This window comes from Benincasa hispida, chromosome 5 (genome assembly GCF_027475165.1).
Source record: "Benincasa hispida cultivar pf3 chromosome 5, pf3_genome.v1.1, whole genome shotgun sequence".
Lineage (NCBI taxonomy): Eukaryota > Viridiplantae > Streptophyta > Magnoliopsida > Cucurbitales > Cucurbitaceae > Benincasa > Benincasa hispida.
Genome location: NC_143482.1, coordinates 15,214,201 through 15,286,289, shown reverse-complemented (window position 1 = coordinate 15,286,289; position 72,089 = coordinate 15,214,201). Strand labels below are relative to the sequence as shown.

The 72,089-nt window shown below is 34.4% G+C and overlaps 1 protein-coding gene, 1 long non-coding RNA gene and 3 other non-coding genes across 5 annotated transcripts; all 5 read left to right on the top strand.

The window, feature by feature from the left end:
* The first annotated feature begins 26,302 nt into the window (after positions 1–26,302).
* On the top strand, positions 26,303–41,888 carry IIL1 (isopropyl malate isomerase large subunit 1). The gene is made up of 15 exons (XM_039031612.2): positions 26,303–26,682; positions 26,845–26,979; positions 27,074–27,244; positions 29,143–29,295; positions 29,376–29,444; positions 29,523–29,639; positions 30,141–30,215; positions 31,447–31,524; positions 31,653–31,748; positions 32,293–32,342; positions 39,637–39,691; positions 39,799–39,930; positions 40,310–40,357; positions 40,459–40,617; positions 41,472–41,888. Exons 1-15 carry the CDS (start codon positions 26,629–26,631, stop codon positions 41,610–41,612), a joined length of 1,533 nt encoding a protein of 510 aa, XP_038887540.1. The 5' UTR covers positions 26,303–26,628; the 3' UTR covers positions 41,613–41,888.
* Positions 41,889–46,399: 4,511 nt separating this feature from the next.
* On the top strand, positions 46,400–48,949 carry LOC120078751 (uncharacterized). The gene is made up of 2 exons (XR_005482084.2): positions 46,400–46,942; positions 48,682–48,949. It is a non-coding gene; the product is annotated as an uncharacterized LOC120078751 (long non-coding RNA).
* LOC120078853 (small nucleolar RNA Z266) lies at positions 47,023–47,120 on the top strand. Its single transcript, XR_005482133.1, has one exon. It is a non-coding gene; the product is annotated as a small nucleolar RNA Z266 (small nucleolar RNA).
* LOC120078854 (small nucleolar RNA Z267) lies at positions 47,735–47,801 on the top strand. Its single transcript, XR_005482134.1, has one exon. It is a non-coding gene; the product is annotated as a small nucleolar RNA Z267 (small nucleolar RNA).
* On the top strand, positions 48,375–48,459 carry LOC120078856 (small nucleolar RNA R44/J54/Z268 family). The gene has a single exon (XR_005482136.1). It is a non-coding gene; the product is annotated as a small nucleolar RNA R44/J54/Z268 family (small nucleolar RNA).
* Positions 48,950–72,089: the final 23,140 nt, after the last annotated feature.

Sequence of the window (72,089 nt, the reverse complement as noted above, 5' to 3'; positions counted from 1 at the left end):
TCCTTGATAGAATTCTATTACTTATAGCTTTAAATGTTAATCTTTAAAAGTTGATAGTTTTCTTTCAAAGTTAATAACTACTTATAAAAGTCTTATCATTAATAGCTACTAATAGTTTTAAGTATTAATATTTAGAGTTTGATTCCAATGGATGAAAATATATTAATGATAGCCACTGATAACTTATAGAAAATTGAAGGCTAATATTTCAAGTGTTACTATTTCAAGATTGTATTAATATTTCTCAAATTTAAAACTACCACCGATAGCAACTATCAGTGACAGTTAGAGATATCCACTGGACGGGGCGGGACCGGGGATGCCATTCCCCATCCCCGTCCCCGCTCTCTATTTCATTCCCCATCCCCATGAAATTCACCACAGCTTTCAATTTGAGAAAATCGAAGAATAAGCGCAAAATGGTGGGTTACGTATGGACTTTTTAGTCATTTACCAATATGCCTATCATTAATAGCTGCTATCAGTGATATCTGGTAGTAATTTTTTCGGACTTGATTGTATCCGTGCAACCAACCCTTTTAATTTAGGCTTGGATTTCAACTTACCAGGGTAAAGGTTATTTTGTGATATTTTTCAGTAAGTATTGGATGTCGAAACCCTTTATTATTCTTTAGGGTGTCGTAAATTGGGTTCTAACTCTTAAAATTGTGGAAGCTTGGAAGTGGTTTCTGATCAAGACACATTTTATGTAAAGTTGTTTTTGATATTTTTCATATTTAGGATTTGATTTAGTTTTCCCTAAGTAAAAAAGTAAATAAATCTGCTTAAATTATTTATAATCTGATCCACATATTTACTACCACAATTAAATAAATACAAAATGCTTTTATATTGATCATCTTAAACTTGGCTTTTGAGATGTCAAACGCTCTCTCCTCTCTCCTCTCCCCTCTCCGCACCAGTAACCTTTAGCCTCTCGCCAATACCCATGGTGAAACATAATAATAAGAACGGCTTCTTCGTGGAGATCTCCCATCTTCATTACTCCGGCTGATGAACCAAGCTTTACATACCACCGGAGGAGAATAAACACGGTTGGTTCTCTTTCTTCTCGTTGATCTCTGATTTCCCTGGTGAACCCCCATACCTCCCAATCATGTGCAAAAATCCTTCCGCACGGTGGTCGAAGAACATGGCCTTTCTATCATGGTTATCCCCTCCCTTCCCCCTCCACTTGTGTGAAAACATCTAAATTGCAGAGAGAGCTTCAAAATCTTCATTCCACCATTCATTATGATCAATCAGCCACGTTAGCCATTTTGGAGGGACAACAGGTTGATAAATGAAATTTATTTCATGGAATGTTCGTGGCTTCTGCTCTTGACGGAAAAGGGCTTTGCTAAAAAAAAATTGATTTTGCAACATAATTCTAGAATTGTTCTTCTTCAAGAAACCAAATTGCCACAGGTTGACTAGTTTCTTATTAAATCTATTTGGAGCACTTCTTTTATTGGCTAGACAGTGCTCCATGCTATTGACCCTTCTAGTGGAATTCTTATCATGTGGAGTGAACCTGATTACACAGTTACTGAAGATGTTCAAGGTCATTTTACTCTTTCTGTCTATTTATCTTTGGCTGATGGTTTTTCTTTTTGACTCTCATCAATTTATGGTCCCTCTGATGGTGTTCTTTGACCCGATTGTTGGCAAGAGCTTGATGATTTGGCAAGATTGGGTGGTGATCGATGGATTATGGTAGGTGATTTCAATGTGACTCGTTGGACTTGGGAGAAGTCCCATGATAACTCTGTCTCCTCAAGCATGCGTGCCTTCAATCAATGGATTATCAGTTTTGAATTATATGACATCGCACTCAGTAATGGTCGTTTTACTTGGTCCAGTTCAGCCCTATGCAATATCTATCTCTAATTGATAGATTTTTTCTCACTAAAAAGTGCCTTGCCAAGTTTGGCTTTGTTATCCTAAAGCGGCTTGATAGGGTCACGTTGGATCACTTTCCTCTGCTTTTGAATTTTGAAAGTATTGATTGGGGTCCCATTCTTTTCTAATTTGAGAATGCCTGGCTTAAAATTCCCTTCTTCCGAGTCATGGTGGTGAAGGGATCGAATCCCAAGCGGAAGCGTGTGGAAACCTTACATTTCGCCTTTTAGGTTTAAATTGAAACAAAATAGCAACTAAACAAAACAAAACAGAGGATAATCTTGTAGATCAACATACTTAGAAGAGAGAAGAAAGGGGAAGAAGAATATCACATACCTTCGTCGAATCCCAATCTCTTCACGATTTCCGAGTTTTCTTCTCGGAACGATTCTCCAACGAACAATAGACACCACCGTAAGTGAGACCTCATTATTCTCTAGGACCCAAGGGGAGAAGAGTGGTCTCTTACACCTTGGTTGAGGAAGAAGAATGGAGAATATGGAGAAGAGAAATTTTGAGATGAGATTAATTTGAAGGCTAGAGTTTCATTTTACCAAAAGAAATTCACTTTTTCTAATTTGAGCATAATGATGAATTTATATGGAGACCTTCTCCATAGCTTTCCAAAAATACCCTTAGGGCCAATTTAATTAAATGGCCGTTAATTAATTAATTAGGTCATTAATTAAATAACTATATTAAATCCAATTTAATATATATTTAATTAATTAATAAACATCATATGTTTATTTGCCTCCACCTCTCAAAATTAATTAATTAATTCTTTGTGAATCTAATTCATAAGAATTCATTAGTTGAATCCTATTCAAATATTTTTCTCTTAATTATAGATCATATCAATAATTAACCAAATCATATTAATCTCATAATTAATTTGAACAATTTAAATCATTCATCTTTTTCTTTAGTGAGCTAACAATGGGACTTCATGGACCTACAGATTGGAAGCTCTAATGATATGAGATTAATTAATTAAACTCTTTAAGTAAATTAATCAATGTTCATTAACTACTGTGTACTCCACTAAAGATCGATGGTTGCATTCTTCGCACTGTAGATATATTTCTGTGTCCATAGATATAACCAATCAACCGTGAGTCAACCCTTCATAAATTGCTCGTAACTACAGTTGGATCAAATTACTGTTTTACCCCTGTAGTTACATCTAACTCTTTAAGTACCACTGATCCCTTTAATGAACAAACAGTTTATAGTCCAAATACAAACTAACATCACTCAAGCTATGAGAGGTAGAGGACTCAATGTTCAAGATAAGAAATCAGCTATTAAGGGAGCAATTTATCTATTTCCTCTAAAGACGAGAATGAGTGATTTTCATCTTGTATAGTTGTGTTCCCAACTCCCTAAAATGGTAGGTTTGTTGAGTCGGCTAATTTGGTCACTCTCACTCGTACAAATTAAAGGACTGCCCTCATAGACAGGAGTTCAAAACTCACTCAGGATTAAAGTCAAGTCATATATGGTCATTCTAGTGAAATGTAAATCTCTTCTAGCAACGGTATTATAAAGAGAGACTATTCATTTTGCAGTCTGGTCTTATACAAACTCTTTGTATAGAATACCCTGCTTGCATATCTCCACGTAAATGATCAATATCAAATCATTTGTAGCACTTCACAACAAGTGTAACATCTATGAATCGGGTTGTATTCGTAGTGTCCTAGGATAAGGTACTCAGCCTTATCCATATACTACAGATATGATCCACCTGTATGTCTCCACATACATGTTTAAGTTTCATAAAATAACCTTGGATCTTAAATTTATTGGATTACATTAATGCAGTCTAAATGTTAATAAAATACTTCTTATTTTATAGATATGTAATTTGTCTTTACAACCACAAGATACATGAGATTTAAGACATAAACTCCAACAAATGGAGGATTGGTAGATCAACCATCCTTGCATTGGTAGACCTGGACATAATCGGATGATAATACTTAAAGAATTAAAAAAATTTCTCCACAATTGGCACCACATCTAACGATTAAAGGCCTCATTTATCCATCTCTTGTGTCACAACTACAAGCTTTTGATAACTTAGAGGATTTCAGTTCTCTCTCTTCTGAATAGATATCCTCTCATTGAATGCTTCAAGAATATATTGAGCATGAGACAGCAAAAGAACATGTCTATTGGCACCAACGTTGTAAGTTGAAATGGCTTAAAGAAAGGGATGAAAATACCCGTTTTTCCCCCCATATTGTTGTTGCCCATAAGAGAAAAGGCTTGATTTCTAAAATCCTTTCCAGATATGGTCGTAGTTTGTTATCCGTAGGTGATATTGAAAAGGAATTCCTCAACTTCTACATGCAACTTTATAACAAGGATATGGCCCAACGCTTTATCCCCACTAACTTTGATTGGTCTTCTCTTACCTCTACATAGGCTTCTGGCCTTGAGCATCCTTTCACCGAGGAAGAGGTATTTCTTGTTGTTTCCTCTTTGGGCTCCTTTAAATCTTCTAGTCTTGATGGTTTTACTATGGAATTTTTAAAATTTTTCTGGCCCACTATCAAACTGGATATCCTGTCCATGGTCAATGACTTTCTCTCCTCTAGCATCATCAATGTATCTTTGAATGATAGATAAATTTGCTTAATCCCTAAAAAGGTTGATTCGAAGACTATATCTGACTACCAGCCTATCAGTCTCATTTCATGTGCATACAAAATTATTGCTCGAGTGCTCTCTAATCGTTTCAAACTTGTCCTCCCTCATACTATTGCTGCAAATCAACTTGCCTTTATGGTTGATAAATAGATCTTGGATGCCTCTTTAATGGCAAATGAACTGATTGATGATTGGTTTTTTTTACATAAGGTTGGTGTGGTTGTTAAATTGGATCTTGAGAAGGCTTTTGATACTGTGGACTGAGATTTTTTGGATGCAGTGTTACAAGCTAAAGGTTTTGGTCTTGTTTGGCGTCAGTGGATTAGAGGTTTCATTGCTAGTGCAAATTATTCTATCTTTCTAATGGTCATCCTCATAGGAAGATCATTCCACCTCCGGGTAATAGATAAGGTGATCCTCTTTCCCCCATTTCTCTTTATCTTAGTTGCTGATTGTCTAAGTCGTCTTTTGAATCACAGTTCATCTTTGGGTCGCATTGTCTCCCATCCTATTGGTACTTCTTCTCTTATTTTTAAACCACCTTCAGTTTGTTGATGATACCGTATTATTCTCTACTGTAGATCATACTACTTTACAAAATCTGTTTGATGTGATTGGTATTTTTTAGAATGCTTCTGGCTTAAAAATCAATCTTTCTAAAAGTGAGTTGCTTGACATTCATGTTGTTGATGCTGACTTTCAATGGATGTTGGATACTTTTGGTTGTAAAGGGGGTTCTTGGTTGTCATCCTATCTGGGTTCACCTCTTACCGAAAATTTTAAGTGAATGAACCATTGAAGGTCATGAGCGGAAGCAGGGATCGGTCCCAAATTCCAATTTTTACAGAATATACAATTTTACAGAAACATACAACAAGTTATGCATTAAACTTTAAAATTACAACATGTCAATAAGAATAAAGAAAAGAGATAAGGAGATAGTAACCCTTGAAGATCAACCTTCTTCACGTGAATCCTTTTCTCCAAAATTGCAACGTGCTCGAAACCCTAATTGGCTACCACCAATAAGAACCTCCTGTATTCTCTAGGATGAGAATCCAAGAAGTTGCGTGGACTCTTGGTATTTTGGAAGAGAGGGAAATAAATTGAGAAGAAGGAGAGGGTGAGATCCAGAGAACTTTTCTCATAGCGATTTCTGTAAATCTTCTATGTGTTTTTCTGTAAAAACCAAGAACAAGAAGGAAAAAGTAACTCTCTGCACATTCTTATTTATATGATAACCATTGTATCATTAAACTTTATGTTATATCAAATATAACATATAATCTATAGTTTAATATTGTATCAAATACAATATAACCTATAGTTTTCATTCTCTCATTAATGCATGGTATTTAATATAAATCTCATTTATACTAAATTTAATTATATGAATCCAATTCATACAATTAATATTTGAATCATATTCAAATATTTATTTCCTCTCAAATAAACTTTATATTATAATGTAACATATACATTATAGTAATTATATCATATATAACTAAATTAAATTAATTATATCACATATAATTAATTCCTTCAATTTGATTAATCCAAAATTGATTCTCATTTAATCCCTATTGAGCTACAGAGGGGATCGCATGAACTTGTAGCTTGAAGCTCCAATGGTACTTGAATAATTAATTAAACTCCTTTAATTAAATTATCCAACATCCATTAATTATTGGGCACTCCATTAAAGACTAACAGCTGCACTATTCGCATTATAAATATATTTTTATGTCCATTGGATATACCAATCAATAGTGCGATGACTCTTCACAAATTGCTCATAAGTACAGCTAGACCAAAATTACCGTTTTGCCCTTATAGTTACATCTAACTCCTTAAGTACAACTTATTTCTTTAATGAACAATAAGTCATAGTCCAACAATGACCAAACCCCTCTCAGCCCAAGAAAGGGTGTGGTGCCACATTGTTCAAGCCCTGGAATCAACCCTTAATGGAGCAATTTATCTATTTACCCCTCAGGGAATGAGTGAATTTCGTCTTGTGTAGCTGTGTTCCCAGCTCCCCAATCAAACGAATCCCTAAAATGGTAGGCTTATTGAGTCGGCGATCTGGCCATTCTCATCCATACAAATCAAAGAATCGCCCTCATAGGCAAGAGTTCACAACTCACTCAGGATTTAGGTCATATCATCTATGGTCATCCTGGTGAAATGTAAGTCTCAAACATGAATGACATTATATAATTAGACTAGTCATTTCGTGGTTCGAGCTTATACAAATTTTTTTGTACAGAATACCCTCACTCACATGTCTCCACATGACTGATCAGGATCAGATCATTTGTAGCACTTTACAACAATTGTAACAACTACAAAGCGGGTCATATTCGTATTGTCACCAAGATAAGGTATCTAGCCTTAGCCATCTACTACAGACCATTTAGGTTATCACTTAAACATGATCCACCTGTATGTCTCTACATACATGTTTAAGCTACAAATGAAATCTTGGATGTTAGTTTATATGTTGTGGGTTTAATTCTACTAATATATCAAATAAAATATCTCATATTTTATTAAATAAATAAAACAATACAATTACAAACTAGAAGACCCTACGAGATTTAAGGCATCAACCCCAACAATCTCCCACTTATCCTAAAGCTAATGGGGTATACAATATACAAGTACACAAAGCAATAAAATAGGGCATAAAACATGCTCAGTACAAAATCTCCCACTTGCCTTAGACTATATATGGCCTATCCTGTAGACCTATACTCTGCGGGTGACCTTCAAACTGAAGGAATTTCTTTACAAGAGATCCATGAGTAGAAGCAGATCGTCCAAATTCCATTTTGATTGAAAACACGAATTTACAGTAAACAAACAGATTGTGCATTCTAAGTAAAAATTACAAGATGTTTTTAAACAAGAAACAGAGATTAAGTGATTATACCTTTGAAGAACACTTCTTCTCGTACAACCCTTGAACAATCACGAACTCTTCAAACAGCAACAATAACTTAAAGACCCTCTTCAAGAAAACTCGAACCAAAAGGTTGAAGACACTACCACTTGGAGTCCTCGGTATTCTTAGGGTGAAACCCAGGAGTGGGGGCTCTGACTATTTTGGTTAGGAGGGAGTTAAAGAGTTTGGAGGAGGAAGACGATTGAGGAAGATGACTATCGTATAGCAAGCTTCACAATCGTGTAGTCTATCGTATAGGCTCTGTCAATTTCGTGTAGAGTTGTTGTGTTAAAGAAAGAAAAAAAGAGAACTAATTTCTTTTTATTCCTTTTGCCATAAAAAAACCAACTAACCACCCACTAAAGTGGTTGGAGAAAAAAATATGATTATTATTCAAAATAACAAATAATATAAATAAATATGATAACCAACTTATCATATTATATTTATAACCTATAGTTTTAATATTGCATCATATACAATATGAACTATAGTTTTTTTTCTCTATTTTATGGCATTTACTATAAATCATATTTATATTAAATTTAACAACTATGAATCTCATTCATAGAAAATACATTTGAATCACATTCAAATATTTATTCCTCCAATTAAACTAAAATGTATCAAATACATTATGTCAATTACATCATATATAATTGAATTAATTTAATTATATCATACATAATTAAATTCCCTCTTATTAATTTGAACAATTCAAATTAACCCAAAAACTGATTCTCAACTAAATCCTTTTGAGCTACCAAGGGGACCTTACAGACTTGTAGCTTGAAGCTCCAACCTTACGTGAATAATTAATTAAACTCTTTAATTACATTATCCACCATCCGTTAACTGTCAGGCACTCCACTAAATACCAACAGCTGCACTATTCGCACTACAGATATATTTTTATGTCCATTGGATATAACCAACAATAGTACGATGACCCTTCATAAATTGCTCGTAATTACAGTTGCCCCAAATTACCATTTTGCCCCTATGGTTATATCTAACTTCTTAAGTACCACTTATCCCTCTAATGAACAATATATCACAGTCCCACTATGACTAAACCCCTCTCAGGCCAAGAAAGGGTGTGGCGCCACATTGTTCAAGACCCAGAATCAGCCCTTAAGAGAGTAATTTATCTACTTACCCCTGCATCGGGGAAGGAGTGAATTCCATCTTATGTAGTTAAGTTCCCAGCTCCCGAATCAGACGAATCCTCAAAATAGTAGGCTTGTTGAGTCGGCGATTTGGCCACTCTTATCCATACAAATCAAAAGACTACCTTCATAGGTAGGAGTTCACAACTCACTCAGGATTAAGGTCGCGTTACCTATGGTCATCCTAGTGAAATGAAAGCCTCTATTATGAACGGCATTATATAATCAGACTAATCATCTCGTGGTCCAGTCTTATACAAACTCCTTTGTATAAAATATCTCTGCTCGCATATCTAATACGTGAATGATTGGGATCAGATCATTTGTAGCACTTTACAACATTTGTAATATCTACAAAACGGGCCATACTCGTAGTGTCACCAGGATAAGGTACCCAGCCTTATCCATATACTACAGACCATTTAGGTTATTACTTAAACATGATCCACCTGTATATCTCCACATATATGTTTAAGTTACAACGATAACCTTGGATGTTAGTTTATTGGTTTGTGGTTAATGCAACAAAAATATCACATATTTCATAGACAAAGTGAATAAAATATCAACTATCATTAATCACATACAAGTTTATTCATACAAGGTTTACAAACTATAGGACCCTATAAGATTTAGGGCATTAACCCCAACACAAACACCTTAGTCGTGAGGGCCTTTGTAAATGGATCGGCAACGTTGTGCTCTGAAGCTATCTATGTGACGATCACGTTCTCACAATGTACAATCTCTCAAATGAGATGATACTTCCACTCTATATGTTTCCCGCTCTTGTGACTCCGAGGCTCTCCAGAATTAGCCACAGCACCACTATTATCACAATAAATGGTTGATGAGCTTTGACATGTCTGAAACCACTTCCAGATCAATCAGCAATTTCCTAAGCCACACAGCTTCCTTAGTAGCTTCACAAGCCACTGCGTGCTCAACCTCCATGGTGGAGTCAGCAATGCACCCCTGCTTGTTGCTTCTTCAAACTACTGCTTCTCTGTTAAGAGTGAACACTGATCCTGATGTAGATTTTCTAGAATACTTATCAGTCTGAAAATTAGAGTCCGTATATCCTGCAAAGATCAAATCCTTAGAACCATACATGAGCATGTAGTCCTTCATTCTCTGTAGCTACTTGAGGATGTTCTTAACAGCGATTCAGTGATCAAATCCTAGATTAGACTAATATCTATTGACTATCCCTACCGCATAGTAGATGTCAAGTCTAGTACATAACATCACATACATCAGGCTTCCAACAGCTGATGCATAGAGGATCCGTCTCATTTCTTCAACCTCTTAAGGTGTCTTAGGACACTGTTCCTTAGACAATATAACTCCATGCCTGAAATGGAGTAAACCTCTCTTGGATTCTGCATAAAAAATTTGACAAACATTTTATCAATATACGATGCCTAAGAAAGAGCTAACGTTTTGTTCTTTCGATCTTTAAAGATTTGAATGCCCAGAACAAATTGCACCTCTCCCAAATATTTCATTTGGAATTAGGTCGCTAGCCAATTCTTAATTTCAGTCAATAGATCTACATCATTCTCAAGTAGGATATCGTCTACATATAGCACTAGTAATGAAGGAAATCAGACATGAGGATTTTCATGAGCAGCAGAAGGATCTTTCCAAATTTCAATCATATACACAATTATAGTCACAAACGAAAACAATAAGCTATGTGCAAAACAGATATTACAGCATGTTTTACTACATGATCAAAGGAAAGAATTAATATACCTTTGAAGACTCATCTTTAAGATCCCTTAATCACGAACGCTCGATCATAGCAACACAGCAACACACGAACGCTCATTCACTACGACCGCTACACAGCATGATCACAGCAAACTCGAACACTGCGATCTCCAAGATCACGAACACCACGAACAGCCTCCATAGAACCTTGACTGTGTCGAGTTGAGTATGAAACCACAAAAAAGGTTATCACGATAGAGAGTGATAGGAAAATCCATATTTAGAACAACTTCCAAATCTAAAAGGAATTTCCTCAGCCAAATAGCCTTTTTAGCTGCTTCATGAACGGCTACGTATTCGGCTTCCATAGTGGAGTCTGTGATGCATCTTTGCTTGATGCTTCACCACACTACAGGCCCTCCATTCAGAGTGAACACAGACCTCGATGTCGATTTGCGAGAATCTCTATCGGTCTGAAAGTCAGAGTTTGTGTATCCTGTAAGGATCAAATTTTTATCTCCATACACAAGCATATAGTCCCTCATTCTCTAAAGATACTTGAGGATCGTCTTGACCGCTATCCAATGATCAAATCCTGGATTGGACTGATACCGACTGACAATCCCTACTGTATAGCAAATGTCGGGTCTGGTATACAACATTGCATACATTAAGCTTCCTACTGCTGAAGCATAGGGAATCTGTCTCATCTCCTCAACTTCTTGAGGTGTCTTAGGACATTGATCCTTAGACAATACGATTCCATGTCTAAAGGGTAACAAACCCCTCTTGGAATCCTGCATCCTGTACCTGATCAAAATTTGATCGATGTACGATGTCTGAGACAAGACTAACCTCTTGTTCTTATGATCCCAAATGATCTGGATCCCTAGAACATATTGTGCCTCACCAAAATCTTTCATTTGAACTGGGCAACTAGCTACTTTTTAATGTTAGACAGATACCTTACATCATTCCCAATGAGTAGGATATCATCCACATACAATACCAAGAAAGCTACTGAGTTGTTGATGATTTTCTTGTAGACACAAGGCTCATTAACATTCTGATCAAAGCCAAATAACTTGACCGCAGTGTCAAATCTAATGTTCCATGATCTAAATGCTCGTTTCAACCCATAAATGGACCTATTAAGCTTGCAAACTCTTTGTTCTTGATCTGGAACTACGAACCCCTCTTGTTGAGTCATATAAATGGTATCCTCAAGATTACCATTAAGAAAGGCAGTCTTGACGTCTATTTTCCATATCTCATAATCATAAAATGTGGCTATGGACAGAAGTATCCTGATAGACTTGAGCATGACAATAGGTGAGAAAGTTTCCTCATAATCAACTCCCTCAACCTGGGTATAACCCTTTGCCACGAGTCGAGCCTTAAAGATTTGCACCTTTCCATCTACACCTCTCCTTCACTTATAGATCCACTTACATCCAATAGGTCTGACCCCATCAGGCGAATTAACAAACTTTCAGATGTTATTGAAGTACATAGACTCCATTTCCTGGTTCATGGCTTTAATCCATTCATCCTTGTCAACATCCTCCATTGCTTTCTTAAAAGACAATGGATCCTCGACTCCATCATTAGAAATGACATTTTGGGCTTCAGTTAAACCCATGTAGCGATCTGGTGGGTTTATAACCCTCCCACTACGTCGAGGTGGTCTCAACTCTTGAGCTGGTTGACCAGATGCACCGACCTTAACAACTCTTATTGATTTGTCAGTCTGTTCAGCAACTCTTGTTGAACCCTCAATAGTCTCAATCTCACTAGAAATCTCATGTAAAACGAGCTTACTTCGTGGCTTATGATCCCTCATGTGGTCTTCTTCCAAGAAGATAGCATTTGTAGAAACAAACACTTTATTCTCGCTTGGATCATAGAAGTATCCACCTCTCGTTTCCTTGGGGTAGCCTACAAAGAGGCAAACTCTCGAACACGGTTCCAACTTCTTCGAGTTAGTCACTAGCATATGTGTTGGATATCCCCAAATTTTGAAATGGCATAAACTACCTTTACGACCTTTCCACAACTCAAAAGGTGTTTCAGAAACACTTTTCGAGGGAACGTTGTTCAGGATATAGCATGCAGTCTCCACTGCAAAACCCCAAAACGAGTCTGGAAGTGAACATAACTCATCATAGACTGAACATGTCCAACAAGGTTCTGTTTATCCTTTTTGATACACCATTTTGCTGAGGTGTACCAAGGGTCGAGAGTTGGGACGTAATCTCATGTTCTATCATATAGTTCTAAAATTAGAGGTCCATATACTCTCTACCACAATCAGATCGTAGTGTTTTTATCTTTTACCTAACAAGTTTTCAACTTCAGTCTTATACTCCTTAAACTTGAAAAAGGCTTCAAACTTACATTGCACTAGGTAGAGATACTCGTACCTTGAATAATCATCTATGAAAGAGATGAAATATTCATGCCCACCTCGAGCCCTAACACTCATCGGACCACAAAGGTCTGAATGTACAAGCTCCAAGGTTTCCTTGGCCCTGTAACCTTTTCCAATAAAAGGTCGTTTGGTCATCTTGCCTTCGAGGCATGATTCACACACCGGCAAAAATGTTCTTCTATAACTTTTTAGAAGTCCACTTTTCACCAACTGCTCAACCCTGTTGAGGTTGATGTGACCTAATCTTAGATGCCAAAGATGGGCGTTTTCCTTAGAAAAAACCTTTGATCTTTTAGTTGTTGTTTCCGTACTAAACATTTTAGTGTTAAACAAGGCTTTTATGACAAACGACCTTAGTACATATAAGTTACTTTCCATCGAACCAAATCCAATCTCCATTCCATTATTGAAAATAAATACTTTATTCTCAGAAAAGAAGACGGTATACCCTTATTCAATGAGACAAGAAACCAAGATTAAGTTCCTCTTAATATGAGGAACTACGAAAACATTATCCAGTAACAGATAACGTTCTTGTCAACAAATAACTTCAGCCCACCTACAGCAACAGTTGAAACAACCTCACCAGTACCGACTCTAAGAGTCATCTCTCTCTGTGGTAACGTTTTTCAGGAACTGAATTCTTGATAAGAGGAACTGGCATGGTTGGTAGCACCTGAATCCAAGATCTAGGCAGAATCATCATTCTCTACCAAACACATCTCCAAGACCAATAAATCATATTTACAGTCTTGGGACATCCTTCTCTTTTGGAGAGTAGTGAAATCAGTGTTAGAACAACTAACACTACTGGTTTTGTCATCCATCTCTTTGTGCTCAAAAAGTAAGAACTGACGTTCAAATAAATCTTGCAACGAATCCATGATCTCACATGTAATGATCATGTTCTCAACCCTTTTGGCCAAAACATCAGGTATGCTAGCCAAAATGTGAAGTCTAGCCAATGAATTAGCCTTCATCCACACCTCATATGCATTATGAACACTTTGTAGTGCATCATGGGTCAGAATTTGAGGACATTCCTCAACCATGACAAATTCGAGGTCGTTTACCACGAAAAACGTTTTACACGACTCTTTCCACTGTATGTAATCGGTCATACTAAAGGCATTCAACGGAAATACTAACGAGTTGCTGAAAACAAAAACACATTGACCTACGTTAGGTTTTAATCAAATACCCGTTGAAAAGCATACAACATCCAATAAAGTTTAACAAAATTAACATAAACTCCGTGTGACATCTAGTTTCGCAATGACGCTTCAAAGGTTTAAGACAAAAGCCACCGAAGGGAGGTCAATTATCCCTCCTCTGAATTGAGAAGTTCTCAACTAGTCATTAATACCAGAACAACTCTTGCTCCTATAACGACTAACAATCATTGATTTGGTCAAAAGATCATTAACTTACTTAACAATCTCCCGTTAGTGTGACCCGCCATTTTAGGCCCTAGAGATCCGCCTCAAGCAGCCAATCCGAAGGGAAAAAAATCTGCTTGGGGCAAAACCTAAAGCGACCCTATCCATTTCTGGAGTTCACCTTGATCTTGACCAACTGCACAAAACCCATCCAAAGGAGGACACACCTAAGGCTCCACGAAGGAGTAGAGAATGATATCACGGTGTGAACCAATGATGGAGATTGAAGGACATGTTGACACACACCTTTCACCCACTTACTTATAAACACTCTCTCCATCCACCTTGATATTAACTCATGCAAACACCATCCAAAGGGGGATGCTCCCAGGGCACCACGAGGCCAAGCATGAATCTCACGATGTGAACATACAGGGAGAAATATGAGTGGAATCATTGACATATTAGATATATCTCTTCCTCCCACTGAGTATTTTATAACCTAGGGTTTAGTTTACTTAGAAAAAAACAGGGCTAAGAATTATAACTAAGTGACTTTTTAGGTTTGCGCAAGAGTAACTTTTACCTTGGATAGTTAAACAACTTTTGATCATCATCCATTAAACTCTTTAACGGAGTCTTTGACCAACTGTCGCATGCTTGTAGAAAATCTATCTAATTCATATTTCCAAGTAGGTTCCCAGGTAGGGATGTTTCATTTCCGTCAACTTAAGAACCCCAGCCTAGACAAAACCCGCCTTAGACAAAAAGTCCCTTATAAATAGATTTAAAACAAATTTAATCTTTTATGCCAATCAATTTAATCCTATTAAACCGATTTTAAAAGGTTAATCTAGGTTACTAATCCCATTAGAACCTTTTGGACTTAGATCTATCTCAATCCAATTTTAAAACCCTTTTAAAAACATGAGTTCACCTTAAGTCCGCATGTAACTCTTTCTTATCGATTTTAGTTCTAATTTCCTTTATAACGCTTATAAACGGAAACAACCAAAACCACAATGCAAAACAGACACATGATAGACATTCATAACATTTACAAACAATCTAAGTGTCATGCTCAATACATTGTTCATTCATTGCTACCTTTTTATATAACTCTTATACAAACAAGCAACAAATCAAGAAAAACATGTTTCCATTCACCCTTATACTATAACGCTTACAATAAAAGGATGGTGCATGAATATGCTCACTACATGCAAAAATATAACTCTTATATTGCATGATGCGTGCACATGCTTTCAAGTAATTTCTTCATGCAATATTATAACTCTTATAATACATGATGCATGAATGATTGCACAACCCAAGGTGGGTTTCAAACTATATGTCAAACACTTTGGCATATAAACACCATACATCACATGTAAAACAAATGTTGTTGAACTGGGAAAAATTGCCTCAAATCCTAAAAACTAAAGTTAACTATTACAAAATCAAGGAGTCTTTGGTTCGAACAGGTGAACTGGGTCTTGAACCGTTCGGGCGAAGCAACGCGTCTCCACTAATCGTGCACCAAACACCCTGCAATCGTCTACACGAAAGAATAAACACTTTGCTCAATTGTTTACCAATGCTCCCAGAGCTAAACGATCGTTTAGCAATAATTGTGTACCTTTTACTATGCAATGAAACACGAGGTACACGATCGTCTAGCGCGTTGCGCACAACGCAAGCCTTATACGATCATCTAAATGACAACGATGCGACGAAGCACCATCGTTAAAACGATCACAGAGTGAGCGCCTTGGTATCGTATATTGCATGATCGTGTAGGTAGTGACTATGCGATGAGCATCCTTGTAGGATTGTATCAGCAATAGCGGAAGCACAAGGATCATTTAAGCACTCTAATTCACTAATTTTGGCAAAATATAAAGCATGTTCTTGTAGAAAACAAGTGAGTTTCAAGACATACCTCTTGTAGAACTTCTTCAAAGCTTCTTCTCTAGCTTCTATCTTATCCAAATCTGATTGCAGACCACCTCAAGATCTTCCCCACTATTCTCTTGGTGCTCTAGATTGAGTTGTGGGACTAAAAACAAGCTTGAATCAAGAGATGAAGAAGAAAAGCTCACAGCAGCAATCTTGTTAAAGAACCCTTTCTTCAACCCGAATTTTCTCTAAAATTCTCTCTTGATTGCATGCCCGAATTTTACTCCAAACTCTTCATTATATTGCATATCAACATGCAGGGGAGAGAGTTGCATGAGTTGAAGCTCATGCTTTGAGAAGGACAAGGCAAAGGTGACTGCTTTTGTGTGAGCAAGTTGAAAGATGGATAATGGAAAACCAACATTTTCCATTTTAGTGTTTTTGTTTTTCTAAAATTCCAATTTCATCATAAAATCAAAAATGATATTTCCAAAATCCATTTTGATTTTAAAAATTGAATAATGAAATTAATTTTTAAATAAAATTTAATTAATTTAATATCAAATATTAGATTAATTTTTACATATATCCATCTTTATATATTTAAATCATATTTAAATATAAATTTTCCTATTCCGTTTAATTCTCAAATAAACATGTAATTATATCTCACATAATTACTAATTCTCTTAATTCTAATTTGAATGTTTCAAATTGACTTATCATGATATTCTAGAGCTAGTCCGTTACGAGCTAGTAAGGGGACCTCGCGGACCTACAAATCATGGGCTCCAACGATCTGAGATTAATTAGCTAAACTCATTAGACCAGATTAATCCTCATTCTTTAACTAATGGATCACTCCACTAAAGCCCATAGTTGCATTCCCCTCACTGTAGATATATTATGTCCACATGATTTAACCATAATCCACAAGTCGACCCTTCACAGGTTGTTCGTAATAACGGCTGGGTCAAATATCTGTTTTGCCCCCGAGATTAGTCTTATTCCTCAAGTTCCTACTGATCCTCTTATGAACAACTGGTTTGTGATCCAATCACCAAACCAAACTCTCTCAGCCCAGTGGAAGGGTGGGGCCCCTTGTTCAAGACCTGGATTTAGTACTTGAGAGAACAACCTTTCTTCTATCCCTAAATCAGGTAGGCGTGAACTCCTTCTTGCACCCTATGTCCCCAGCTATCTATTAGGTTTTACCCCTGAAATGAGAATCTTATTGAGCCAACGCTGTTGAGTCAACCCTCACCTATGCAAATCTAAGAGTAATCCTCAATAAACAGGAGTGCATAGCTCAGGATTAAGATCGAGTTACCTAGGTCATCTAGGTGAAATAGTCAGTCTTATACAGTAAACAACGTTATAAAGTAAGAGTGACTTATTTCTTGGTCCAATCTTATGCAAACTCATTGCATAGGCACCCCCACTCCTCATGTCATAATATGTACGAATTAGGATCACATCATATGTAGCACTTTACAACTCTTTGTAACAATTACAGAGTAGGCCACATCCAATGGTGTTACCAGAATAAGGTACTCAGCCTTATTCATGTACCATAGATCATTTCGACTATTTACTCGAACCTGATCCACTCTTATGTCTCCACATAAAGTTCAAGTACTCATACAATAGTCATGGGTCTTAGTTTATTGGATTTAGACTCTCATATAATTTATGAAATCAATAATAAGTTTATTGATTATAGAAGATGTTTATCATTTTACAAACTGCGAATTTTAGGACATAAAACCCAACAATCCTAACAACACGATCGTTTAGTGCACGCCTTCTTCTAAATGATGAGCATCATATGCTCTCAATATGATCGTCTACCTCCAGCGTCTACACGATCAGGCAACCAACGCTACGTGATAGAGTAAACAATTTACCCCATTATTTAGCATACCTAAACGATCGTTTAGTAAATACTACACGATCATATAGAAAAATTTACTCGATCATTTAGTTAAATCCCAACGATCATTTACCTGAGGCTACACGACACGACCAACTCTTGGTCTTCTTCTTCGTTAGAGATTTAAAACTTCATCACGAACGACTCGACTAACTCAAACTCTTTGAATTACAGACTCGATAGCAAGTTAATTATGCCCAAAAACACAGGGGTCCTTACAAATTAACACTTTGTAATTTAAAGAAAGCTTTAAAACAGAGGCAATTAAACCCGTAAACATCCATCAATGCCATCCACAAAAGCATTTAACAATTAAACACAAATACAGAAAACCACCATGACTGAATATCAGAACAACCTAGCTTTGATACCAATTTAAGAAAATCAAACATGAGAATTTCCATGAGTAGCGAAAGGATCTTTCCAAATTTCAATCATATATGAACATACACAACTACAGTCACAAACGAAAACAATAGGCTATGCGCAAAACAGAAATTACATCATGCTTTACTACATGATCAAGGGAAGGAATTAACATACTTTTGAAAACTCATCTTCAAGATCCCTCAATCACGAACGCTCGATCACAACAACACGTCAACACACGAACGCTCGTACACTACGACCGTTACATAGCACGATCATAGCAAACTCGAACACCGCGATCTCCAAGATCACAAACACCCCAAACACCACGAATGGCCTCCACAGAACCTCGATTGTGTCGAGTTAAGTATGACACCACCAAAAAGGTTGCCTTGGTATTCTCGGTATGGGAATCTAGAGTGTGGGTTCTGTGTGGACTTGGTTAGAGGATGAGACCATCATCCGTTAACTGTCGGGCAGTCCACTAAAGACCGACAGCTGAACTCTCCTTACTACAGATATATTATGTATCCATCTTAACCATTCAACAGTGCGTTGACCCTTCACAGATCACTCATAATTACAGCTTGGCCAATAACCGTTATGCCCTTGTAGTTACATCTAACTCCTTAAGTACCATTGATCCCTCTAATGAACATAAGTCATAGTCCTACTATGACTGAGTCCTCTCTTCCAAAGAGAAGCTATGGTAACTATGTTCAAGCCCCAGAATCAGCCCTTATGGAAGCAATCTATCTATTATACCCCTGCTTTGGGGAAGAAGTTAATTCCATCGAATTCCATCTTGTGTAACTGAGTTCCCAGCTCCCAAATCATACAAGTCCCCAAAAAGGTAGGCATATTGATTTGGCAATCTGGCCACTCTCACCCATACTAATCAAATGACCTCCCTCAAAGGCAGGAGTTCCCAAAACACTCAGGATTAAGGTCATGTCACCTATGGTCGTTTAGGTGAGATGTAAGTCTTCAGTATCAACGACGTTATATACAGAGATGAATCATCTCGTGGTTCGAACTTAACAAACTCTTTGTATAAGACACCCCCACTCACATGTCTCCACATGAATGGTCAGGATCTACCATCTATAGTAGTTTACAACACTTGCAAATCCCTACAAAGCGAGTCGTATCCGTAGTATCACTAGAATCAGGTATCCCGCCTTAATCCTTATACTACAGACCTATTTAGGTTATCACTTAAGGCATGATCCACTTGTATATCTCATATACATGCTTAAATTTACATACAATAACTATGGAGGTTTGTTTATTGGATATGAGTAAATGCCAGAATGAAATAACGCTTATTTTATTCATAACAATGTGTATAATTACAAACAACAAGACTCGGGAGAATTAGGACACCAATCTCAACAAGTAAAACTACTAAACTGTTGATGATTCTCTTGTAAACACAATATTCATCAACATTTTGATCAAAGCCATAAAATTTGATCACAATATCAAATCTTATATTCCAAGATCGAGAATCTTGCTTCAATTCATAAATGGATCGATTAAGCTTGCAAACCTTTTGCTCTTGATCTTGGGTTATGAATCCCTCAGGTTGCTCTATATAAATGGTCTCTTCAAGATTTCCATTAAAAAAGGTAGTCTTCGCGTCCATTTGCCAAATCTCATAGTCATAATATGAAGCAATGAACAAGAGGATCCAGATAGACTTAAACATGGTAACAGGTGAGAAACTCTCCTCATAGTCGACTCCCTCAACTTGGATATAACCCTTTGCCACAAGTATGGTCTTGAAGGTTTGCAACTTCCCATCAGCACCCCATTTTCTCTTATAGATCTGTTTGCAACCTATAGATTTTACCCCATCAGGTTAATATACAAAATCCCAAATAGAATTGAAGTACATAAACTCCATTTTGAGATCCATAGCTTTGATCCACTCATCTTTGTCAACATCCTCCATTGCCTTTTTATAAGACAATAGATCTTCAACATCTCCGTTAGCTACCATAGCTAGGATTTCTGTTAAACCCATGTAACGGATTGGCGGGTTTGCAACCCTCCCACTACGTCGAGGTTCCCTTAACACTTGAGGTAGACATGACCTACTAGATGAACCAACTTCAACAACTCTTGTTGAGGTGTTGGGTTCTTCAACAACTCTTGTTGAAGGCTCAGAGTTTCCTTGGAAAGTTCATTCAACACAATTTTTACTGCGGGGCTTATGTTCCCTTATATGGTCCTCTTTTAGAAATGTAGCATTTGTCGACACAAACATTTTATTTTCTCTAGGATTGTAAAAATAACCACCTATCATTCCTTTAGGATAGCCTACAAATAGGCACAATTTTGAACAAAGTTCTAGTTTCTTAGGATTTGCCTTAAACACATGTGCTGGACAACACCAGATCCTGAAATGGTGTAAACTGCCTTTATGACCATTCCATAATTCCAAAGCTGTTTTCGTAACACTCTTGGATGGAACACAATTCAAAATATATGTTGTAGTTTGTACTACATAATCCCAAAACGAGTCTGGTAAGGATGCATAACTCATCATAGATCGAACCATGTCCAACAGGGTTAGATTTCTCCTTTCTGATACACCATTCTGCTGAGGTATACCAGGTGCTGAGAGTTAGGATACAATTCCATGTTCTATTAAATAGTTATAGAATGTAAGATCCAACAATTCTCCACCTCGATCAGATCGAAATGTATTTATTGTTTCATTTAATGCATTTTTAACTTCAGCTTTAAACTTTTTGAACTTTTCAAAAGCTTCAGACTTCTGTTGCAATAAATAAACATACTCATATCTTAAATAATCATTAGTAAAAGTGATGAAATATTCAAACCCTCCTTTTGCCTTAACATTCATCAGACCACAGAGGTCTTGATGTACAAGCTCTAAGGGTTCTTTAGTCCTATGACCTTTTCCAGTAAAAGATCTTTTAATCATTTTGCCTTCAAGGCATGCACACAAGTGTTGGTGTCTCGGGATAGATATCTAGTAAAATTGACTGGTGTTGTTGTGATTTGGGTTGATGTGATGGAGAAAATGTAAAATAATATATATTTATTTAGGGTTTTTTTAGGGAAAATAGTTTGTATTGAGAAAGTAAGATTAGGGTTTTGGTTTAAACGAATATGTATATATACATATATTGGTGAAAAATTCACCTTCTTCTTCTTCTTCCCTTTAGCCATGCATGCAGACCCCCCGCCCCTTCAGCTTCTTTATTCGCGTCATCTTCACGTCCAAGCCCAACTCTAGCGCCGTCGGCATCCACTACCTTTCCACAGTAGTCGCGTTGTCGCCGAGACTGCCATTAGTGCCTTTGTGCAGTCGCGTTGCCATCCCTGCCATAGCCAGTTGCGAGCATCGAATCCAACAAACTTCAGGCTCTATCTCCATTTTGCAGCCTAGCAGCTATCTGCGTATCTTGATCGAGCCGTCTCTAACCATTGTCGTCCATCCACCTCATCCAACGCCCGTGGTCTCCAAGTCTTAGTTTTTCGTCAATATCTTGGTTTGGGGAGAGATATAAGTTTATTGAGCTTTTATTGAATGGGTTTTTAAAATGCCCATTCGGATTTGTCTGAATTGAGTTACCCACTATGTTTAAAAGGTTGAAGGAAGTTTTGGAGCTACAAGCGTGTTCTCCAACAATATCAATAGTGATTTTTTGGTAGATTTTTGGTATGTTTTAAGGCGTTATGACTTGTGAAGTTTGGGAATAATTGTTATAAATTAAATTTTAACATTTGGTTCTTGTTTATGTTTAGGTTGGAATACTTGGTGGAATTTTGTACTGGTTTGGAGTAAACCACTTTGTTAGGTAGGTGGATTAAGTTTTTTGTAATGTATGTATTGGAATTGGGCCATAAAGTCGAAATTAAAGTTATTTATGCTTTATGTTTATATGTCTTGATTCCAGAATTTCAAAGCCAGAAGGGAGGTTTAATTGCTTGATATTGAGCTTAAAATCAAAGTAAGTGATTTACTACCGGTTCACCCTCAAACTCAAGTATGTATTAAGATTTGGTTCCTATGTCGGCTTGGAATTTTAGGACATGCTTGTTGGTCAGTTGGATTTGTGGAAGCTTATGTTTATGCTATGGAAATCTTGAGATTATGTTTTGATGCATGTTTGATTGATGGATTTAGAGGCTATTTTGAAATCTTTTAAGCATGATATATGATTATGATTGTAGCTTATGCCTAAGTTGAATTATAGTGGTTGTTAGCATTCTTACCAGGCTATGTACATCGCATGTAGTGAGCCTTCGAGCTCATACCTTATGCCTATGTACGGTGTCCCCTTAGGATCACCCCTTATGTTTATGACTGTGTCCCACCGAGATCACTACCTATGAAAGCGTGCCTCCGAGTTCGCCCCTTATGCTTATGTTTATACCTATATTGCGTAATGTGCACTTAGTCCCAATAGGAAATCTAATAGTTCACCTAGTAGGCCCAGTAGTGGGTCGCTTACTGAGTATATTTATATACTCATCATTTCCTCTTTATGTTTTTTTTTTTCCAGGTAAAAGGTAAAGATAAATTGACGAATGACATGAGGGATCCGTGACCTGGCCATTGGGACGCGATATCCTTCCGTACTTATGTTTCTATTTATTTGACATGTTTTGGTTTAGAAGTCTAACATTTCAAATTCCAGTTATTTCATTTATGAATTTATGAATTTTTTTATTTGTACAATTTGTTTTAAATTAGAGTTAGGGATACCCCGAACGATGTGTTTTTTTTAGGATTTTATTATTTTAGCACTTTATTTAATGAAATAAAAGTTTTGGTATACTTTTATTTATTATTCAAATTTTCCTTTGAAAAATATACTGTCAAGCCTATGCATGCATGTAGTAGCATCTTGAAAAATAGGAAGTTGTGTCGTTACACTTTATGTTATATTTACTCGTCGATATGATTCTATCCGCTGTAATAAATCTCTTATTCACATGGATTGGATCTGCATTGTCCAACAACTTCTTCTGCGTGAACAAGAACAGCGTGTCCATCTTCTGCAAGAAAAACAATAATTATTTCTCTGTTCACACACGAAATTAAGCATTAAATGATGGGTAACTTACATCATCGTCAATAAATGTTTCTGGCGTCAGTAAGCTCATGAACCATGGAAGTTTCCAAACACCCTGAACAGATCTCCGAGTCTCATTGACCTGCCTGGGATCGTCGATATATTTAGATAATTGCTTCTCAAACTTAGTAGGTATTTTAGGCATTGAATCATATGACTTTGCCTTTTTCTTTCTCTAGTTCTCAACGGGTTCAACTCCAATAGGAATATGAAGTTTCCATGGGACTGTCCTTTTCCTGCTGGTCCTTTCCCTATGGACCACATCTAAAAACTGAGACAATGGAATCACTTCGTTGTCATCGTCCAGTGGCTGCAAAATTCATAAATATTTGTCATCAAATAATAGCATAAACTGTAAATAATCAATTATACGAACATCAAAATACCATACCTCATCCTTCAGCTTTATTAGTGTAGATACTGATGGACTAGTCGTATCTTTGTCCCCTAATGATATCTCTATGGGGACACCACCTTCACCATCATGGGTAGAAGGGGGATCCCCAACAGGTGGATCCTCACCGTGAACAACGAACTTAGCAGTTGTGTCCCCCACATCTGGGTCCTCGGTAGGTGGATCATCAACCAGTGGATCCTCAGTAGGTTGATTCTCAGTAGGTGGGTCCCGAAAAAATGTGGACCTTCTCCAACGTCATAATACTATTGTGATTCGACCGATTTATCCTATAAATAATGTAAATGAAATAAGAAAACAAGAATAACTACATAATTGAAGAATATTTTATGTAACATACCTTCATAATCAACATCAACATTTCCTTTTTGGCCTTCAGCTTAGCCATAAAGGATGACTTAATACGATCTAACTTCCCTTCCAAGTGCTGTAAGTGCTTATTGCATTCACATGTCATCCGTGATCCACTAGTTGTGGTCATCACTGGTGGAAGTATTTAGGCCTGAGGGCGTACTACATGTAGCTTACCCACGGTGTTATCTGAATTTGCAACACAGCCACCCGTCGTAGGTCCATCAACTTGTTCTCGACCCACATCCTCAATAGGACCACAAAGAACATTCTCTCGTGGAGGAGGTTGCAGATCTACATACTCATTCGATGTCGAAATATCCAGTATACAATCAAAGTAGGTCTTCTCTTCATCGATCGAAACGAAGTCATTTATACGAGCTTTGATGTAAACAACAACATCAAATTTAGAATGTTGAAAACCATACCATCATATAGAACTCAATGAAATACGACTTACCACTTGAGACTAAAAAACCTGTGTATGAATCACCTTTGCTCCCAATGAATATGTGCAACTTTATCACATGATACACGGTATTGCATAAGCTGAAACCCTATTCGTTACTCGTTTACTAAGGGATGAAACTATCTCGTATGCCCAAACCTACCAATTTAAAAAACAAACACATCTTGTAAGTGCATGATAAAGTCAATGTAGCAATAACAATTAAGGTTAAATAAACCTTGAAAGCGAACGAGAATTTGTATAAGCTGTATGACTCAAGTGACTTATTATTCGCAGGCTTCTTCTTGTACATTGCCACATTCCCTTTGAGTGCACCTTTAAGCTACTCAGGGTTTTTGTGAATATCATGTGGCCCCAGTCATAACTACAAAAATCCTCTCACTCATCAATCAACCCTAACATGGTCTCGTCCATGTGTTACCTCTGTTCCCTTCCCATCATCGCCAACTCGATGAAATAAAAATTAGCCATCTTCACCGCATCTTCATCGCTCTCAAACTGATAATCTGAGAAATCATTGTCCAACCCAGTCCCATACATTTTGGACCTCTCTCCTAAATACAACTTTCTGAGCCTTAGAGTTCTATCTTAATAAATATCAACTTCACGCCTGAGACTTTATCTCAAACTTGTCACAATATCAAACTCATCTCGACCAAAAGAAACCTTCTTCCTTAACATCTTAAAACTAATAATGTCTTCCCCATCCTCTTGTACCTCCCATAAAAGAATATAATGACACAACTACCCATTGAAAACTAACTTCACATCCAAAAAATGGTCAAAAACAGTCTTCCTAAACATATACAAATACCTAGGTGTTAATTTCTTCTTAATACTGAAGACTGTTTTTGCCAAATGAGAACAATAAATTAGATTTTCCGGAAAATGATTACGGATCTTAGTCACCTATGCCACCTGTCACACAGGCCACAAGCCATGTATTCAACTCAACAATCAAGTAGACAAACACAACAACAAAACAATACATATAAATTTGGATTATGGCTTAAATCTCGGTGAAGAACTCGGTGGAAAACTCGTCCAAGATCGTGCCCTAATAATGAAGAACTCAGGCCATTTACATCGGCGTGCCACAAGATTAAGGTCTTGGTCCCATTCTGTATAAAATCTCGGGATGAACTCAGGCTACATTTACCGCGAGATCGTATACAAAATTTCCAAAACTTAAAGGTATTAAACCCAATCTCAGTACACATCCAAACGATCTCGAGCCCACTTCATCGAATCTCGCCCGAGATTCAAACAAATTCAATCGAAGTAGAATGGGAAAATTCTAGAAAATTATCAATAACATACTATATACACAAAAAAGGAACGAATGTTGCAACACACACAATCATCAAGCCAGTTTCATTGTATATGAAAAGGTTAGGATTATTATTTATTGATCTACTTTAGATACATTCAAAAACCCTAGCAAACCTCTAATTAAAAATGAAACAAAATACTTAAAGAAGAAAATACCTCTAAAATAAGTAAGCTTAAGGATGCAAATAACCATGGAAAAGTGATTTTTCACAGAGGGGTTTTCATATATATGAAAGGGTTTTTTAAAAGTAGAGGTATTTTTGTCCTTTTACATGAATAGATAATTTGAATTCATTACAATTCAAATACAATCTCGAGCTCAATCTCGTCCGAAAAGGCCCGAAAGAATCCAATTCCACTTAGATTTTAGAAAGAAGGGTTATTTTGGACAATTTCCCGTATTACTTCCCTACGGGAAATTGTAGTTCACAATTTGCAAAGCGTGGTTAACTGAAGCCGCCTTCTTCATATCCTTCAGTATCATTTCTCCGCCGGTGAGGAGGAATTTTCTCTCCCCTTTTCGAGCTAAAGATTCGCGTCCATGGCTGCTTCCACCGCTGCTGCTTTGACATCGACGGCGTTCTTAAGCAACAAGGTCCGTACACATTGGGATTCAAGTTTTATTCTATTAAAAAAATCTGCAAAATTGGTCATTTTATGTCCTAACATCATTTCTCTCCTTAGAGCTCTTATTTCCTGCAGTTTCTACACTGGTTCAATCCATATCTAAACCGTCCACGTTTTTTTGCGTTTTCAGAAGGATTTGGACGTCGCTGCTTTTTCGTCGTCATTGCCGTTTTCCCAGCGGAGATGCGAGAGAGCTGTATCGAAGAAAATATGTTCGGTCATGACACCACAGCAATCGGAACGGAAGCCCAGCGCCACGGGCTCGGTTGGGTTTTCTTCTGTGTTCATGTTGGCTTTCATCTTGCAATTGTGATTGAAGGCTATGTTATTAATAATTATGCATCATGTATTGATTTCAGGTCAAAACAGCCATGACTATGACAGAGAAGATATTTGCTAAGGCTTCTAAGAAAACTGAGTTGAGCCCAGGTGAAAATGTTTGGGTTGATGTGGATGTTTTAATGACTCACGATGTTTGCGGTCCTGGTTCTATTGGAATTTTTAAAAACGAGTTCGGAGAGAACGCGAAGGTATTTTACTTCCCAAATTTTTATGTTGGAAGTTCACGTTTCTTATTATTTATCTACTCCCAGTCAAGTTTGGTATACTTATGAAGTTATGCTATTAAAAAGGGTAAATACCAATGAAGTATAGTGGTATGCCGGTGTAAGTTTAGGGTAAACAATAATGAAGTTTACCTTAATCAGGTCTGTGTTGAGTGGTGGTGTATTATTTTTCTCTTTTTAGAGCCCTGTGTGAGGTTTGTAAGCTTTTGGAGAGGATGATGCGCAATTTCCCTTAAAATGGGAGGAGGAAGGAAAAGTTAAGGGATCTCATTTGGTTAGGTGGGAGATCATTGAGAGGCCGATTGAGTTCGAGGGGTTGGATATTGGGAATTGAAGGCTTTGTAACAAATCTTTGTTAGCGAAATGGTTGTAGTGGTTCCACATTGAGCCCAATTCCCTTTTGCACAAGATTATTGCTAGTATGCATGGTCTTCTTCCTTTTGAGTGGTTGATGACAGGGGGTAAAGGCACCTACTGGAACGTGTGGAAGGATATTTCCTAGGAGCTCCCGTCTTTTGTTCACCTTGTTCATTGTGTAGTAAGAGAAAGGAATGACAGTTACTACTGGGATGTCCGATGTGTGGAGGATATAGACCCCTTTATTCTTTATTTCCTTGTCTCTACCATTTTTCTTCTCTAAAAAGTTGTCTTTTGTCTGATTTCTTTGTTTGGGATGGGAGCTCTTGTTCGTTCTCTTTTGGGTTTAGTGGTTTTCTCTCCAATATGGAAGGAATGATGTGGCCTTTCTTTTGTCTTTGCTTGAGGGCTACTCTTTCAGGCATGGAGAAGGGATTTGAGGGTTCGGAGTCCTAACCCTTTGGAGGGACTCTCGTGCAAGTTTTGTTTGTCTGACCCTTCTCCCCTATATGAGTTGGTCTATTTGGTGCTTTGGAGGATTAAGATCCGGAGGAAAATGAAGTTTTTTATTTGGCAAGTTTTACATGGGTGCGTTGACACGATGGATCGACTTGTGAGGAAACTTCCCTCCCTTATTGGTCTATTTTGTTGTATTCTTTGTTGGAAGATGGAGAAAGACTTGGATCATATTATTTAGCATTAGGAGTTCACGAGAGCTGTGTGGATTTTTGCTTTTAGATGTATAGGATCTTGCTTGCTTGGCATAGGGTTACTACTTACTACTGATATGATTGAGAAATTCCTCCTCCATATGCCTTTCCGTGAGAAGGGACGCTTCATATGGATGATCGGGGCGTGTGTTGTTGTTTTGGGGGAGTGAAATAACATGTTATTTAGGTGGTCTGAGAGTTCTTTTGAGGTTTGGTCTCTTGTTAGATATCATTTTTCTCTTTGGGCTTCAGTTTGGTAGATTTTTTGTAACTACTCTTGAGGCTCTATTTTGTAAAATTGAAGTCACTTCTTTTAGAGGAATTCCTTCTACTTTTGGTGGGCTTGGTTTTTGTTTGCTCCCTGTATTCTTTTATTTTTATCTCAATAAATTTTTTTGTTTCTAGATAAAAATAATGATAATAATAATAATAATGAAGTTATGCACCAACTCGTTCTAAGCAAATTTGTGATGGCATTGGATTTGCTTGCATAAATCTTGAAGAAGAAAGTGAATTAATTTTATGTTGAGGTGTACATTAATGGGAATAAGGTTTCTCTATGCTTTATAGATATGGTTGGATCAATTAATGTGTTTTGTAATTTGAGTTCATAATTTTAGCAGGATGGACGTTGTTTTTGCATTCATCTTAATAATCCTCGAGTGCATGTGTACTGTCCTTGTTTGAGCTTTTCTACTTTTTTGAGCTTTTATTTCTACTTTTTTGAGCTTTATTTCTACTAGAATTAATGTGCTAATTGAATGTCATTATGACACTACTATTTTCCTATTGAAGGTTTGGGACCGAGAAAAGGTCGTGATTATTCCTGACCACTACATATTTACCAGTGATGCACGTGCTAACCGTAATGTGGACATTCTGAGAGACTTCTCAAAAGAACAGAATATCAAGTACTTTTATGATATTAAGGATCTTAGTGATTTTAGGGTATGAAAATCTAGCCTTACCTATTTCTCCATAACTGTTCTTTCGTGCATCAAATAATTTAACTTCAATAATTTTACCAGGTGAACCCGGATTATAAAGGTGTTTGCCATGTTGCATTAGCTCAAGAAGGTCACTGTAGGCCTGGGGAGGTTATCTTTTTGCCTATGATTCACTATTGTTTTTGCTTTTATGTTAAATATCAATTTTGGGATGGTTGATATCCTCAGGTCCTGCTTGGCACAGACTCTCATACCTGTACAGCTGGTGCATTTGGTCAATTTGCCAGTGGAATAGGAAATACTGATGCAGGATTTGTTCTGGGCACTGGGAAATCACTTCTCAAGGTCTGCCAAAATTCTAATCTATCGTTGTGCTTCTAGCATTGATGTTATAGGACCACCCTAGTTGTGTGCGCATATTGTGCGTGCTTAGTTATATTGGTGCTTATCTGAGTAGATTACATAATGTTGTCTGGTTGTTCTGGAAATTTAAATTTGATTATTGAAAACTGTAAAACATGTAATTTCAATTGAGAATGAGACATTGTTTAGGAGGTATTCTACTTATCTATCAAAGAGCATAATTCACATTCAATGGCACACTTGCTGCTTGGGTCCGAAGTATTAAGAAATCAATCAATTCTAGGTACACTTTTTGGAACATAAAACTTATGTCGCTGTTAAGTATTTGTGACCGATGTGTTTTTTACATCCTGTGATCCTTCACATACCATTCCCACATAGTTGTATGATATTCTTTGAAGACTTGCAATTCGTATTTGAAGGATTGTATATGTCCCGACAATGCATAATATTTGTTATCTGTTTTCTGTCTTCAAATTGCAGGTTCCCCCAACTCTGAGGTTTGTCATGGATGGAGAAATGCCTGATTATTTACTTGCGAAAGACTTAATTTTGCAAGTAAGTCAAACCATAATAAGATATTTATGTTTCTTTGAATGGTCATGTGCCACTATTTTGTAAGATATTTGGGTTTCTTTAAACAGTTTTTTTCCTATTAGTACAATCGGGAGTAATCATCTTGGCAGGAACATATTTAAAACAAGCCTGCACTTTTAGATCATCGGTTTACAATTTATCATCCAAGCTTGGTTAATTTCTTTTTGGTTTTTGAATGGTATAAAAATCAGTATCATTATGGATAAAGAAATGTAGATGCCTATTATAATAAAGGTAAAAAGTTGTGAAGAATTCTAAAACTTCTTTTTCCTTGTCTATAAATCAAAATCATAAATAAAATTTTTTTTTGGAAACAAAAAACTTCTCATTATGTAGTGAAAATGATTAAATGTTCAGGAGCTACAAACTATCGTAAGGAGAGGAAGACATAATGAATAATGTTCAGGAGCTACAATCATAATGGCCGTTAATTTTGTTAGCCCTCTTGTTTTGTTTCATTTTTCTTGATTTCTTATGTCTTTTTTTATGGCATTTTTATCACATTTCAAGTGCACTTGATGGTTTAAATTTTTTTTTTTAAGGAAAAAACAAGGAGGCTGATAATGACTGTTCATGTGAGAATCAACGATAGTTGAGGACAAAAACGTAGTGTAGTACTAGGACCAAACAGACATTTACTCGAACTATAACTATGAACTATTGTGAAGGGTTAACTTATATGTGGTGACTATATGTACAAATGTTAATCATAATTTTAGCTCCACTGCATGAGATATCAAGTAAAATGAACGTATTATGCTATTATATTGCATTTTGAAATGCTACTGTTAAAATTTATATGGAGTTAGAACAGAAAAGTTTTCATCAACCACATCCATAGTGTGAAAATAATTTAATGTTAAGTTTTTTTTTTTATAAGAGCCATTTTCATTATTTATGATTAGATTGAAAATGAGATGACACTTCAAATTAAGTTTGAATCTTTCATGATGTTAATGGAGATAAGATTATTTAGCAATTCATGTAAATACTTCCTGGCATTTATGTAGAGCATCACATTCAGGAACATAAATTTTTCCTCTCCAGTTCCAGTATTTGGAATTAGATATACGTTTCTAAAGTCTTCAAACTGTCACTTATGCATTCTTTTTGCTTATGTTATATATTATCTTATAGCTTTCTTTCTTTTCATGTCGCACGGTTAATTATGCCTACTATTTGCACCTTACAGATTATTGGTGAAATATCAGTATCTGGTGCAACATATAAAGCCATGGAATTTCTCGGCACAACTATTGAAAGTTTAACTGTGAGTACTCTACAGATATCTTGGATGTTACTTGACAATAATTATACGTATATGAATATATTTTATTTAAGGATTTGGTGACTGGATGTTGATAAAAAGTTGATTGCTTGAGTCCTTTCTACTGATAGATGGAAGAAAGAATGACATTGTGCAACATGGTTGTTGAAGCTGGAGGAAAGAATGGAGTTATACCTCCTGATAGTACTACGTTCAAGTACCTTGAGGTTAGTCCAGAGGGGGCATTAAAGTTTATTGAAATAATTTAAAGTCTTTATTAGCATGTCTGCAACATTCAAGTGTCTTGTGGTGAGTGCAAAAGGGGCATTGAAGTTATTAGAACAGTTCTCTGTTTAGCATGTTTGCATGTCTGCTTGCAAGGAACAGCGAAGTGATACATTGAAAGCATATACTAGGCCAACATTACTCAGATGTTTTCTTATTGCAACAGATGCATAGGGCATGGTTGCATGTATTTATCATTTAGTTATCGAGATGAATGATGAATGTATGACCAGGATGCATGCCATATACATTTATATTGAAGTAATTTTAAGTCTCTGTATTTTATTTAAACAATTCTGTCTCTCTTTTTAGCATGTTTGCCCCTCTGCTGGAAGGAAGGCACAAGGTTAAAATGATACATCAAAGCGTTATCAATTTTGATAGGATGTTCTTATCAAATGTTTTAATTTTTTTTTTTTTTGGTAAAAAAAATGTGGATTATCTATTGGAGCTTGTTGGGATTATTCTATCGTGTGTTTTGGACAGGATAAGACATCCAAAGCCTATGAACCAGTTTACAGTGATGAGAATGCAAGGTACTTCATTTTTCTATTGTGTGAATTCTAAGTGATGTAGGGATATTAAAGGTATTTTGGGCATTTCTTGTAAAAAAAAGGGTATTTTGGGTATTTCTTGTAAAATGACAGATTGTATTCTTTTTTTAAATTCAGTTTTAATTTTAGAATATGTGTGACAAAACCCTTCTCCTTTGGGTCTATTTAAAGGAGATTAGGTTAGTTAGTTAATTAGGTGTGTACAAGCTCTTTCCCTTTGGGTCTGTTTAAAGGGAACTTATCACTCATTTTAAACATTAATAAAATTTCAGCTCCAAGATTCTTCCAAAATTTCTCTAAGACTCTTTAGTCTTCACCATATTGTTGGTATCAGAGCGACCTCGAGAAGGGACCTCATGGCGGGTAATGGCTCCGACAAGCTTCCCGTTCTTCCCACTCTTCCACCTACTGATGCAGAAGCATCTTTCTCATCCTCTCCACAAACAGTAAATCACAGATTAGGCAATTTGGAAGCTTCGGTCAGTGGCTTTGACAATATGATGGCAATGCAAGCATTCATAGGCGGGCTGCAAAAATCCATTGATCAAATGGCACTTAATAACGGAAGTATGACCAATAGGCAACCAAGAAGCTGTCTGACTTAACCCAGAAATTCGGAATAACCAGAAATAGTTTCAAAATCACCAGCAAGAACTTCTAAGAAACCAAGAAACTACTCAACATTTTCTTCCAAGAGACCAAGAACACCCAAGAAGAAATTTTAGAGGCTGCGATAGAGATGTGCCGCAGCTTCCACACCCCCCTCAACCCCAACATATCTCAATTTATCCACCCAATAAGCCCATACTACCACATTTGATAGGTTTTGGATTCCGATTCATCTGAAGAGGAAGACTATGATAGTCCTCGCCAAATTACCATGCAAGAATGCTGCACCCACATTCATTGATAACCCCTTATACCAAAGATAATTTCCTCAAGATCAAGTGCAAGGATATGGGAATCAAGATTACTATCAACATTGGCAAGAAACAACCCCATTGGCGGCAAGAAACAAATTTTAAAAATGAAGATCGACATCTCCACATATAATGGAAGGATGAACATCAAAATCTTTTTAGATTGAGTGAAAAGCGTGGAGAATTTCTTTGACTACATGGGGACTCCATAACACAAGGAGGTAACACTTTGTGTCCTTGAAACTTAAGAGTGGTGCATCGGCTTGGTCACGAAGTCCAAGGAAACTGACATATGTACGGCAAAAGACCTATCACTAGTTGCCCAAAAATGTTAAAATTGATGAAGAAACGGTTCTTGCCGACTAATCATGAAAGATTCCTTTACAACCAATTTCACCATTGCAAGCAAGAAACTCGTACAATTGAAGATTATACGTAAGAATTTCATCGCCCAAGTGCTAGGAACAATTTGGCCGAAAGGGATAGCCAACAAGTAGCTTGGTTCATTGATGGCTTGAGACAAGACATCAAGGATAAATTACATTTACAGCTCCCATCTTCTTTGGACAAGAAGGTGTCCAAGCGCATCCTCAAAAAATTGCAGCCATCAAAGAATGGCCAATCCCTACATCGGTCAAAGAGGTGCAATCTTTCCTTGGTTTAGCATCATTTTACCGCAAATTTATTAAGAAAAATTAGCTTCATTGCTGCGCCCCTTAATTCACTGTCTAAAGAAAGGTAAATTTGCATGGTCTAAAGAGACTTTGGATAGTTTTAATGCTTTAATCACAAGCTAGCCAACCCACTGGTTTTAGCCCTCCCAGATTTTACTAAAATATTTGAAGTAGCTGTGGATGCGAGTTCTATTGGCATAGGGGCTGTCCTCTCACAAGAATTCCATCTTTAGAGTTTTTTTAGTGAAAAGTTCAGCGAGGCTAGATAAAAGTGGTCCACCTATGAACAGGAACTTTATGCATTGGTAAGAGCCCTCCATCAATGGAAACATTATCTTATAGGCAAGGAATTTGTTTTAATAACCGATCATTATTTCTTGAAATTCCTTCATTCTCAAAAAAGCATAAACTGAATGCATGCTAGATGATTTTCTTTTATACAAAAATTCGATTTTATCATCATGCATCCCTTTGGAATCACTAACAAAGTGGCTGATGCCTTGGAGGAGAAAATCATCCCTCCTTACCATGCTTCAAAGTAAAATTATTGTCTTTGACCACCTACCAAATTGTTATGAGAATGACCTTGATTTCCATGATATTTTGCACAAATGTTTCTCCAATTCTTGTCCTAAGGACTACCACCTTTTGGATGGTTTTTTATTTTGTGGTAATAGGTTATGCATCCCACAAGGATCTCTACGAGAGGCTATCATCATGGAAGCTCATTCAGGTGGCCTAGTAGCTCATTTGTGACAAAATCTATGAAACCCTTGTCACACGTTTTTTCTGGCCTTAGCTTTGAAAAGATGTAAACAATTTAGTAAAAAATCTTTACTTGCCAAACCTCTAAAGGTCACACTCAAAACACCGGTTTGTATACTCTTCCAATCCCTACTAATATTTGGGAGGACTCATCGATGGATTTATATTAGGGTTGCCCAAGACACAAAGGGGGTTTGATTCTATATTTGTTGTTGAGATAGGTTTAACAAAATGACTCATTTTGTACCTTGTAAGAAAACATATGATGCTTTGAACATTGCTAATCTTTTCTTTCGAGATATTGTCAGGCTACATGGAATTTCAAAGACAATCGTGTTTAATAGAGATATCAAGTTTGAGTTTTTCTTTTGGAAAAGTTTGTGGAAACGTTTTGGGACTAACCTCATATTTAGCTCTTCAAGCCACCCACAAACGGATGGTCAAACAGAAGTTGCAAACTGAACATTGGGTAATATGCTTCGATGTCTAAGTGGAAATCAACCAAAACAGTGGCACGCTAACCTGGCACAAGCGGAGTTTGCTTACAACAATATGCATAATAGATCAACTGGGAAGTGTCCATTTGAGATTGTATATACTAGACCCCCTCGTTTGACTTTTGATCTCACAACTCTTCCTTCTAATGTAGATATTAGTGAAGAAGTTGAACGTATTCAAGAGCTACACTTGGAAGTCATTGACCACTTAGAGAAAACAACCTCTACATACAAAGCTCAAGCGGATATTCATAAAAGGCATGTTTCATTCAAGCCAGGAGATCTTGTAATGATATATCTTTGAAAGGACCGCTTGCCAAAAGGAGCCTACAACAAACTTAATGACAAAAAGTTTGGACCATTTGCTATCCTTGAGAAATTCAATGATAATGCTTACAAGATCGACCTTCCAACTTCATTCAACATAAGCAATACTTTCAATGTTGCAGACATCTTCCCTTATCAAGCCCCGGATGAGTTCAAGCTTTCAACTTAAATCTCTAGGACGAGTTCAGTTCTAAGGGGCCGAGTTGATGCAGGGATATTAGAGGTATTTTGGGCCTTTCTTGTAAAAAGGGTATTTTGGGTATTTCTTGTAAAATGACAGATTGTATTCTCTTTTAAAATTCAGTTTTAATTTTAGAATAGGTGTGGAAAAACCCTTCTCCTTTGGGTCTATTTAAAGGAGGTTAGGTTAGTTAGTTAATTAGGTGTACAAGTCCGTTCCCTTTGAGCCTATTTAAAGGGAACTTATTGCTCATTTTAAATCGTTAATAAAACTTCAGCTCTAAGATTCTTCCAAGATTTCTCCAAGACTCTTTAGTCTTCACCACTAAGGATGTCCAATTAACGCATACCTTGACATTATTCACATGCATTTATATTGATCGTCTGAAACTTTATGGCTTATGATAATCGAAATGATACTAAAATCTGTTTGGTAATAAATAACCACCAAAGATTGGCTCTTTAAAGGGACAAGCTGTAATCTAAATGCAAGTCATGAGTTTATCAAAACAGCCAGCTATTTAGGTGTTGAATGCTGAATGACTTTCTCAGCAGATTTTGGAGTATCCTAATTCTTTTAGATAAGGAACTCAATCTTGCAGAAGCTTTGAAGGGGTACTTTTTATCCCACAGTGAAAGTGAAAGGGGAGGCTGTGAACAGCTTGCAAATGAAGAATGAAAGATGAAGAAGAATGTTGGATTATTAATGGGGCTCCAATTTTTAGAGAAATGGAGGGTTTGGGGGAAGAAATAGAGATTCTATACTTGTTGTCATGGGAGATGGTGCTTGGGAGGTGACTTAATGTTACCATCCTTTTGAAATTGCAAATGTGGTAGAGGAACTAAAAGCATGAAGGATTTTGGTATTATTCTAGAAGTATTTAAAGTAAGAAGAAATGATTGCTTGATAGGTTCTCACACTTTAAAATTATGGTTGGACATGCTCAAAGAGTTGAGAGTGTCCAAGAAGCTAAGTTGATTTCAATATAAGCATCCTCAATTTTGGAGAAGGGGATCTATTTTGGGTGGGTCCATGCTCTTCGTTTGGAAAACACTTGGCTTCAGGACTTAGGAACTTCAGAAGCGGGTTCAATGTTGGTACGATGATTTTTCTTTAGGAAGGAGATCAGACTTTTACAGAAGAGTAAATTTATTTGGTTCAAGGCTTTGAGGATCCGACATCTTTATAAGATAAATGAGTTACTCCTCTTATTGCCAAGTGGTTTTGAGATGGAATCCCATGTTTTTATAACATGGTGTCAAAGCTCAAATGGGCATTTGGTAAAAAAAACAAAAGATATGATCTAAGAATGGTGAGCCCAAAGAGGCATGATCTTGAGAGACATATTGAGGATCTCACATTGGAAAGATGAGGAGACCTCACATTTTGTATAAAATAGATGAGTTACTCCTCTCATTGTCAATTGGTTTTGATATGAAACCTCATGTTTCTCTAATAAAAGATAGGATGGCTGTTTAGTATTTTTCCAAAGATTGCGAGAATCTAGATGGTGATAAGTATTCATTGCAGAGTTAGTTTTAGAGGCTGGAGTCAGTGTTGTAGAAGACAAAGGCTTGTGAGGAAACCTTAAAGTTCTTCAGTGATTTTATTTGCCAGAGACAATGATGGTAGTTCTATTCTGAAAGGTATAAGTTTGGCTGCCCTTTCAGTTGTGAGAAAGGAGATCACTTCAGCTAGCTATTCTCTAGTGGTCCAATCCCTTGAGGGTTTTTCCTTTTATTTATTTATTTTTTTTAAATTGTTATTAATAGAAACAACTATAAGGGCATAAAAGAAAACAAGCCCACAAAATCCCTTAGAGAAAGGGATTCCAACCAAGTAAAATGTTATCTAGGGTTTATATAAAAAAAAAGTAAAATGTTATATAGGGAATAATTACAAAAAAAAAAAATCGTGACCAAAGCCTAAAGAGAGGTATGAAATCTCATCAAAGATCACACATTACTAGGGTCCCTCTCCACCTCACGAAACATTATGTTGTTTCTCTCCCCCCAAAGATCCCACAAAATAGCACACACCCCGGCATCCCAAAGAAAGCGGTCTTTCTCTTTGAAAGGCAGATGGAGGAGGTACTCCCCAATCATCAAACCATCATCCCTCTGACTAGCGAGCACAAAACCAAACTCCTGAAAGAAGTCATTCGACACCGGTCTTGCAATCCCCTGAGTTGGATTACACTTCTTAATTCCTTTTTACGTTGAGTTATGCTATTTTTCTGATTATAGACCTATTAGTCTCATTCTTTGTGCTTATAAAATTATTGTCCGTGTTTTATCAAATCGCTTGAAAAAGCGTCTTCCTTCTACCATTTCGCCCAATCAGCTTGCTTTTGTGGCTAACAGACACATTCTTGATGCTTCCCTGATGGCGAATGAGCCCATTGATGATTGGACTTCTCGGAATAAACAAGGGGTTGTCTTAAAATTGGATCTTGAGAAAGCCTTTGACAAGGTTGATTGGGACTTCCTTGATAATATACTCCAGGTAACAGTTTTGGTTGCCTCTAGCGCAATTGGATCAGAGGATGCATTACTAGTGCGAATTACTTGATCATCATTAATGGCCACGCTCGTGGCAAGATTATTCCCTCACGAGGCATAAGGCAGGGAGATCCTTTCTCTCCTTTCTTATTTATCTTAGTAGTTGATTATCTGAGTCGTCTTATTGACCATAGCTCATCATCGGGTCATATTAGTGCTCATCCTATTGGTCATTCAGATTTTATTTTGACTCATTTACAGTTTGTTGATGACACTTTGTTGTTCTCTACTGCTAAGAGAACTGCCACACAGAACTTGTTTGATATTGTCCATATTTTTTAGTGTGCTTCAGGCCTTAAAATCAATCTTGCTAAGAGTGAGCTTCTTGGGATTCATGTCTCTGACTCTGAATTTGATGGGTGGTTGCGTTCTTTTGGCTGCAAAAGGGGTTTTTGGCCAGCTTCTTATTTAGGGCTTCCTCTGGGTGGTAGTTCTAAATCTGGTTTGTTTTGGCAGCCTGTGATTGAGAGGTTTCAACATAAACTCCATAGTTGGAAGTATTCATATATTTCAAAAGGGGGTTTATCACACGCTCATACAAGCTACTCTTTCTAGCCTTCCTGCGTATTATTTGTCTTTGTTTAAGGCTCCTTCCTCTATTATTAACTGCCTGGATAGATTAGTTCGGGATTTCTTTTGGGAGGGCTCTTGTGTTAATGGTGGTGTTCATAATGTGAATTGGATGGTTTCTCAGCGTCCAAAATTATTGGGTGGTCTTGGCATTGGTAATTTTAAACATCGAAATTTGGCTCTTCTTACAAAATGGACTTGGCGGTTTTTAACTGAACATGATGCTTTATGGAGGAAGCTTATTGTTGCCAAGTATTATTCTACTGCTTGTGTTTGGCCCTCCCTGTCACTGGTGCTTCTTCTAAATCACCATAGAGGTATATTTGTCTGTCTACTGAGTTGATTGCTAATCGGGTTAGTCGCCGTATTGGGGATGGTTCATCTACGTCCTTCTGGAATGATTCATGGCTTGGTTGTGGAGTCCTTTCCACCACTTATCCACGGCTTTTTCGTCTTGTTCAACATCCTGAGGTTACAGTTACTGATGTTTGGAATTCATCTATGACTGCATGGAATTTGGACTTGTGTCATAATCTTACTGAGTGGGCCTCATTGTCCCTTCATCTAACACCTATCCGATTGCATGCTGCCCTTAGTACTTGGTTGTGGCCTCTTGATCCATCTTTGGGCTTTACTGTTAAGTCTCTTATGGCTGATCTGGAGGGTGATCTGAATTCAGGAATCAGTTCTTAATTTCTTTCCTTGTTTTCTTACCTCCTCAATCAATATTTGTTTGCTATTGAGGTTCATTGTTACTGATTAGTTATTGTGTTGTATTCAGGTTTCTTTCAGAATACAGATTTGATGTGTCAAAACTGGAGCCTGTGGTAGCTAAGGTTGCGGTTCTAGATAGTCCTGATTTATATAGTTTCTGCCCAGGTTTACCTGTTTCGTTTTCCTAAACTTTTTCCTTTTATTTTTTTTTTAATTTGAAAAACTGCAGCCTCATTCTCCAGATAACCGTGCTTTAGCGAGGGAATGTAAAGATGTGAAAATTGATAGAGTATATGTTGGATCTTGTACTGGGGGAAAGACGGAGGATTTTCTGGCCCTGGCTAAAGTTTTTCTTGCTGCAGTAATTACCTCAACTCTTTTACTTGTGAATGATTTCACATACTCATGCTTATCATTGCCTTCAATGATGTCGTAATGTATTTTCTTTATAAAAATTTATATTTGCTTTTGTTCTTTTTAAGTGGTGACTCCAACTAGTTTCTTTTTAAAAAATGTCACGTTTGTTCTGTTGCAATTGTTAGCTTAAATGACAACTGATTTTTTCCCTCCCTTACATTACTATTAGCTTATTATTCTATGTCTTACCGCACGGTTTATATATTGAAAATTTAGGGATGTTCCTGAGTTTTCCCGTTGCCATGACCCTTATTTTGTATTAATATTTGAGCATCTGGATATATTTTGGGAGGCTCATATTACACTGTAAATCTTATTTTCAGGGAAAGAAGGTTAAAGTTCCTACATTTATTGTCCCTGCCACTCAAAAGGTCTAGAACTGTGCACAAAGCTATGTTGAAATGCAATTTCTCAAAATTGTAGTCATCTATATATGGAGTTCATGATTTTTTTTGGTGGTAAAAATGAACAGGTTTGGATGGATTTATATAGTATCCCAATACCTGGAGCTGGTGGTAAAACTTGCTCTCAGATATTTGAGGAAGCTGGGTGTGATACACCAGCAAGTCCTGGTTGTGCTGCTTGTTTAGGTGGCCCTAGAGATACTTATGCACGGATGAATGAACCACAGGTAAGTCGTAATTTTCCTGTAGTTCAGTTTTAGAGAAATATACTTCACTAAAATATATGAAATTATATGAAATTAAGTCAATTAACAATATTTGATATCAATATATACACATAATTTATTAAAAATAAAGTTTCCCCACTATTTGTGCCCTAATTTTTTAGAAATTGGTGTGCTGTCATGTCCGTGTAATTTCCAACTACCAAAAGATCTTAGATTTAGATCCGGAGAGATGTTCGAGAGACGATCGAGGAGTTTCTTCTCCATCCGCCTTTCAAATAGAAAGGTTGGTTTTTATGGTTAGCTGGGGTGTGGCATTTTGTGAGATATTTGGGGCAGTTTCAGAAATTTGGAAATTTCCCAGTCGAAAAGATGAGTTCATAATTTTTTAGGATTTGGGGATGCTTGTTCGGTGCTAAGTAGGTGTTGTTGATCAATTCCATAATGAGTACTGTTTTACCCACTCTAGCGGAATAACATAGTGTTTAGAGGTGTGGAGAGGGATCTTGGTGATGTTTGGTCCTTAGTAAAGTTCCATATTTCTCTTTGGGATTTGGTCTCGAAGACTTATTGTTATTATCCTCTAGCTAGTATCTTAGTTGGAAACCGGGTTTTGGAGGCTTGTTTATTTATTTGTTTATTTGCCTTTTTAATTCTTTACTTTTTTTTTCTCAATGAATGCAATTGTTTCCATCATTTGAAAAAAAAACGGTGAAGAGATATTCTGGGATCTAAACTGAACTTTATAATGATAATATTGCAACAATCATCTTAGAGAATTAGTTGAAATTGGATTATCTTCTGACATGAACAATGTGAAATAACTTGGGGGGAGGGCTGTTCATTTGCATTTGCAGGTCTGTGTTTCAACAACGAACAGGAACTTCCCTGGTAGAATGGGACACAAGGAGGGACAAATTTACCTTGCTTCTCCGTACACGGCTGCGGCCTCAGCTTTGACCGGATACGTCACTGACCCAAGAGAGTTCTTGCAGTAGATCTACCGAATTGGAGATTACTATAATGTATGTTTTCTGTATTATTTATATTGAAATAAGGCCTTGTCATGTCTTTGTATGATTGTATCTTCTTAGAGCTTTGATTAGAAGGAAATGATCATATCTCTCATTTCAAGTTTCATGAGATTTTTGGTGAATTTTGGTCTATTTGGATTTGGAAGGAATGGAGTGTCTAAATTAATTATTATAATTAATGCTCCTCATATGTATAATTATATATGTTATTGCTATGAAGGGAAAAAGGAATTGAAGTGTGATCTTTTATAATTTCTATGAAAAAGAGAGAATTATAGGATGAGTTAGGAATTCAAAACTTTTGACTTTTAGAGCTATATATATATTTATTATTATTATCGGTTAAAATTTATTTTTAGTCCATAAACTTTGCTAGAATAACAATTTAGTTATTGAATTTTGGTTTGCAATAATTTAGTCCATGTCTCTAAATTTTATTATGTAACAATTTAATTCTTGTATTTTTAAATTTATAATGATATAGTCCTTATCGTAGAAGTTAGAATTAAAATCTAATGAGATTTTTTGTATATATAAATTAATGAGCTATTTAAAGATCAATATTTTTATGGAACATAAAGTCTACATTTAAAATAATAAAAATTAACATTTAATTTTGATGAATTGTTTTTACATTAGGAATTAAATTGTTAAAAATTTGGAAGTACAATGACTAAATTGTTACATGCTAAAGTTTAGGATTAAAGTGTTGCAAAGTTGGAACTGAAGAGACTAAATCGTTATAAATCAGATGTTGTGGTATAATTGTTCCATTGCGGACATGGAACAAATCAATTCCTCTCTACTTTTGATATGAGAATGAATTATTTATATCGATTTTCCCTTTTCCTTTTCTAAAAAAAATTGCGACAAGCCAAAGTTCACGATGAAATTACTTTTGTGGAACTTATGAGACCAAAGTATTTTTTAGCTTTTATTTATTTTATTTTTTAAGGAAAATTTATTTCTAATCTTAATTATGAAATATTTGTTGTTAGTTTTTAATTTAAGTGAAGACTATAATATCAAATTTTCTTTGAAATGTCAATATTTTCATATTTTTATGGATTCGATATTGATATGAAGGGTGAATCGATATTTTCATTATATCTTAGAAAAATTCATGAAACTTAATAATTAAGTAACAAAATATGTAAATATAATATAAATAATAAATATGTTAGTTTGTTTAAAAACCATCAAAATTTTCGTAAAATTAAGGTATCGGTATTTCTGTGGGTCATTTTTATGAAAAATATTTTTTAACAATTGGATTGATTTTTACATTCTTGTTTCTATACATTTGAATAAAGACAATTTACTCTCTCTCTCTTTTTTGCCAAAGGCCCAAAGCGATATTGATAATTCGTCCATGATATCGTTTTCATGTTTCAAAATTAACTTGTTACAAACTTTATTAATAATTATTTAGATTTTGTTTGGTATTAATTTCTTTTTTTGTTTTAGTTTTTAAAAATTAAGTATATTCTCTCTATTTTTTCAATTATTTGCATCTTTCTTAAGTATAATGACTGAATTTTTAACCAAATTTAAAAAACAAAAGTAACTTTTTATAAACTATTTATTTTTTTAAATTCTGGCTTGGTTTTTAAAACCATTAGTAAAATGTAGATATAAAAGGAAGATATTTGGAGGAAAAAGTGGTGTCTATGGCATAATTTTAAAAAATAAAAACGAAAAACAAGATGATTACAAAACGGGACCTTAATATTTGTTTAAAAAATTTAGCTTAAAACTATTTTCAGTTAAGAAATTTTTGCTTTAGTATGTTATTAAAATTGGTTCAAAATCTACAACTTGTGAGAAAAATAATTTATTTTTGAATTTTTGCTAAAACTTCAAACGTTTGGTTAAGGTTAAAATTACAATTAAAAATTCTTGAGAAAACAAACATAATTTTTAAGAAAATTAATGATGAAATATATATATATATATATATATGAAATTTGAGCTATACGTGTTCTAATGAGATGAAGAAAACTTGAAATTTATACTTAAAAGTATGAATTATTATTCTTTAGTCCAAATTGTGAACTAATTCATTATCGATTTTTTTTTTTTTTTTTTTTTTTTTTTTTTTTTTTTATGAAGATTTTATTAAAATAAAATATGAATACTCTATTTTTTAATTTAAGACCTGAATGGACATGTCCATCAAACTTGAGGAATGTTTTTTTTTTCCCAAAAGAATATTTTTTTAAAACATGCAATTTAAATTCCTTTTATTTTCTTTTTTTTAATTTAATTTAATATTATTATTGTTTATTATTATTATTATTATTATTTTGCTTTGGATCTATCAAAAACTTAATTGTTAACCAATATTTTAAACCTAAATGCTACATGAATCATGAATGACTCTATTCACATTAATGTAAACACAAGAAATAAGAACTATGGGAAGGAGAATCTATAAGATAGCCAATGACCAAGTCATCTTTTGCAACAAAATTCTTAGAAAGTTTAAATCCTATTTTCCCTTTCTTTTTTGGAAAAATCCAACATAAGGCTCAACTTTTACAACAAAATTACTGGGAAGATTTAAATACTATTTTGATTCATTATAAAGTTTTGGTTTATTTACTTTCAAAATATATGTTTACTTTAGTTTTTTGTACTTTTAACTTTGATTCATTTTGATTTTTATAGTTAAAAATATTCGTTTAGATTTTTGTATTTTTAAAAATGACTGTTTTGGTCTATTTTATTTCATTTTTTAGGGACTCAAGATGGCCACACTTTTTAAGTTCAATGATCAAATTGAATCAAAATTGAATATGCAAGAACCAACTTCAAAAGTAGTATCTAAATATTGTTATTACAAATGTTGACAACAAGGCAATTAATAGTCCTACTGATGAGATCTAAATGACCAAATCTAACCCTAGTTGAAACCAAAGATAAGTGAAATAGCAGAAATGTTAACATTCACAAACATTGCTAGCTTGGAGTCACTTAACTCATTAAAGTATGACAAGCTTTCACTTAATTATGACATAAATTCATGTGTTTAAATTGAAAGTAAAAATACATAACTAATAAACTGACCTCAAATTAAAATATTGTTTTCTTCTACAAACAATCAGTTAACAAGTGGGGAACTTAAAATAGTTCAGGCCGTTTGATAACTATTTTGTTTTTTAAAAATTAAGTTTATAGACACTATTTTTACCTCCAATTTTTTTTTTTTCATTTGTTTGTTATCTACTTTTTACCAATTATTTAAAAAACCAAGCCAATATTTGAAAAACTAAAAAAGTAATTTTTATAAATTTGTTTTTGTTTTTGGAATTTGGCTAAGAATTCAACTATTGTACTTAAAAAATAGGTAAATTATTGTAAAAAATGGAAAGAAAATAGGTTTAATATTAAAAAACTAAAAGTAAAAAACGAAATGGTTATAGAATGAGATTTTAAAGTCCTATTTTTATAAAATACACTTGACTCGTCTTAAATAAAGCAATTATCTATGTTAGGGGAACTCCATCTCCCTCCTCCCCTTATCTATCTCTAGCTAAACTCATCAAAGAAATAAATTAGAAAATACAACTTGCTCAAACTCATGAGCTCTTTACCATCTACTATAATCCTAAAACATGATAGCAAAACTATTGATTTTTATTATTTTTTTTGGAAAAAATATTTTTATACTTAAATTCTAAAAAATGTGTACGTTAGTCTCTAAAGTTTCAATTTAGTCATTTTAGTCTCCACAAAAGGTTATCTTCATATTCTCTATCGTCATTAAGTATTTTTAATTATTTGAAATGCATATTTAAATTATAAAAAAATATTTTTTTCTCTCTCACTTTCTATCCTCTCTCCTCCGTTCCCTCCACCATTCTTCCCCCTTGCCGTTAAACCTTGAGCATAGTCTCAATTTCATCTCCTTATCTCCCCCATCCACCATCATTAAACTCACCATTGTTAAGAATCTCACATCGAAAAAAATCAATGAGTCTTACTCTTCTTATACGATAGATAGGTTATTCATCTTATTACCAATTGGTTTTAAGATGGAACCTCATGTTATCTAATACTCCTCATACTCCCCTTCTTCCTGACAATCCTTTTTAGACCGAAAAAAATCCATGAAATTAGGTGAGACAACCTTAGGGACAAAATGCACCTATTTCCAAAAATTGGACTAAAAAAATGTACATTTTTTTCTTCTTTCTTTTTAGTTCAACAATATATAGAGTGATAACCTTTGATATACTAATTAAATATAAATGTTTTATATCAATTGAGTTACTCATGTTTGCACCCTTTTTGTTAAGATCGATTATTGAATAACATATAATTTTTTGTTATCAGTATTTTTTTAATACGTTGTTAGTATTCATCTCCATAATATTTACAGTATCTTTTTTAGCACAAATAATGGTCGAAGAATTTGAACCACGAAACTCTTGGTCTTCAGTAGATACTGATGCAAACTCTTTGACAACATCTTTTTTTATATAATATTTTAGGTATCTTATAATACATCATTAGTATTCATCTCCATAATATAATATATTAAGTATCTTATCAATATTTTTCGGTATTTAATTATTAATTTGGAAAATGTGGATGGTGTCCTTTGTATTGATAAATTGATATTGAAGGCTCAATTCTTAGCAAGGCCCATTAATATTGTCCATAATGAAAGTCCAAGTAAATTAGGGTTTGATTTGTGTTTTCAAAAAATAAAGGATTTATATTTTGTTTATTTCTCCGTTTTATATAGGAGTTCCAGTCTAGCTCCAAGGAATGAAAAGAAAAACCCTAAACCCTCTCTATTTCGTTTTCTTCCCCTGCCGTTGAAAGCCGCCGCTCCCTCTCCGCCGCTCCTCGTTTTACGCCGACGGTAACAGGCTGGGCTTTGGGTTTTTGAGTCCTTCTCTCCCTCTCCTGTTTTCTCACTCTCTTTGTTGGGTTTTTGGCCTTTGTTCTTCGTTGTTGAATTTTCCTTCTGCATTTGTCTTTCCTACGTTTTCATGGAGAATTTCTGTGCGCAGCCCTTAAGATCGCCTTCCTCAGTGTGAAATGGAAGCGTTTCGAGTCATAGCTGCGCTACAGCGAATGCTCTTTTCGGAAAATTCCATTAGGGTTCTCCTTCTGGAATTCTCTCTATTTCCCATTTGAACTTGTTATTGAGGCATTTGTTCTCCGCCTTTGGATCTCCTACTGAAACCCTAACGTCTTAGCTTTTCTGCTGTTTCGTTAGTTAAGTTTCAGTTATTTGGAGTTTCAGATCCGTATGGATGTTGCGTATGTCTCACTATAAGGTGGGTTGAATTTCTTATTCGTTTTTTTGATCTTATTTGCATTAAAGTTTATTATTGTTTTCTTTAAGATGGTTATCAGTCCATGGCGAGTATGATGATTCAATTAGATGTGTGAAAGGATTAGTCCTTCATGAACTCTAACTTTTTGAGGCATTTTCAATTGTCTGACTTGCTGGAGTTTTAACCATTGACTATTTAGTTCGTTATGTTAATCTCTTATGAATTGGATTTTCAATTGGAATGGTTGATGTTGATGGGTTTCTGTAGGGGCTGAAAGGAGTCAGTTAGTGTCCTAAATGCCTTGGATTGTGTTTTTTATCTAACCATTTGAAGCATCTTTCTAATCATATTATTAAATTTATTACTGTTTATGATACGTTCCTTTCAGTTAATCATGTTGAAAATCTTTATAATCAAGCTTTGGTTAAAATCAACTCCATGTCTTTAAAATAAGAGAAGGTTATAGGTCTTGTTTTAATATTCAAATAGTTGTAGTAGAAGTACGTTTGAGCTTCATTCCCTTCAGGTTAGGATGCCTTTTGAGTTACTGGCTTCAATTGTTGTTTTTGAAAAATTGTTTCACTATTGAGTTTCTGATATCGCTATAAAAGCCAATGTAGTTTTCTTACATACTTTACTAGAAATCTAATTCAGTATGTTTTCATTCATTTTGTTTCGTGTTTAGAATTTGTGAATTCAGACATTCGAAATTGGATGATCCAAGTATTTGGCCGGGTTTATAATTTTTGATAAAATGATTTGCTTATCTTACTTTAAGTAGTATCATTGCCTTTTGCCTATGATGGTGTTAAATATACTTTGAGATTAATTTCTTTGAAAAGAATTTACTCTGAGGCATCAAGGCTCTTGTTCTTTTTGTTTTTCTTTTTTGGGTCTTTAAGACCATGGTTGTGAGTGGTTATAAAATGATTAAAATCAGTTTTGTTATTTTCAAAATCACTTGGAAACATCTTTTAATCATCCAAAACCAATTTTGATGATATGAAAATTTCATTTACAAGTGTTGAATGAAATATTAAATTAATTGTCTTATTTTGGATTAATTTTCAATATAACAAGATTTTAGTACTTTAGAACTCACTCTCAAACTTACATTAGAGGTTGTTTGTTCTATTAACTTCTCTAGTTGGTAGAAACAACTCATTGATACATTTATAGAAAAACTCAATCTTCTCTTTTTTCTACTTATCACTTTTATCGAGTAATTCTACATTCTCTTTCTCTATTTTCATATTTATTGAGAAACTTCATCTAATAACTCTACACTTCAATACTTTCTTTTTTTTTTGTTATGTTTTTAATGGTTAGGGTCTTGCCTTGATTTGTGCAGTGGATTATCCACACATGATACAATGGCTTCCTTTTGTTTTTTATTCTTTAATTTCATTATACGAATAAGTTTGTTTAGTATTGTGCAAGTGATGATAAAATAGACAGGGACATCAGCACTCTGTAAGAGGATGATGATTTGTCGTTGGGAATCTCTCTGATGCACTTGATTTATTATTTATATATTTATTTTATTTGGCCGATGATGCATATTTAGCACATGTTATCAGAGAAAGAGATGATGATACTGATGATTGTCACTACCTCTGAGACCAATGCTTTCTTTTTTCATAAATTTCTTTTGTTCTTTAGTGTAATTCTGTAACAGAAGTTGAATTGTTGCACATTCATGGTTCATCCTAATGTTTGATTTGCACTTTCCATAATAGATTGTTGATCTCATCCATTTTTATTGTTTGGGAAGTCCAATATGAAGCCAAGTGAGCCTATTTGGGATGTCACATTCTGCGCTAAGTCTATTGTGGTACTATCTTTTCCAAAAAAAATGGATTGCTAATTGTTCAAAGAATGTAATTATTTTTTTTCTAAGTCCTTTTGCAGTTGGATCACTCTGCGAAAACAAATATAAATTTATTTTAATAGAATTTAACTATGGTAATATTACATTAGCAATGAAAAGTTTTACATTTATATTTACCCATGCATCATATATATTTTTTTCTACTACCATGCACTTCTCTTTACCATTGATGTAACTCTAGATTCTATGCGTGGTTGAACCTTAAGATTATACTCATGGCTTTTTTCAATCATCCATTTATCTGTCTCAGTAAGATATCTTGGTTTGAAAGTATCATTATTGGCCTTCTAGGTATCAATATTAGATAACTTCAATAAATATTCTACTAATTTCTCATCTTGTATTACTTTGACCTATTTGAATCTCCTTTATATTGTTTACTGTCATCCATACCTATGGTCATATCACACATATTAAATAATTTTATAACTCAAAATTTATATGTAATAGTATAGATTAACGTTTATGAATACATATCACAAATATAAAATAAGTAGGAAACTAATACTTAAGAGCATTTATAAACAAGTTCTTTGAAATCAAGAACATAAATGTTTACATCATCAATGAAACCCTCGCTAAATAATAACATTAATGTCTAATGTCCCTTCACTTTTCAAACATCTCAATGGTTAAATTATCTCTCCAATTGTCCATTCATTTTTCATCATGTGTTACAAACTTCTTCTAAAGGATTTATAAGCATTTATCTTCTTAAGAGATTATGAATGAGGTAACAAGCCCATCGACCTTTTTATAGTCCAAATGTTTGTTCTATTACATTTCTTACTGTAGAATGCTTCATATAAAGAATTCAGCTGAAGTTCTTGGTTGGTATCTTTGCATCTAATCACTTAAATGGTATTGTTGTCCTCTATAAGGTGCTAAAAATTGTTCATCATCTGTATAACCAACATTACATGGATAGTAACAACTTAAATACACCAATCTCCAATCCAAATTTATATACATAATTCTCATCTCAACTATCTATCAATTCTTGCTTTTTGAAATCTTTAATCCATTCTTCCTAAATACATCTCGTAAAACTCTTTAAGTCAAAAGTAAAACATAGATGAATTGCATATATTGGGTGCAAATTCCTAATACATTGGTAGCAATTTCATTCGTTCTTGTTTGGTACCTAGGTTTATTAAGAATATCTACATTGACTTTAGTGTAGGTGGTACCTAGGTTTATTAAGAATATCTACATTGACTTTAGTGTAGGTGGTACCTAGGTTTATTAAGAATATCTAATTTGATGTTGTGCTTTCCCAATTAGTTTAATTGATCATTGAACTCTAGATCACCCTTCTCTTGTTTATGCTAGCCAAATTGATTAGAATCTTAATTAATCGTTTTAATGTCCTAATTGGCTCAATTAAATTAGATGATTCCATGATCTAAGTTTTGGGGATTAAGCTAGATGAATAAACTAATTTTCATCGTTTAATTAATTTATCTTAATTCAAGGTTGATTAAAGCATTACTCATCGATGGTTGACTCATGAGTAAGTTAAACTAACCCTTTGCCCCTTATTAATTTATTATCTCAATCAAGGATAAAATAAGAGCATGGAAAAGCAACATTCAAGCATTGGTTACAGCAATAGCAAGAAATAGCCGATCATTTGAATACAATCAAATTAAAACCCATAAACAAAAAGAGTTTGAACAATGTTTTATTAATAAAAGTCTCACAACTAAGCTAAGAGGGGAAAAAAAATCAAACCCAAGCTAAGATATTGGCCTTCTAAGAGTTTGAACAATGTTTTATTAAAAAATCAAACCCAAGCTAAGACACTAATCATCCTTCAAAATAACAATAATAATCAAGCTCCAAGATGATAAACATGGTAAGGAATTAGTGTTCTCATTAGAGAGGAGAAGAAAACAAGTGAAAAAGTGGAAGGATGGTGTGATAACCTAAAAAATCGGCCAATACTGCATTATATAGTAGGTGTCGCAGTGTTGTAACCCTACACCTACTAGCATTGCAACCTTGCGACAAACAACACGTGTGCCCCAGTCTGATGTTCGTAGCGTTGCAATGCTACATGTAGTGTTCCAACACTGCCCTGTCTTCATGAAAATGTGAAGATTCTGTCCCCGAGCATTATGCTACGCTTCTTTTGAGCGTTGCAACGCTCCGACTAAGGGCAAAATCGTGATTCTTCGGCCTTCTTTCCCTTTTTGTGTAATTTAGCTCCTAACTTGGTCGTTTTATCGTCTTTTTGCACCAAACGCTTCATTCAACCTCTTGTACACTCGAGACATATAAAAAATTCAATTAAACTCATTAAATAGCCTAACAATCCCAAATTAAGTAGAGAAAAATAACACTTTTTTGGTGCTATCAAACACCCACAACTTAACTCCTGATTGTCCTTGAGCAAGGTAAAATAAGCAATCATATAAAAATAATAAGTTCACCAAGCTACAATGTTCCCTACTCAAGCTTCAACAGTCAACTTGCATCATACATACAATCGGTTAGGCAATAAAAAAGTATTCAACCATTTCAAGACAAATTTGGAAATTCGTTTCAAGTTTTGTCATGCATGCATAAGCACAAAGTTATCTATTTTGAACACGAGTAGACCCGGAATAGCCTTATGAACCCTCATTTTATTTTCCTCTACTCTGGTTCGAAAGATCTGGAAGTAGGTTTTCTAAGCTCAAAGTGGCAATGTAATTAAATTGGAGTGGTCAAAATTGATCTACTAATCACTTTTATTATATATATTATTTTTCTTTTCCACTTTTTTTTTTCCCGTTTTGCACATCATCATTTTTTCCTTTTGGATGGAGGGGAAATTTTATCAAGGAAGGCGACTTTCGTTTTGGCTTGCCCACACGAGGTATGTGAAAGACATCCAACTATGGGCCGACTTCTCTTCAAAAGTGCCTTAGCTTACTTATTCCTCTGAGGCACTTTAACTCAGAGGGAAACTATGAGTGTCATAGTCGCCCTAAGTTAATCATACCCTTGAGGAAGAGGAGTAAACCCCTCCGTATTCCTACTTTTTTCATTTTTTTAGGGTGAATGGTGTTGTCAACTGACTACATCTCAAAACATGCATTACTAAATTAAACTTTGGAAAAACTAATATTCGCCATTATGGCCTTTCAAATTCACAACAAAGCTATGGCTTCGTAATTCAATTCTAAGAAAGCAAGAGTCAAGACAGATATGCAAAGGGCTTGAAGATGCATGAAAAAGATCAAGCAAAATTTTCAAAAGTGCTTAGAAAATCATGAATCCTTTCTTCCGACCTATTCTCGTGCAAACAAAATTCATATGAGTGCGTCATAGGCTGGTTATAGCAAGGAACAGAACAACAAGGCAAACTACAAACAAGCAAACACCATCAAACATCGTCCGAGCACAATGCTTAAGGACCCCAAACAATATTATCACAAAAAAAAAAAAAAAAACTACTCCAAAATCGTAACACCCCACCCCCAACTTTTAAAGCTTACATTATCCCCATTATGATTGAAAATAAAACACAAGGGATTAAAAAACTTCCCTGAATAACAGAGTGAAGGAAGGATTTGGATCACTCAAATAAGCTCTTCTCCACCAATAATCCTAACAATTCGAGAATGAGAGAAAATACTAGGCTCAATGATAAAGGAAAAATTATGGAAATGAAATCTAATCTAGGAAAGCAAGTAAATTTAAAGCTTGAATATGAAAATTTTTAGAGTCGATTGCTCGACCGTTTTCGGCTTGATCATCCATGATCGGAGTTGATCGCGCCACACCATCTGTCCTCCCAACTTTATTGGTTGACCACTCTCCTGTAAAAGCAGAGCACTAGAACAAGCATGATGAGTGATAGTAGGGGTTTCAAATATTCCAAAATTTTCAACCCGCCCTCATGCTTGATTGAAGGGACCCTTTATCTACGTTGATTGAAGCTTTAGCAATTTTTAAAAAGGGTTGACCTAACATAATAGATTTCTTGGAATGGGAGCTTTTTCCATGCAAATCGAAAATATGAAAATCTGAAGAAAAGACTAAATTTTTCACCTTGACCATGACATCTTTTATTGTTCCTAGAGGTCTAACTAGGGAGCAATCTGCCTGCTGAATTAAAATACCAGCAAGATACATGAAGCTCATAGTACACAGATGCAAGCATTATATTAATAGCTGATCTTAAGTCTAGCATCGCATGCTCAAATTTCATCTTCAAACAAGGTAAGAAAAATGCACTTGGATCGTCACATTTAATTGGTAAGCTACTTGGACAGATGACTGAGCTTTCTTCACTCTTGGGCGGGTCCTCAACCTTGGCCCACGACCTCTTTCCCTTTGCAATAGGGCGCTTATCACTTCTCAAAGATTCGACCATTTGCACCTCATCCTTCGGTGCGACTCCCTTAGTGAACCTACTAGGGAAGGGGGCAATAGGAACATAAGAATTAAGACTTGATAAAGGAGCGAAAGTTACACCACCCCCCCAATTTAATGGTCAATCTGACAGTCGTTTCTTTGCTTTCTTTCTTATTCTCAGGCTTGTCTAATTCATCAATTGGTTCAGAGGCATGAGTATAGGAGGCTTCATTATAGCTCACCATCGTAACTGCGCTGTCATTGCACACATTGGGCTCAGATTGGGAAGGAAGCTTCTTTGGTAGCTTTTCCAACTTGCTTATTGAGGTGGCAAGCTGAAAGACTTGAGTCCCCAAAGTATAAAGAACATTCTTGGTGTCCTGTTGAAATTTAAGAGAAATGTCAGCTAGACTTTTTATAATGTCTTCCAAGGACATATCTAAGCTAGATTAAGTTCCATGACTAGATTGAACTTGTTCGTTCTGTCTGCCCCATTTGAAGTTTGGGTGTTCCTGCCACCCAAGATTGTAAGTCTGACTGTAGGGGTCTCGTTGTCTTCTTTGCCCATTGAAATTGTACCCTCCAATAGCATTTACCTCATATATCATCCCTTATGGAATACTTGGGCAACTGTATGTCCTGTTCCATGACACGCTTGGCAAACAACAGTAGGTTGTCCCTTCTCCATTTTTTCTAATTGTTTCACAATAGAAACGAGATCAAATATTTCTTTATGGAGTTCACTTACCTCATTAGCTGATTTCACACTGACGGAGGCTCTCATGCCAAACTGTTGAGAGTTGGCAGCCATGGTTTTTTATCAGTTTCATCGCCTCAGTAAGGGTTTTGTTGACTAAGGCTCCTCTTATAGCTGCATCAATGCTGCTTTTGTCAGCCTGCATCAGCCTCTCATATAAATACTGAATCAGCACCTGGTTTGAAATCTGATGATGACGGAATTTTGCACATGTCTTCTTGAAATGCTCCCAGTATTCGTGAAGTGTTTTCCATCAAACTGTATTATGCTGTATATATTCTTTCTAATGCTAGCAACTCGAGATACAGAGAAAAAATTCTCCAAGTACTGGCTCTGTAACTCTTCCCAGGATGTAATGCTCACTGGAGGTAGAATGTAGATCCACTCCTTGGCGTCGTCCTTCAATGAGAAAGGAAATGCCCTTATGTCGTTTTGTTCTTGAGCTACCCCATTCGGCCTGATGCCATCGCACACAACGTAGAACTCTTTCAGGTGCTTGTGCAGATCTTCTTCTGGTAGACCAAAAAAGAAAGGGAGTAAATGAATTAATCCAGATTCAGTTCAAAATTACATGTTGTTTCTGGATAGACAATGCAAAGGGGCTGTTGAGTAAAATCAGGTGCTGCGAGCTCCCTAAGTGTCTTTTCATGTTCAGCCATGATTGGTGGTGCGTTTTTAGGAGCACTTTCTTCTTCTAAAGTGTCTTCAACATGGATGTTTATTTCATGTGCAGCTTGCTGTCTCCTTTTTCTTCTGATTCTTTGCTCCTCCTGATAAATTTCTTCAAAATAGAAAGTCTAGAGCCCCCGGAATGCATCAAAAAGAGAAAACGGATTAGCAAGAAAGGAACTATAAGCCTAAAAAATTAAGAAATTTGTTGGTTCCTCTGCAATAGTGCCAAATTTAGTAAGTGTTAGATCATATTGCACTAAATTAATTTCCCATGATTTACTCTACTAAACAGGTAGTAAAGGGAAGTGCATAATCAAATCCATAGAGAGCCACAACCATTTCTTAATTAGGAGATCCATAGTATGGTAATTGAAAAAGGGGGAGTTTGGTTTGGAATTGTGAAATTAAAAAGAAACAAAATAAAATAAATGCACAAGATTAAAAATGAGAACAAAGGCAAGAAGGGAAGATTTATGAAAATCAACGATGAAAAGATCTAGCTCAGGTTTGATGTTGTGCTTTCCAAATTAGTTTAGTCGATCATTGAACTTTAGTCGTCTTAATGTTCTAATTAGCTCAATTAAGTTAGATGAATCCCTACTAACTTAAATGATCTAATCGCATTAAATTTTGGGAGCTAGATGAATAAACTAATTTCCATTATCTAATTAATTTATTTAGTATGGTTTTAATTCAAGATTGATTAAAGCATTACTCATCGATGGTCAACACACAACGAGCAAGTTAAATTAACCCTTTGTCCCTAATTAATTTATTACCTTAACCAAGGATAAATTAAGAGCATGGAAAAACAACATTCAAGTATTGGTTGTCAAGCAATAACAAGAAATAGCCAATCATTGCAATACAATCAAATTAAAACCCATAAACAAAAGAGTTTAAACAATGTTTTATCAAGAACAAGTCTCAAAACTAAGCTAAGAAGGAAAACAATCAAACCTAAGATATAATACTTTAGCCACTAATCATCCTTCAAAATTACAATAATCAAGCTTCAAGATGATAAAAATGGTAAGGAATTAGTGTTCTCAGTAGAGAGGAGAAGAAAACAAGTAAAAAAGTGGAAGAATGGCGTGATAATCTCACATATCGGCCAATATTACATTCTATAGCAGATGTCGCAAGGCTACAACGCTGTGACACCTGCTTGCAACTCTGCAACAGACAACACGCACGCCTCCGTCTAATATTTGTAGCGTTGCAACGATGCCATGTCTTCACGAAAATGTGAAGCTTCTGTCCCCGAGCATTGCGTGATGCTCCTTTTTTAGCGTTGCAACGCTCCAACTAAGGGTAGAATAGTGATTATTCGGCCTTCTTTCCCTTTTTTGTGCAATTTAGCTCATAACTTGGCCGTTTTATCGTCTTTTCGCACCGAACGCTTGATTCAACCTCTTGTACACTTGAGAGCTATAAAAACGTCAATTGAACTCATTAAATAGCCTAACGATCCCGAATTAAGGAGTGAAAAATAATACATTTTCGGTGCTACCAGTAGGTTCCATCTAATGCACCTAAACAATTCTAAATACCCCCTTAAAGAAAAAAAATCAACTCTAAATCAATTCAGGCCACTTACTAACCTTTAAATATGACTAAAACTATAATAAGTAAAATTACCTTGAACCACTTCTACTTTTCGTCCAAGCAATTGGCAAAAATTGACTTAGGTTGTTTAAGTAATAACTCATGTAACCGTAACATTGAATTAAGAATTGTATTCAAATGTCTACTAATTGTTTCTCTTGAATGTGCCAAATGTCGACTTATAACTCTATTCTTAACATCATTTGCAAGGATATGTAAAAATATTGCAACCATCTCCTCAACTTCTACATTTGTCGTTCCTCTTAATTTACCAATTGTTTTAAACATATGACGTAATATAGTAAAGCATCTCCTATTCATTCATGTGGACTCAAAACATGCTAAATCACTCTCATGTATTAGATGAAAAAAGTTTAATTGTCTAATTCGATGCCTATAGAAAAAACGTCCACCCATAATTCTATTATGTGTTTGTCCTTCATACAAAAATATTACTACTAAAAGGAAAGATATTTTCATGGCTTGTTTTAGCATCTCTAAATATGACAACAAAGTAACAAAAATTTGTTGTTCATTAGTTGAATACATGTGAGTCATATCTGCATAATGAACTAGTGGATCATAAAGGAAAGAGAAAAAAAAAGACAATTAATAAGCATCACTCTCTAAATACCAAAATATATTTGAAAGATATTAGTCAAATAATAAGGCTTAAGATGAGAAGCCAGCAAGAAAAAAGCAGTATGATCCATGCACAAAATTAATAGCTTCAAGAATATAACCTTTCAGAATATCATTTCTTATCCAAAATTTAGGAGTTGATGAGTGATTCCAATCGAGGATCCGATATCATAATCTTTTTGTGTGTTAAGAACCCCTAATCATCCATCATTGAAACCCTAAAAATCAATCAAAACAAATTCAAGAGAGAGGTAGAAAAGGTTATCTTGTGATTGAATATTAGGAGGTACGGGGAGCTAGTTTCCTACTCAAGGTCTGAACATATCACAAGTAAGTTGGTCAATTTTACCTGAATGCTTATAATCTTAGATAAAAAATTGCAACGGATGATGGTGAAGTCCAATAATCAGCATAGAGCTAAAAATAAAAATAACAAATTGAATTCAAGACCTAAAATACTATACTTCCTAACATAAAGCTCTTACCATTTTTTTTATAGCATTATGTGACAAAATTAGAGATGTCTAATTTCCCCATGGAGATGGGCCTGCGGGAATTCCCTGATTAGGTGGGGAATGGAGGAGAAAGTGTGGAAAAAAATTCCCCGTGAGCTAAAAGGGGACGGGGACGGAGAATGCATTCCCCATCCCCACCCTCGGCCCCGGCCCCACCCTGTTCCTTGTCCCCACCTCGATTAATTTTTACATATTTATTTAGTATAGTTATCTAATGTTATGTTGTTATTATTATTACATAAATATTACATTTAAATTTTAAATTTGATTATTTATTGGAAAATGTAATGAATATGTTTAAATTTAGATTATATATGTGAATAATTTGATTCATATTTATTTCTTTCTATTAACAAAAATTAATTAGTTTTTTAGGTCAAAATTTGAGTTATTTATCTTTAAATTCAAATTGTCATATAAAACTAATCATAATAAACAATTCATTGATAAAGTTAATTATTTAATTAAAATTTGTTCATATTACTGATTTAAATTAATTGACTTTATATATATATATATAAAGTAACGAGGAAAAATTTTCTGAACCCCGCCTTGATCCCCGTGAAAAATTTCACAAGGATAGATAATGAAATGGGAAGTGAGAACAAAGATGAGGAATGATATCTCCGATCCCATTATGACCTGTAAATATCTCTAGAGATAATATATAAAACTTATATAGAGCTCATGTACATTTTCCCTTATTTGACATTCCTTGATTATACTAACAAAGTAATCAACTCATAGAAATAATATTTTTAAATGTGAAATCATCATTTTATTAAATCAGTTCAACTTTATTGAGTAGAGATTCAATTGAATTTTTTTCTTTGATACTCCTAAAATACCATACATGAAATTAAAGAAAAAGTGGGGTCTATATGTATATATTGGCAATATGTGGAGTGACGAAATAGAACATCTTATTAAAAGTACAAATTTTAGATCAATTATATTTGTTTTGATCTCAAATTATATAGTTTCTCAAGAAAATATTGTCAAAATTAAATTAGATTACATCTAGAAGGAGTTTTGAAAAATAAGTTTTCAAAAGAAACTTTTTATATTAACTAATTTTTGAAAAAATATTTGTGTTTTTTCTTACAAAACTAGTCCACCACTCATGACTATCATTTTTTAAATAACTATAGATTTTGAATTTAGTTTTTATTTGATCTCTATATTTCAAAGGGTTATACTTTTAACTATTAAGTTTTGAGTTTGATCTTAATTTAGTTTGAATATTTCAAAATGTCACAATTTTATTAAGGAGATTTGAATTTTGTTTCAGTTTGCACAATAAGTTTCAAGATTTACATTTATAATCTCAAATTTTTACTAAGTATCCACTTTCAGACTTTAGTGTTAATGTTAATTAATTGTTTTAATTTATATATAATATTTTGAAATATATGGACCAAATTGAAACTAAACCTCAAATTTAAGCCCAAAAAGTATATATATATCTTTTTTTTTTTTTTTTTTTTTTTTTTTTTTTTTTTTGTAAAAAAAACTATTTTCAATCCATTAAAATTACTTTTCATTATTTGGTAAGTTAGGGGCTAGCTCCGTCCATGTTTGGGACACCAATAAATATAATAGTAGTGTGGACAACTATTTATAAGAGAAATTGGAGGAAATAGTAAAATCGAGGATGCCTTTTGATTTTTGTAAAAAAAAAAAAAATGAAAATAATAAAATTTTTGACAAAAGCGTGCCATGCACATGACATATATTTTTTAATCCCCAAATTGCCCTTGGTATGATCGATTAACAGTTTTTTCTAGTACTATGTAATTGCTATACCATGTATAATTTCTCAATAGAAATACAATGTAAATAGAATCGTCTATTATGAGACCCTGTATCAATTCTTAATAGAAATACAGTGTAAATGAAATCGTCAATTATGAGACTTCAACCTAATAGATTCAAGAGATAAATGTGTTTAATTTTTCTCCCATTTTTAAATTTGAATTGATAGTTTCATATCTATTTTGATTTGATTTGACAACTTTTCGAAAATATTCAGAATTAATTAATTTTTAATTTATTCATTACTATTTTGATTTTAATTTATAATATATTCTTAGATTTTAGATTATTTTATTGGTTTTTTATTATTTTAAATTCATATTAATTTTTTTTATCTTAATTAGGTTTTACTTAATATTTTATACATATTATCATCTAACAAACTCTATATTTCATTTAAATTTTATCATTTTTTTTAATTTTTCAATCACCTTTTATTCATTATCATTTTATTATATTATTATACCATCAATTTGTCTTTTTGACAAACAAATAAGTATTCATTTTTGTAATCTTGTTATTTTTGTTATGTTTCTACAAGACTTCTTTCGTAGGTTTTGTGGTTGATAGAGTTGTTGAAACTTAAATGAAAATGAGATTATGAATATTGTAGATAAACAAGCTCCCTTGCTAATTTTTCTTTCCCAAATTATATTTAAATTTATATTTTATTGCCAAATTAGTTTTTATTTAGTTACTTATCGAATTAATCACAATAAACAAAAACTTCATGATTTTTATCTCCAATTTATATTTGAATTTATCTTTTATTATCAAATTTAATTTTATCTAACTTTCAATTTGTTTAAAGTTGGTTATAAATTCAATTATATCTAAATATAATATCAAATTAATTTGATTTTTTTTTTTTCATATTTTCAATATTTTTAAATTTTCATATAAAAAAACGTAAAAATGATTTGTCATACTATACAAATAGAAATTAAATTTTAAATGTTAAAACATGTGCATGTATAAACGTAGAAAGATGGTTTTTCCATCTTCTTTTATTTTTTAATACTTATTTTTTTATATATATATTTTTTCCAAAGTGATGTCACAAATTTTGTTCCATAATACTATATTGGAATTTGGTCTATGCTGATCAATATTGACCAAGTTTTGAACCCCAAATTGACTAGACCCATCATTGGCCAACACACCCATTTTTTAATTTCAAAATTACCAAAATAACCAAAACGCGGTCTTAATATTCTTCAAACGGATATTATATTTAATTCCATTTTTTTATTATTTTTTTATTTTTATTTTTTATTTTCTTCTCCAAAATAAAAGTGCATCTTCAATTATAAACGACTCACCTAAAATCTTTTGACTAATAAGTTTATTTCCCCAATTTTCTTCCTCTACTTTTCTAAATTTCTAATAAATTAAGAGTTGAATAATGATAAATTTTTGTTATAAATTAATAAAGAATAAAACGATATGGGTATTGAAATAACGAAATGAGTAATTTTTTTAAAAAAAGAAATTAAGAGTTTGTCTAGACATGTTTGGCCTTTTTGTCGGAATATGAATATATAATGTTGAGTGTTATCTAATAATGTCGGTGCATTTTTAGAAAAAATATTCATCTTTTCTTGTTTGATCGTTCTTTTTAAAATCAATTTCGACTAGCTTTTAGATTTTGCAGTAATTTAGTATTTATTTACAAAATATTATAACCAATTTGTTCACATCTTAATATGCTCTATATTATAGTTTTTTTTTTTAAAGCACAGTCATTAGTAATTATTTTAAAAGATACAACCATTCCAAACAGATTTTAGCTGTGTCGAATTTGCAACTTTTAAAAGATATAATATTGCTAATTATCTGAAAGAAAAAATTATTATATTTCATTAAAATTCAAGAGTTAGGTGTAATTAACAAAAGTCTCCAATTTAAACTGTTTTTCTTTTCTAAAAAAAATCTCCAATTTAAAAATGAGGTTGGCAAGAAGAATAGTCAAATAAGAAGTTCCATTTTTAAACTATGGCAAAAAGTTTATAAAATCGAATAAATGATAAAATTATGTTTCTTTAACCATCAATTAAGAAGTAATAATTAACCAAAATACTTACATCAAACACACATACAAAACCTCATCCAAAATCTATCTTCTAGAAACAATAGAATGTAAGTCTAACTAACAAATATAATCAAAACAAGAATTATTTAACACTAATAACTGTTTTCATTTTAGTTTTCTAAATTTTTATGCTTGTTAATTCTAAATATAAAAAAAAATAGGTCTCTAAAAATTAGATTTTTTTTTAAGTTTTAAAATTTTGGTTTGATTTTTGAAGAGAAAAGTACAACCAAACAAACAAATTTATAGATAGAAGTCTTTTTTATAAGTTTTATTTTAAAGAATAAAAATAAAAAACCAAAAACATTTATCAAATGGGGGCTAAAGTACGTAATTTAAACCATATAAGATTCAAATCATAACTACCAATAATTTATTAGCAATTAGAAAAAAAAAATAAAACTTACCATATTATAATTATAAACCAATCTAATCGATGGTTAGAATGTAAAGGAAAGAATGTGAAGCAAGGTGAGAAAGGTGTGCAACCGGAAGTCGAAGTTGGATGCTAGTGTTTTAGATTTGAAGGTATATTATGGAAAAAAAAATTAGGGTAATTGCAGTTGATAGCATTTTTAGGAATAATAACCAAGTGTATAACATCATTTAAAAAAATTGTAAATATAGCCAAGTCTATCAAGGATAGACTTCTATCGTTGATAGACTCTTACCAGTGGTATGGTCATAGATTCCTACCAATAATATTGTCTATCACTCTATTTAAATTAGGTCATATTTGTAATTTTTTTTACGTTATGTTAGATTTGCTAATACTTTGGGTCTAATGTCTATATTTGCAACTATCCCAAATAATTATAGAGATAAGGGCATGAATGTTTAGATATAAATACATAAATTAAAAAACAACAGAATTGAATAGGGTTGTTGTGGGATTCTTCAAAAGCATAAAAAAATGCTTTCATGGACTTAGAATTTAGTTAATTTTATTATTAATTTATATTCATTGATATTTTTTATATTTAATTTATAGAAATCGAGCATTTGAATTGGGATGAGCTAATATGAACATAAAAAATGACAAAAATATCCCAAGAAAGGTCAAAGTTTGATCTAGGGTAAGAAAAAAGGTAAAAAGGGATGAGAATTAGAGCTTAAAACGAGTGTGGACAGTGCGTTGCGACGCTGCATGGCACCATCCATAGCACTACGAACATAATTAAAGAAACAGGGTAGAGTTGCAGCGTTATGGAACATTTTCACGACAGACACTTGTTTTTTTAGACAACATCGCGATATTATTCCCATTTTTATAAATACATGTTTTTTTTATGCTAGTTTTAGGGGCCTCCATTAGAGCCAAATTATGGACAAGAGGTGACGTCTTGGAGTTTTCAAAGGAGTGGATGAATGAGAAGATCGTTGGAGGGTGATTCTAAACTTGAGGATGATAGTTAAAAGCCTAACTTGTATCTCTTTCCCTATTAAGCTTTTGTTTCTTTGTATTTTGGATGCAATGTGGATTGTCTTTTTGTTTATATTGTAGTTATGAGTTGCTGAGTTCGTAGTCTTTAGGATTTTTGACATAGTTTTTGAATTTCTTCAAACTATTTTAATTGTTTCTTAGATTTGTTGAATGCATAAACTATTTTAGCATGTTTAATCTTAGTGTTTTTGAACAATTGGCCACCGTTTGGATGATAATTACTTAATTCTTACTTAAGAGATGATGTCAGGTTAGATCTAACATGTTAAACTGTTAATCAAGTATGAATGAAAATGATAGAAGATTAATAAAGATTAATGATGAAGGTGTTGGGGTTGATGTCCTAAATCTCTTAGGGTTCTGTAGTTTGTAATTGTATTGTACAAACATTTTATTTATTTAATAAAATATAAGATGTTTTATTTGACATTTAGTAGCATTAAACTCACAAACCAATAAACTAACATCCAAGGTTATCATCTGTAGCTTAAACATGTATGTAGAGACATACGGGTGAATCATGTTTAAGAGATAACCTAAATGGTCTGTATTAGATGGATAAGGTTGGATACGTTATCCTGGTGACACTACGAATATGACCCATTTTATAAATGTTACAATTGTGATTTGATCCTGTTCATTCATGTGGAGACATGTGAGCGGAGATATTCTACAAAAAGGAGTTTGTATAAGATCAGACCACGAAATGACTAGTCTCATTATATAACGCCGTTCATAATTGAGATTTATATTTCACTAGGATGACCATAGGTGACATGACTTGAATCTTGAGTGAATTATGAACTCATGCCTATGAAGGCGGTCCTTTGATTTGTATGGGTGAGAGTGGCTAGATCGCCGACTCAATAAGCCTATCATTTTAGGGATTTGTTTGATTGAGGAATTGGAAACACGATTGCACAAGACGAAATTCATTCATTCCCCGATGTCGGTATAAGTAGATAAATTGCTCCCTTAAGGGTTGATTCCGGGGCTTGAACAATGTAGCACCACACACTCTCCTGGTCCGAGAAGGGTCATAGTTGGACTATTACTTATTGTCTATTAGAGGGATTAGTGATACTTAAGAAGTCAGTTGTAACTACAAGGGGAAGATGGTAATTTTGGCCTAACTGTACTTATGAGCATTTTGTGAAGGGTTATAGCACTGTTGACTGGTTATATCCAATGGACACAGATATATATCTATAGTGCAAAGAGTGCAGCTATCGGTCTTCAGTGGAGTGCCCGACAGTTAATGGATGTTGAATAATTTAATTAAAGGAGTTCAATTAATTATTCAAGTACCATAGAGCTTCAAGTTACAAGTCCATGAGGTCCCTTCTATAGGTCAACAGTGATTTAAAGAGAATCAATTGTGGATTAATTTGAATTGTTTAAATTAATTTAGGGAATTAATTATATGTGATATAATTAATTTAATTTAATTATATATGATATAATTACTACAATGTATTTGATATATTATAATATAAAGTTTATTTGAGAGGAAATAAATATTTGAATATGATTCAAATATTAATTATATGATTTGAATTCATATAATTGAATTTAATATAAGTGAGATTTATATTAAATACCATTAATGAGAGAATTAAAACTATAGTTTATATATTGTATACGACACAATATTAAACTATAGCGCGCACACACACACACATACACACATGCATGCATGCACGCACGCATACACGCGCACACACGAGCGCACGCACACACACGCACACACACATATGTATTTTAAAATTAAAATTAATTTATTATTTAATTTTAATTTTTCAATTTTTTATATATGTATTTTAAAATTAAAATTAATTTATTGTTTAATTTTAATTTTTGAATTTTTTTAGAGTGGGAAATAACTTCCCTCCCCTCATCTCTCTCAACCACAACTACGTGTGTAAGTGTGGTGATTCTGGATTTGTTCTTCTTCACAAATTTTGTGGAAGAAAATATAGAGAGCTCTTTGTTAAAAATTGAACAAAGAAAAACTCTCAGTCTCCTTTTCCCTCTCAATTTCCTCTCTATCTCTTTCTATCTTCAGTATTCACAAAGCCCACAAACTCCTGTGATTCTCATCCCAGAGAATATAGAAGGCTCTAATTGGTGATGACTATTAGGATTTTGAGTTTGTTGTAGTACGTGACCATTTCGGAGAAAAGAAAATACGTGAAGATTTGTGATCTTCAAAGGTATTATTTTTCTCCCTTTTCCTCTTTATTTTTGCATGTTGTAAAAATTTAATTTGTATTTATGCATAATATTGTTTATGTAAAATTTTGTATTCTGTGATAATAATTTTTGGGACCCGATCCCCGCTTTCACATTGGACCTTCATTGGTTCCTTCAGAAGGAACTTAGTGCGGGGCTTAATTAATTAATTGCATGAAAGTGAATTGGTAATTAAGTATTAGAAAGGGTTGAGCTCAAACCTAGATAAACGACTTCTAGGCCTATAGTTAGAATAAAAATCAATCTAAGGTTAGAATAATTAATTTAGTTAATTGGTTAACAAAGTCATTTAGTCCTTACGACGTGTCTTTTCTTGAGATCACCCCGTTGTTACTATTTATTTGCTTTTTTGGTTTAAAGTAGATAAATTTTCATCACAATTTAGTCCCTTAGATAAAATTAGAAAGATTTCTTAGTAGTTAATAATTTATCAAACTAAATTTTCAGAGGGCGATACTCGGTCTCTTGACTGTTTTAACTATATTATTACTCGATGTGTGCACTTGCACGTATCAATCCTATTTTGAGAGAATAGAACAATAGTTAGGTGGTATATATTGTTACACCTATTTTCATGCATCTCCTTCAACTAAAAAAGAAAAAAATTTATGAAAAAGTATCTTTTTTAGAAAAGAAAATTTTGCCACATGTTAGCTTGTGGTTGAACCTTAAGTGGGATGCACAAAGATGGAAGAAATTCAAGATGTACTTAAGTATTTTTCTTTCGAGTATATTGAAGAAGAAAAATATTTAGGTGTTGCACAATTTTTATGTAGCCCACTCAGCTATTCAATTAAATATTTGGCATGTGTTATATGACATAGTAGCAACTTAGACTAATTGAAAAATGTGTGCATGTGTGTGGAGGTTGGCTATTATTTTTACATTTTTATTTGTTTATTTTCGCCTATTTTTCAAATTGAAAACTAAAAAGGGGATATTCACCTCCATGACATTCATCACCCTTGGACCTTGTCAGACCAATATTTACCTTTTTGGGACAAAAAAGTAAGTTCCACCCTTTAGTGATGGATTTCCCTCCAACACCTTGTTTAAAATTCAATAAATAGCAGCCTTCAACTTGCATCAACACATGTGAGTTTACCATTTCATCCCTGGAATTTACTTGCGCACTTGTACGATAAGAGGCACTCGATGCACAATAACAATTACTCGATTAACAATCTTCGATAAACGATAGCTTTTTGCTTGATGTTCACTACATCATCCTCGATCCAACATACACGATCCTTGATTAAAATTGGGTGTTCTGGATAGGGGTATACACGGGTTGGGTTGGATTAGGTTCAAAGAATTTTTTTGATCAACTTGAAAATTTGGGTTAGTCGGGTTGACAACCCAAATGACCTGAATAAGATCACCAACCCAACCCAACTCAACCCTTAAATTTTGATTTGGGTTGTCAGGTTGAAGCTGAACAACGACTAATAACACTTGGAGTTGACGAACATGAACTGAAGCTGATGAAAATGAAAGACAACAGATTAAAGCCTATAACAATGTATCAAGGAAAACATTAGTAACTTAAGAAAGTAAAAGAAAAAAAAATACACTAAACACTAATGAGGACATGTAATAAGAAAATAATGGAGGAAGAGGCAAGGGACTTACCAATTGCATTTAGGAAGTAGAACCAAACAACTATTGTCAATAAATTTAAAATAAACCCAAAAAAGCCGAACAACAAGGGATATGACCAACCATTGTCAATCAAGGTAATGTGAAATGAAGCAACAATTTGGAATCCCAAAAAAATAAAGTTAGGGTGTCAGGAAATCGACCCAAAAGCAGACGATCAAAGAGAAATGGAGAAGACGAAACCTCGAAGAAGATGAAACTTGCAAGATCAAAGTCCTTTGAGAAACCCTACATGAGAGAAAAATGAAAGAAAGAGACGAAGTGGAATTGAGAGAGATGAAAGAGATGAAGTGGTGAGGTAGAGCCGTAGTGGGCAGGTGCAAAATTGCTAATATGGTGGGAGAGAAATCGCAAGTGGCAAAAAAAGAAAGAAACCCTAGAAGTTAATATATATATATACACACACATATACAAAAACATTAGTAATTCGGGTTGGATTGGGCCAACCCAAATTTTTTTTAAAAAATGTAACTCTAGACCCAACCCAACTGAAAAAAAAAAACATAAAAGTTTAATCCAACCCAACCCAAAATTAAAACTGACCCAACCCAACCCAACCCTTATATTTTGGGTTGGTTTGTCAGGTTATTTGAACACTCCTAATCCTGGATGCACGATACCCGATTACTCGATGTATGATCCTTGATAAACGATGGATTTTTTTACGATATTCACCACATTATACTCGATCCTTGATGCACATGCCTCGATATCATCCTAATTCTTTGAATTCTTAAGCACCCACTTAAAACTCGTTGCCTCACTTCATTACTGTCATTTGGAATACTTTCACCAGTTCTATCTTGTCTTCCCGATTTTCACCAGAGACCCAACTACTCCCATTTGAATTTGATTCTCCCTCGATTCTCTTTGCAACAAGTAACTTTTATTTTTTATTTTTATTCTTATAATTTTTTTTCATTTGCATGCAACTTGTTACTTGACACTCATTTTTTTTTTATTGCATTTAGGTTACATTTTCATTTTTGTACTATTGACTTCGAATGGTTCTCCCTTGATTCTCTCTACTCTTTGCTTGATGTTTTTGCATGGTCGAGTTCAAATGATTTAAATTCCTCTTTTGTATTTCTGAACCACAAGATTAGGGATTAGGGTTTTGGTTTAGGGTTTCAATAGTTTTTATTTTCTTTTTTTCTTTTCTTTTCTTTTTTTTTTTGTTGTAAATAAGGAACATTGTGCTGAAGGAAATCAGACACGAGGATTTCCATGAGTACTGGAAGGATCTTTCCAAATTTCAATCATATATGAACATACACAATTACAGTCATAAACGGAAACAATACGGTTATGCGCAAAATCGAAATTACAGCATGCTTTACTACATGATCAAGGGAAGGAATTAACAAACCTTTGAAGACTCATCTTCAAGACCCTTGATCATGAACGATCATTCACAGCAAGACGACAACCACGAACGCTCGATTAGCACGACTGCTACACCGCACGATCACAGCGAACTCGAACAAAGTGATCTCCAAGATCATGAACACCTCGAACACCATGAATGGCCTCCATAGAACCTCGACTATGTCGAGTTGAGTATGACACCACCAAAAAGGTTACCTCGGTATTCTCAGTGTGATAATCCAAAGTGTGAGCTCTATGTGGACTTGGCTAAAGGATAAGACCAGAGGAGGAAAATCATGTAAATGATTGAGCAAATGGGAGAAGATAAAGCCTATCATATAGGTCAATGCCCAATCATTTATTAAAAGCTATGTGATCGTTTAGCTAAAGCTATGCGATCATTTAGCTAATCGTCCAGCTGAGTGTCTATCGTGTAAGAACACTCCACGATCGTCTAGTCTCTCGAAGCTGTCGTTTAGTAAATCTAATTTACTTGATAACCTTTTCGTGAGAACTTTCTGAGATTGGAAAAAAAATCAACATTAACTAAATTTAGGAAAACATTTTTCCTTTATTTTTTTATCTCACGGTTACCATGAAACCACCAATAACCTCCCACTCAATTAGTTATTAGAGAAAAAGAGATAATTATACAATAATTAATATTATTATAAATATATATGATAACTAACTTACCATACTATATTTATAGCCTATAGTTTTAATATTTCATCTCATGAAACATATAAACTATAGCTCTTTTTCTATTCCATGGTCCTTAATGTAAATCTCATTTATATTAACCCTCCACTAGATGTTTCTCATACACCACACCGATCATATCATATATAATCGAATTACCTCTTGTCAATTTGAACATTTCAAATCAACACCAAGAACTGATCTAAATTGAATCAATTGAGCTATCAAGGGGACCTTATGGACCTGTAGCTCAAAGCTCCAACGATACGTGAATAACTGACTAAACTCTTTAGTCACGAGATTCACCATCCATTAACTTTCAAGTACTTCACTAAAGATCGACAGCTGAACTCTCCTTACCACAGATATATTATGTGTTCATCTTAACCATTTAACAGTGCGACAACCCTTCACAGATCGCTCGTAAATACAGCTCGGCCAATAACCGTTATGCCTCTGTAGTTACATCTAACTCCTTAAGTACCACTGATCCCTCTAATGAACATAATTCATAGTCCTACTATGATCGAGTCCTCTCTTCTAAAGAGAAGCTGTGGCCACTATGTTCAAGCCCTAGAATTAGCTTTTAAGGGAGCAATCTATCTACTTACCCCTGCTTCAGGGAAGGAGTGAATTCCATCTTGTGTAACTGAGTTCCCAACTCCCAAACCAGACAAGTCTCCAAAAAGATAGGCATGTTGAGTTGGCAATCTGGCCACTCTCACTCATACTAATCAAAGGACCACCCTCAAAGGCAGGAGTTCCCAAAACACTCAGGATTAAGTTCATGTCACCTATGGTCGTTTAGGTGACATGTACGTCTCAAGTATCAACGGTGTTATATACAAAGTCTAGTCATCTCGTGGTCCGGTCTTATACAAACTCTTTGTATAGGATACTTCTACTCGTATGTCTCTACATGAATGGTCAGGATCTACCATCTGTAGGAGTTTACAACACTTGCAAACCCCTACAAAGCGGGCCATATTCGTAGTGTCACTAGGATCAGGTATCCCACCTTAATCCTTATACAATAGACCTATTTAGATTATCACTTAAGGCATGATCCACTTGTATATCTTATATGCATGTTTAAGTTTACATAAGATAACCATGGAACTTTGTTTATTGGATATGAGTAAATGCCATAATAAAATAACACTTATTTTATTAATAAACAATGTGTATAATTACAAACAATGAGACTCCGGGAGAATTAGGACACCAATCCCAACATGAGTGATATTCAAAATCAGTGTCCATCATAGTTCATCTAGTCTTGAGTCCCATGTAACTAGTAATTGAGTGTCATGGAACATGTATCGAGCATCATGTAACATGCATCAGATATCGAGTAGCATGCATCGTGGATCGTGAAGCATGCATCGAGAATTGAGTATTTAACAAAATGCTAAATTTCTCTTCTTTTTTTTTTCCTTGCAGCATGGCTTGATAATTCAAGATTGCATCCCGGGATCGATTTTTAGGCCAAGTTACCAGATTATCCTCTCACATTGGGACTGCAAATAAGATCGTGAAGGGGAAGCTTACAACTGTTCAACTTGCTCTCTTTAGAAAGACGATCTTTGGTCGGTTTGTAGATATGGACATCAAATTGAGCAAGCCACTGGTCCATTATATCTTGCTAAGGGAATTGGAAAGTGATAGAGATGATGCAATGACCTTTGATCTCAATGGGACAATCCTAACCTTCTCCAAAGAAGAATTCCTATTGATGACAGGATTGTTGCAGTCACCTAATCCAATAGTGTTGAGAAGGGTTGAAGATGAAACAACTAGATATTTACGCAGTAAATACTTCAGGAATAATTTTGTGTGGGACATTCACAATGGTACATTAAAAACTATGTTTAAGGGGATGGGCAGAAGTTGACTATGCTCACAATCTTATCAATTATCGTCAATACTGTGTTATACTGGCCATTGATGTGAATGAAGGGTGCATAATTGTGTATGACTCCTATCCTTCGTACATTTCCATGAAAGATCTCATCGTCTTTCTAGCACCACTATGCTTCATATTACTTTCCTTAGCACATTTTTGCAATCTACAAGAAAAAAAACTCGGACCTTTAACCTGGCCCTTGGAGAGTATATCATGCCAACACTGGCAACTTACAAGGGCATATATGATCAATGGATTGTGGCATCTTTTGGCTCAAAATATTTTGATTACATGGTGAGTGGTGCTAAAGTAGATGGTTTGACGCAAGAGAGGATGAATGAATATAGATTTCAATATGGTGCATGTAACACGTTTGGATTGATGATATAAATTGCTTACAATGATGCGATACTACTTCTAGTTATGCGCTAATTATGGATGTTCATATAGCCATAGATTGTGTGGTGGAAACACTTAAATTAAGCTGGAATTAGATGAATTTGAGATAGGGTTGTAGGTTTTCTTTTTCAGCAGCAGATTGGTACTTATACAGTATGTGTGCATGATGGCCAACACCTGCTTCATGAATCAATTGAAGAATTGAGTGGAGATTGAGTAAGGTGCTTAGCACCAAAGTGGGATTTTCCAATTATTTGGAAAATTCCACTGTCCAAATTGTTTTTAAAACAACAAATTGATTTTTAAATCATTTTTTTAAATAAACTAATTTATTTATATATTAGTTTTATAAAATTAATTCAATTAATTAATTTTAAATAAATCTAATTTAATTAAACCTTTTAATTATTTTGTTAATTTAATATCTTAATATTAAATTAATAAAATGCTAATTCTGTTGGGTTTTATGTCCTAAAACGCGTGATTTGTAAACAGTAGAACTTATTCTGAAAATTCAATAAGTTGTTATTGAATATATTGTTTTTTAGAAATCCAATAAACCTAAAGTCCCTTGACTATTACATGAATACTTGAATTTTATGTGGAGACATACAAGTGAATGAGGTTCGAGTAAATAGTCAAAATGATCTATAGTATATGAATAAGGTTGGGTGCCTTATTCTGGTAACACTATTGGATGCGACCTACTCTGTAGTTGTTACAAAGAGTTGTAAAGTACTACATGCGAAATGATCCTAATTCGTGCATGTTATGACATGAGGAGTGGGGGTGTCCTGTACAAATGAGTTTTGTGCAAGATTGGACCATGAAACTAGTCACTCTTACTTTTTAACATTGTTTATTGTTTAAGACTGACTATTTCAAAGCGATGATCTAGGTAACTTGACCTTAATCCTGAGCTAACTATGAACTTCTGTTTGTTTGGGATTATCCTTTGATCTGCAAACGGTGAGAGTAGACCAAATGTCTCTGCTCAATAAGCCTCCCATTTTGGGGATAAGATCAGATGAATAGCTGGGGACATAGGGTGCAAGACGGAATTCACTTCTACCCGAT

Bases quoted from the DNA above. Each gene is read 5' to 3' on its own strand.
- IIL1 (XM_039031612.2), top strand. From the start codon at position 26,629: ATGGCTGCTTCCACCGCTGCTGCTTTGACATCGACGGCGTTCTTAAGC. The intron at 31,749-32,292 runs GTTAGTCCAGAG...TGTTTTGGACAG, and splicing joins CTACGTTCAAGTACCTTGAG to GATAAGACATCCAAAGCCTA. The intron at 40,618-41,471 runs GTAAGTCGTAAT...TTGCATTTGCAG, and splicing joins CACGGATGAATGAACCACAG to GTCTGTGTTTCAACAACGAA.